We start from the raw sequence: 72089 nt of genomic DNA, 5'->3' as shown, positions 1-72089 counted from the left end.
CTCAAAGCATTGATGCTTAACCTGAAACAGATGAACTCAACATAAGCTCAGAAGACCACTAGGACTAGCCTAGGGTCAAAGATGAAAGAAAAAGGTCAAGGCAGCAAGCAATGTTCAATCAAAGTCAAATTCAATCATGTAGGAAAATAAACACAATTGGATTCAAACTTATATCATGCATCAAGGTCATTTCATATGCAAAAGGATGCAAAGCATGGCAAGAGAAGCATACAAAAGTCAACAGCAAAGACTTCATTCAAAAGTCAACTCAAGCATTTTCAAAAATCATGAAATAAATCACACTCAATCCTAACATCTAACATGGTATACATGTCAAATTTCATGGCATTTGGATGAGAGGAAGGCAGTCAACAAAAATCATGAAGTCAAACCAAATTCAAGTAAGCATGGTGAAAGTCAACAAGCATGGGTCAACTTCAAAACATCATATCAAATTGGAAACAGAAGATAAATGAATGAGATTAACACCAATGCAAAGCTTGAGATGTCTAGTTATCACATATGAAATTTCATGGTCATGTGATAAGATTTGAGAATTTCACAAAAGATTTGGCAAGGCATAGCACAAAAAGTCAACAAATGACCAAATATGGAAGAAAATTCTCAATCAAATGGAAAACAGCAAGATTAATTCCAAGAAAATTCATACATCAATTAGACATACAAGGGATCATTCATGCAAAATTTCAAGTGATTTGGATAAGAGGAAGCATGTGAACAAAAATTGGGAAAATGTATGATCATGGTATAGCACCAAATGTAACACATAACTTCAGAAAATCATAACTATCAATCCACAAATGATAAATGCACAAACTCTATATGGAAATGAAGATCAAGGTGTCTAGTTTTACCACAAAAAATTTCAAAGGCATAGGATGCAATATGACAATTTCACAAAGAGAATGGCACAAGGTATTATTTTGGCATACATGTCAAGAAAATATTTATCAGTTAAAATCCAGCCAATGAAAAATTAATTAAAATTCACAATTAAATATTAGACTCATTTGTGAACATGTGGAAAAAATTTCATAATTTTTGGTGAAAAAATGAATGAGAAATAATTGTTGGAGTTTGGATGAAATTGGGTGAAATATGAAACAAACTAGCAAGGCAAGTGGTCAACACGAGGGTCAATCGTGGCATTGTGGTAATATTTGCCTTCATTTAACGAAACGACATCGTTTCAGGGGCGCCCAGGAAATGTCCTGATTGGCTCACCCCAATGAAACAGTAACCAAAGCAATAACAACCAAACACCTTCATAGTTTCTGGGGATGTCATGCAATAAACCCTAAGGTTTCTAACAGCCAGGCAATAGCATTCTCAAGCAAAAATCAAAGCAAACAAAACTCCAAAATAGCACGCAGTCAACATGGCGACGATGCAACCATACTCAACGCACGTCCAACAGCAACAACCATACACATTTAAACAAAAATCTGGCAAGCTCTATGGTTTATAACAGCAGGGCAAACTTCAAACTCATGCTCATGAACAACAACCAACAAACAGCATCAAACATGGCCAGGAAACAAATGTCATCATTAAGCAATATTAACTAACAGCAAACCAACAAAATCATGAGAAAGAAAATTCTGTACAGGGCATAAGTTTGGACAGCAGTATAATTCATTCATCATCATGTTCATTCGACCAAACTATAGCAAAACAAACAACCGCATATAGCAGCATAGCATTTGGCAAATGCAGTCAACAGCAACATGTAACAATACATATGTCAAGCATCCACAACCAACACGACCAAATATCAATCCTGCGGATTTTCTAGTCAGCTTAAGACAGCAAAATGGTTTTAGCAGCATTGGCATATTCATCATCATGTTTCATCATCAATTAGAACCAACAGCAACATGTATGTGTTTATCATCATAAAAACAATCTTCAAGCCAAATCAGACAAGAACATGGCATTGGTACTGCATCATGTAACATCCAACAGCACAAACCATACACAACAGCCACAAACCATACACAACAGCAGCACAACAAATTCTAACAGCATTTATGATTCACACGCAGCAGCAGGGGTATTAACATTCAATGGTTGATTCTAATCAACACCAAACAAGTTCAGACAAAAATTCAAAAAGCAGCAAGGCAATGAAACATTAACCATCGAGGCAACATCAAACCAACACAAACCAAATACATTTCATGGGGATATAAAGTTTCAAAAATGCAGCATGGTTAAGCCTCATGTCATCATCATTATAACACCAAAATTCGAGCAAGCAAACAGCAATGGTAATGATCATTTATCATTTTAGCAAACCTAGCTAAAGCACATAGGTAGCATGGCATATGTACTTATGTAACATCAATCATCAACCAAACAAACATTAACCAACAGCATGGTATGGGTGAGGTTTATGCAGTAAGTAGGTTGACAGCATACAACAATCAAATGGATTTTAGGCAGTGTTTATAAAGTCCAAAACAGCATAATGTGTTTATCAAAATCATCCTCAATTGAAGTTCCAACCAACAAGCAAACAAACAACAGCAGGGCAATGCATAGCAGTGGTATGTCAAATTCAATAGCAGACCAAACACAATGTAATATGATAGCCATGAAATCAATCACATAATCACAAACAATAACATCAGCCAAACTAGTGCATACATAAAGTCATGATTTATGGAAAGGACCAAGGTTTCAACTACAGCAGCATTGGCATTTGATCAAAAGCCACAAATGAATAGCAGCATATAACCATAACAATTATGCAACACTACAAACACTAAATCACATGAATTTCTGGACAGGTGAAGGTAGCAAAACAGCAAGGCATCTTCAAAACAATCATTCAAACACCAACAGATAAATAGCAAGGCTTTCATGGTGATGTTCACACAGCAACCAAACAATAGCATTCAACACAAATCACATTGGTTTTTCTGAACATGTTCATAAGGTTTCAAAAACTGCAGCAAGGTTTCATAACAGCAATGAGCATAGCATAACAGCATTCATCATGATCATGTTATCCAACAAAACAAACGACAGCCAATATTCATGCAGCGTTAAGGTGGTAACAAGGCTAATTATGACATGACCAACAAGGCAAACACAAGCAGGAGAAGTTATGGGCATGGTTTGGTTGTAGCAGCATCAATTTCATGTTCAAAAAAAAAACAGCAACATTCATGTTTTAAAACTGCAGCAAGGTTTAGCAAGCAAGGTTCAAGCATAACAGCAGCAAGCATTAGCATAGCAAGTTCATGCAATCAACATTGAGGTCATGGTAATTGCAGTTCCAACAACACATAACTGATATGGCATTGTTAATGTCCATAATGCAACCAAACAACAGCATACAATATGTTCATGCATACTTAGCTAGTAACAAACCAACACACATTCAAGCACAATTTGGACAAATTCATCATAACAGCAACAGGGGACATTCAACAATTAGCATCATGAACTAGACCAAGCATACAACTGCATAGCATAATGATGGACAAAATAGTTGGTTTAAACAACAGCAAAGCATCATAACAGCAGTAGCAACATTCATCATAACAGCAGGGTTTTCAATCCACCTTCATGGTTCAAAATTGACATGAACAAATGAAAATCAAACCAACAAATCCCATACAGCATGGCAGGTATTTACATCATGCAACATCAGATGGTCATAACCAAACACAACAAACATAATCAAAGGAAGATCCTGGGCATGGTAATAGTTTAAGCAACAGGAACATATATCCATCACTATGAGCTCGAAAAATTTCATATGTCCAGAAATTAAAATCAACCATGCTAATAGCATCAATGAAGCTAACCTAATCATAATCCAAGCATAGTTTGTGGTAAAACAACATCAGTCAAGCAAATCGATGGAAAGTATTTTTGGATGCAGAAATGTAAACTTAGATTTCTCCTTCATGTCACAACCATTTTGAGTGATTCAACTTGCATTCAATCCAGCATTCAAAGATCTTTCATATGCATAGCAGGGCATGGAGAAAGAAGGTACTCGAAAACTTACTTGTTTTGAAGCAAGTTGTGAAACAGTGATGTTTTTGATGATAGGAGTGCAAACAGCTGACCCTTGTGCTTGGCAATGAAGGATACTTGGTGTAGACAAGCTCAAGAACACTTGAAAAATCTCACAGCTCGATTTACCATTTGTTGAGCTTTGAGAAAACAAGACATGAAGATGGCTGTGCAGAGGATGTTTGATGGTGGAAATGAACTCAGTATATTGTCCAAGTGATGAATCAACCAAAGGTTCCTTGGAGGTTTTGAGTTTGTGAGCAGAAATGTGGTTTTGGCCAAAGAGCAAAAATGAGAGAGTGAGATTTTCTGGTTGTGGCTGCTGCAAAACTAGGGTAGAAATGTGACAGAAGAAGGCTTATATGGGTCTGTTTATGCTCCACTAATCACATGCTAAGCTTGCTTAGCCTTAAAGAACTTATTTGCATTTTTGCTAAATTGGTACAAATGAAAATGGAGGTGTGTAAATTGGTCGAGTGGGCTGGGCATAAGCTGCAAAAGGACATTCAAATTGCTGTTTTGTGTGCTGCAGACCTGCTGTACTTGCCTTGCTTCTCTTCCCATCATTTTGTCTACTTGCCAATTTTTGCATTTTGGTCTAGAATGGTGGTATAATGGTGATATGATCATGAATTCAAACTTGGAACATGTCTCAAATATGGTTTTAAACATTTCCCAATTGGCCAAGTCAAGAAAAAATCAAAGAAGCAAAAAGTCAAACTTGGGTCAAACTTTGAATTTTAAAGGAATTGGTCCAAAAATACCATTTTGAATGGTAGGGTTTTAGATCATGAAATTTATATTTTTGGAAAGAGGATGAAAAATGTGATGTGTAGGAAAAAACCCCACCAAATTTGGCCTTATGGTTTGAGAGTTATGGCTTGTTGAAGTTCAAAATTTGATGAAAATGATTTGATCATATCTTGACAACCACATGGGATTTGAGAGTTCTTGGACTTTTTGAAAATGGGAAGACAAGATCTTCAACTTTCATGTTGGGCAAAAATTCATTTGGAGCTTGTATCATGATGTAAGTTTAAGATCAAGAAGTTTCCATTTTTGGCAGTTGAAATTACAGGTCCACTTTCTATTTCTGGAAAATTTCTGATTTGACTTGATTTTCTTCCATGATGAGGTTGAACATGATAGATGAGGCTTATATAAGCATGAATGAACTTCTTCAAATCAATTCTATCCATCAAATCACTGATTAAATCAACTGTTGACCAAGTTTGACTGTCTATTGACTTTTTCTAGGGTTTTGGATGACTGAACTTCTTCTGATGAATTCCAAACCCTAATTCCTTGAGACTTTGATTTCAAATGATGTCTCAAGATGTATGAACTTTTGATTATTGATCATGGTGCCCAAATTCTGCAAGAATGGCCACCATCCATTGCTTTGACTGATCAATGACTGAGTTTGACCTAATTGCTGATGATTGCTTCAACTGCAAGCAACAAGGTTAGACTGACAATATTTTTGTACTTTTTGAATGATAAACATATGAAAGCAAAGATATACAAATGCAAAGTATGCTTGGTGATCAAAAAACAAACCCCACAAGGCAACCAACCCACTAGGAGGACAGCTAGGGCATGAAATGATCCTTGAGGTCATGATATGAATGATATGGGCCATGAGGGATCTTAGGGCCCAAAATTGGGGTCTTACAGATGCCCCTATTTAAGGTCATTCTAGCCGGAGAAGTGAAGTTTAGAAATCTTCGTCTCGACGCGGTAGAATGGGCTTAAATAACAGTAATGAGACAAATTTTGGTCCCTAAGAGACCTCATGATGCAAATGTATGCGTGCAAAAGACACAAATTCTGTGGGGAATATGATTCACACAGAAGAAAAGACGATCCATCGGAGCAGTACACTCACCAGGAACAGAGACTCTAATAAGACTCTATGGGGATAATAAAAGAAAAAGAAATGTGCAAACAATACACGACTCCAAACTGGGGAAAGACAAAACTGACACAACGTTGATCAAGACACGACTCTGATTAAGGAAAACAGAAAAACAGACAGGAGAACTCACTGGGGAGTGAAGGACTCACACTGGGAAAAGAATTCCAAAGGAAAATAAATCCATTGGAGAGACACAAGCTGACTCCTGAGGAGAAGCAACACAAAGTTCCACTGAGGGAAGTAACAAAGAAAATGAGATGTTACCAAGCATACGGGTAACAAACTCAGGAAAATCTGACTCCACAGGGGGACCGAGGTCATAATAGGGAGCAGAAAGGAGGGAACACCAAAGATACCGGTTACTGGGTATATAATAGGTGACCGACCAAAGCGTGAATTGGATTTCACTTCCAAAACACTCATCATCCTGAAGAGAGCTAGAAAAGCAAACTTGTTTAGGATGGACATTCAATTCCACAAGGAAAATGAATCTTACTCTGAGGGAAAAACAATCAGAAGATTGACTCAAAAGTGCACGAGATATAATATCCATTACCGTCAGAACGTGGATAGAATACTCAGATGAGACATATTATTCATTACCGGCAGACCGTGAATAATATACTCGAAAGGGAAAATTATCCTGAACCGGTTACTGGGTTGTTTATAGGATAAGATCCGAAATCGTGAATTGGTTTTCACTTCCAAAACACTCATCATCCGAAAGGAGGGCTTAAAAAAGCAAAACAACTTAAAGGATGGGCATTCGAATCCACAACGGGAAAACGAATCTTACTCAAATGGGGACACAAACCCAAAGAGTGCATGAGATATAATATCCATTACCGGCAGACCGTGGATAAGAATACTCGCATGAGATATATTATCTATTACCGTCAGAACGTAGATAGAATACTCACATGGTAAGAAACACCAGGGATACCGGTTACTGGGTATATAATAGGTGATCTACCGAAAACGTGAATTGGTTTTCACTTCCAAAACACTCATCATCCAAAACACAAACTGGTTAAAGGATGGCTATTCGATTCCACAAAGAATACGAATCTTGCTCAGTTGGGGAAAATCAACAAAGGATTCCAACTAAAGAGCGCATGAGAAATATTATTCATTACCGGCAGACCGTGAATAATACACTCGAAAGGAAAAGACACCAGAGATACCGGTTACTGGGTATATAATAGGTGACTAACCAAAAAGAGAGACAATCGATACCAAGCATACGGGTAAACGAAAGACAACTCAAAGGGATAAATTGCAAGCATCCGGCAATTATCCAACAACAAAGAAATATTCGACTCCACAAAGGGAAATAACGAATCTTACTCGACTGGGGAAACACAGAAGGCTTCGACTGAAGAGTGCATGAGATATATTATTCATTACCGGCAGACCGTGAATAATATACTCGCATGGAAGATTAACCACAACCGGTTACTGGGTTAATAAAGGATAAATCAACCGCACAGAAAAGCATCGGGATACCAAAATAGGTATATAATGATAACCAATCAAAGAAGCAACAGACATTACCAACAAAAGGGTAAATGAAAGGCGAACTGCTGAGGATAAATTGCAAGCATCCGGCAATTATCGACAGAAGACTAGCTGGCGATGCACTGGTAAACAACCAATGATCCGGGGAACAAATCACTAGCATACGGTGAAAAGACCCACTGGGGATAAAATTGCTAGCATACGGCAATTATCCATAAAAAACTTGCTGAGGATATAAGTGCTGATCTGAGCAACTTATACAAGCAAAAGGAAAATCATCATCAAATATTAGATGAAGATAACCACAAAAATTAGGGTTTACATCTACCGAATACTGGGTAGAAGACCAACAACTCCGCGTGGGGATAGAACAAATCATAAATCCGCGCGGGAAACCAAAATAGGGTTATAACAAACCACAAACTGCTGAAGAGCAGGAAAATAGGATTTTATAACTACCGGTATTAGGTAGAAAACCAAAAACTCTGGCTGGAGAATGAAAGGTGTATAACCACAAATTCTGTTAAGAAAGCCAGGAAAGATAGGACTTACAACTACCGGTTACTGGGTAGAGGCCCAAAAAACATTCCACTGGGGAACAATCCACTGGGAAACACAAGATATCTGACAAATAGCCAATTCGGGAACGATCCGAAAAGACAGACTGAATAAAGACACGTCCTAATGAGGATATAACTCAAATAGGAAAATCCATCCCAATATATGTGTTGGGAGGAAACGGAAGAAACCGTCATCCACGAGGGTATATCTCAGTGGGGAACTGCAGAAGGAAAGACAAACATTTTCTGCTTATGGGGTTGACTCTATATGGAGAGATTTTAAACACCCGACATCTGCTTGGGGAGATCTGTAAAGAGATCTATATCACCATAGCAGGAGACACGACAAACAAAAGATATATGGCAAGAAATGCAACATGAATATCTGAATGTTTATGAATATGCATGAATATGCGTGATTTATGTTTGATGAATGCTGACAAAACAGACAATTTTAACACAAACAGGTTCAGGAACCAAACGTCCGGTATTATACTTCCAGGGGAAAAACCAGCTGAAGAGCCAATCTGCGGAGATCTATATGCTGTAAAGCAAAGATCTGCAAGTACTGCTGAAGAAGCAGAGGATCAGATATCAGGAAACAAACCGAAACAGGGTACAGAAAGTCACAACGGGCATAACAGCCACCAAGACGAATCCGTAGGGGAACAAGAGAGGTCCCAAAGCATCTGCAAGGGATCCCAGTGTCGAACTGAGAAACAAAAGGTGCATACGAGCACGAACTACTGTAGAAGCAAATCCACACAACTCCACTGGGGAACAACCCACTGAGGGAGAATGATATCATCCAAATAGAATCTTACTGCATAAGCAACTCTATTGGGGAAAACTGTCGGCTACTCTCTTGGGAACAAACCACTGAGGGAGGACAGATCAAACAAGTAGATTCTGCGATGAACCACTCCACTTGGGGAGAACATACAAAGCAAATTGATCACGACAAGTAGATTCTGCAATACAAGCCACTCTACTGGGGATCACAAACAGTCAGGAAATCAAATCCGTTCACTGGAGGCTGAAGCCATCATCCGACCATACTGGGGATTGAAGGCGTATTCAACAGGCGAAACTGCCACAACAAACATCCTGCAGACTGAGCTGAGGAAAAGATGGTTGCAATACACTGGGATGTCAACCCAAATCAAAACTGCTAGGAAATAAATCCTGCTCTGCTGAAGAGAATAACTCTGATGGAGAGATAGCAACAATTCCACAGACGACTTCGCCGGGGAAAAGGTAAAGTACCGGGTATCAAACCACTGACTTACCAAGTCTTCAAAAGAAAACAACCGCTGAGGAAACAGACAGTTCCTCTAGCACACTGCATGGGGAAGAGAGGTAACAACTCCACTTGCAACTCTGGTGGGGATATCAATAACAGCTATACTCGCGACTCCGAGGGGAGTATCAATCAATCAATATACTCATGACTGCGCTGAGGAGACAGACAAATAAAGTCTGGGGATATGACCCACTGGATAAAGTGACGGGGCACCAAGATGACAAACCATCAACCGCCGAAACTTCTACAAGAAAACACCCATGCTGGAAAAACTGCTGCTGGAGAGAATGAAGTCTTCAACAACACTCACTTGCAACTGTACTGGGGAACAACCCCAACAACAACTTTGCTTGAGGAACAACCTCAACAAAGATCTGGAGAAAGAAGATACAACCAAACCAGGAATATGAACCAATGTCTTACCTGTTGGGAATCATGCCACCCTCGGGAGAGCACTGAGATATTCTTGAGTATCTTTTCAATCTTATGAATGTTCACTTTGTTTAAAACAAAAATTTTGAAAAATTGATTTGTTTAAAACAATGACATTTTATCAATTTAAAACATGCAAAACATTTGTTGAATTGAAACAAATAAGAGTGCAAATAATTGGATAAAAAGCTCAAATTGATTTGATAGAATGGTAGTCTGCAAATGGCAAGACTCCATAGATCTGTACAAATTTGAAATCAGTGATATATATTGGAAGAGGGCTACATTGAACATAATGATCCTTTCTCTACCAATTTGAATCTCGATGTATCCGAAGCTTCAGTTGACGACGAATCGAGAATCTTCTGACGAAATGACGACTGATGAACAGAAAGTCTTGTCAGGATGCAGTTACTTGCCAAATCCCTAATTTTTGCCTAGATTGCCCCAGAGTGAGGTACTCAATCTAGCGGGATGCAAATATATTCTTTTTTCAAGTCTCTAATTTTTGCCTGGATTACCCTTGCGGGTTCTCCACCGAGACGCTCATTTTTGCCTAAGCCGCCCTTTCGGGTTTTCAACTTAGCGAGCTATTCTGTTTTTTTCATTTTTTTTTCATTTGCATATACTTTTTTTTTTAGGCAAAGTATCTCTTAACTGCATCTGAATTCACAGGACGAGTGAAATCCTCCCCATCCATTGTTGTAAGCATCAAAGCTCCGCCTGAAAAGGCTCTCTTAACAACATATGGACCCTCGTAGTTTGGAGTCCACTTGCCCCTGGAATCGGGCGCGAAAGACAAAACTTTCTTGAGCACAAGGTCACCTTCTCGGAACACACGAGGCTTGACCTTCTTGTCGAATGCTTTCTTCATTCTCTGCTGATATAACTGACCATGGCACATGGCAGTTAATCGCTTCTCTTCAATCAAATTCAACTGGTCATAACGACTCTGAATCCATTCAGCATCAGTCAACTTGGCTTCCATCAAGACTCGCATTGATGGGATCTCCACCTCTACTGGGAGAACGGCTTCCATGCCATAAACAAGAGAGAAAGGGGTTGCCCCTGTTGAAGTGCGTACAGACGTACGATATCCATGCAAAGCAAATGGCAGCATCTCATGCCAATCTTTGTAGGTGACAGTCATCTTCTGGATAATCCTCTTGATATTCTTGTTAGCAGCTTCAACAGCCCCATTCATCTTAGGTCTGTAAGGAGAGGAATTATGGTGTGCAATCTTGAATTCAGCGCACAACTCATCCATCATCTTGTTATTCAGATTGGATCCATTATCAGTAATGATCCTCTCTGGCACACCATAACGGCAAATCAACTGGTTCTTGATAAACTTCACAACCACCTGTCTGGTTACATTCGCGTACGAAGCGGCTTCAACCCATTTGGTGAAGTAATCAATTGCTACGAGAATAAACGATGTCCGTTGGACGCTTTCGGCTCAATCATGCCGATCATGTCGATTCCCCACATAGAGAAAGGCCATGGTGATGAAATCACATTCAGGAGTGTCGGAGGAATATGAATCTTATCCGCATAAATTTGACACTTGTGACATTTCTTCACATACTTGCAACAGTCAGACTCCATTGTCAGCCAATAGTAGCCTGCTCTCAACATTTTCTTAGCCATGGCATGTCCATTGGAATGAGTACCAAATGAACCCTCATGGACCTCAGTCATCAACAGGTTTGCTTCGTGTCTATCCACGCATCTGAGCAAAACCATATCAAAATTTCTCTTGTACAGCACTTCACCACTGAGGTAGAAACTGCCTGACAACCTTCTCAAAGTTTTCCTATCTTTCACAGATGCCCCAGGCGGGTAGACCTGGTTCTGGAGGAAATTCTTGATATCAAAATACCAAGGCTTGTCATCTTTCACTTCTTCGATTGCAAATATGTGAGCGGGTCTGTCCAAGCGCATCACAGTAATGTTGGGGACATCATTCCACCATCTGACAACTATCATGGAAGCAAGCGTAGCAAGGGCATCTGCCATCCGATTATCCTCTCGAGGAATATGATAAAATTCAACTTCTGTGAAGAAAGTTGAAATTCTCCTTGCATAATCTCTGTATGGGATGAGACCTGGTTGATTTGTCTCCCATTCACCTTTGATCTGATTGACAACCAAAGCTGAATCACCATAGACATCAAGATATTTGATTCTCAAGTCAATGCATTCTTCAAGTCCCATAATACAGGCTTCATACTCCGCCATATTATTCGTGCATTTGAAAGTTAGCCTTGCTGTAAATGGAATGTGCGAACCCTGGGGATTAACAATTACTGCCCCAATTCCATTTCCATATTGATTAACAGCGCCATCAAACACCATCGTCCATCTGGAACCAGGTTCTGGACCTTCATCAAGTGTAGGCTCATCGCAATCTTTCATCTTCAAATACAGAATTTCCTCGTCAGGGAAGTCATACTGAACAGACTGATGATCTTCAATCGGCTGGTGCGCTAAGTGGTCAGCCAAGATACTACCTTTGATAGCTTTCTGAGCTCGATACTCAATATCATACTCAGACAACAGCATCTGCCAACGGGCAATCCTCCCAGTTAAAGCAGGCTTCTCGAAGATATACTTAATTGGATCCATTCTGGATATCAACCAAGTTGTATGATTTATCATGTACTGGCGCAAACGCTTAGCTGCCCAAGCTAAAGCACAGCACGTCTTCTCAAGCATAGAGTACCGAGACTCACAATCAGTAAACTTCTTACTGAGGTAGTATATAGCAAACTCCTTCTTCCCTGATTCATCTTGTTGACCGAGTACACAACCCATCGAGTCTTCAAGAACTGTTAAGTACATAATCAGAGGTCTTCCTTCCACTGGCGGAGACAAAATCGGAGGTTCAGACAGATAATCTTTGATACTGTCGAAAGCTTTCTGGCAATCCTCGGTCCAATCATGAGACTGATCTTTCCGGAGGAGCTTGAATATCGGCGCACATGTGGCAGTCATGTGGGATATAAATCTGGAAATGTAGTTCAAGCGGCCAAGAAAACCTCGGACTTGCTTCTCAGTTTTGGGTGCGGGCATCTCTTGTATTGCTTTGACCTTTGCAGGATCAACCTCAATACCTCTTTCACTTACCACAAAACCCAACAACTTGCCGGAACGGACTCCAAAAGTACATTTGTTCGGATTCAGACGAAGCTGGAACTTCCTCAAACGCTGAAAAAGCTTCAACAAATGCTCAATATGCTCAACTTCCGTTCGGGACTTAGCAATCATATCATCAACATAGACTTCTATCTCCTTGTGCATCATATCATGAAACAAGGTAGTCATAGCTCGTTGATACGTGGCTCCGGCGTTCTTCAAACCGAAGGGCATCACTCGATAACAGAATGTTCCCCAAGGTGTGATGAATGTTGTCTTCTCCATATCCTCTGGTGCCATCTTGATTTGATTATATCCGGAAAATCCGTCCATAAAGGAAAAGACTTTGAATTTAGCTGTATTGTCTACCAACATGTCAATGTGTGGTAGAGGAAAATCATCTTTTGGGCTAGCTTTATTCAAATCTCTGTAATCAACGCACATACGGACTTTTCCGTCCTTCTTAGGAACAGGCACAATATTGGCCACCCATTGAGGATATGTCGAAGTCACCAGAAACCCCGCATCAATTTGCTTCTGAACTTCCTCTTTGATCTTCACTGCCATATCTGGATGAGTTCTTCTGAGCTTCTGCTTCACAGGCACGCACTCAGGCTTCAAAGGCAGGAAATGTTGCACAATATCTGTATCTAAACCCGGCATGTCTTCATAGGACCAAGCAAAGATATCTGAATATTCTCGTAGCAAGCTGATCAAATCTTCTTAACAGACCCTTCAAGAAGTGCCCCAATCTTCACCAGGCGCTCACAATCTTCAGATCCCAAGTTGACTGTTTCCAAGTCTTCGAGATGCGGCTGAATGATCTTCTCTTCGTGCTCAAGGAGACGGGTGATCTCATCAGGAATCTCTTCAACGTCATCTTCTTCTGCCTCAAATACAGGGAATTCAAAATTGGGAGATGGCGTTGGATCATTATGTTCAATGGGTTTTAGGATCAACCTGCATAATGATTTTGGTTAAGAAAAATTCAGCATTTTAAACAAGCAAATCATTATGCAGATGAAAAATGTTGCTTTTACAGCTTTTATTTTTGTTTTTATGGTTTTTTGTGATCACTGATTTCATAAAGAAAAGCAAAAAGTGAAAACAAAGGAAAAACAAATGTTTTGACAATGCAAAATTGAATGAAAATATCATTGTATATATGCTTTGCCAACAATGTCATCACTTCTCCTTTTGGCATGGGAGAAGGGTTTTAAACAAAATGAACAATTACTCTGATCTATGGATAACTGTAGGAACATCCACAGCGACCCAATTGTGGCAGACACCACCAGGAATAACAAAATTGTTCAAGTCTTCTGCATCTTCTTCTTCAATGATAGCAGCAGCTTCCTCTTCTGCAGGTTGATCAGCATGGATGAATCCTCCACTGGTGAACAGACCTTGCTCATTGCATGCCCCAGAACCATAGCCAATGCCAGCCCGGGATCGGTTATCTTCAAGTTCAAGCACTTTCCCTAATCCAGCGACTGCACCACATTCAATGGCCAGCTTAGCATCACGGTAGGAAGTGAATGAAGGAGACTTCTTCTCGATTGGTTTATCAATAGATAAAGCTTGGAACTGAGTTCCAACTTCATCCTCTGCATCAATGTACGAGAAAGAAGACAAATTACTGACCAGGAGAGCCTTTTCTCCCCCTACTACAACCAATTTCTTGTTTTTCACAAACTTCAACTTTTGGTGTAGGGTGGATGTCACGGCGCCAGCCTCGTGAATCCATGGTCTGCCCAAGAGACAGCTGTATGATGGGTGAATATCCATTACTTGAAAAGTGATCTGGAAATCACTTGGTCCAATCTTGATTGGGAGATCAACTTCCCCAATCACGGTCTTACGCGACCCATCAAAAGCTTTAACAACAACCCCACTCTGCCTCATAGGAGGACCTTGATATGACAATCGTGAGAGTGTGGATTTTGGCAATACATTAAGGACGATCCAGTGTCCACCAACACATTGGACATTGCATCAGATTTGCAATTCATGGATATGTAAAGCCATGTTGTGGTCTCTTCCCTCCTCAGGGAGATCAGCGTCACAAAAGCTCAAGTGTTGCAAGCGGTAATGTTTGCAACAATGCTATCAAATTGTTCCAAGGTGACGTCGTGATCGACATATGCCAGGTCCAAGACTTTCTGCAGAGACTCCCTATGGGGTTCTGAATTCAGCAATAGAGAAAGGATGGAAATCTTGGAGGGCGTGTGTAGAAGCTGGTCTACAATATTGTACTCACTCTTTCTGATGAGCCTCAGCATCTCATCAGATTCTTCATCAACAATGCCACTTGGGCCAACAACTGAAGAAATGGGAGTCTTTGGTACAGACGAGGAAGGTTTGGCAACATCAAGTGCCGGATTCTGAACATTCACAGCAGTCCCCACAGGACGCTCAACAGATTCAGAAGCAACAGCCTTAGCAGGCGCAGAAAAGACACGACCACTGCGGGTCAATCCACTAACATCAGCAACAGTGGTTACAGAAGTAGACGGCAAAGGAACTTCAACCCCATCCTGGACAGCAACAGGATTGTATCTGAAAGGTACAGCTTTATCAGATGAATACGGCACAGGGCCAGCTGGTTTGATGATCAAAGAAGGTGAAGCCTTAGGCTTGTTGCTATTGTAACGAATAACAACGGGCTCTGGAAGCTTGAACACCGGGGAGATGACACTCACTTCGGGCTCAACAACATCAACATTGCGATTCTGGAGAATCTCAATGGTACCCTCATTCAACAACTTCTGAAGTTCACAGCGTACTTGGTCACAACCCAAGCGGTTGACAGAACAGACGCGGCACTGGTCATGGTTATGCTTCAAATAGCTGTGCTGACACAGCATTTTATGTAAATCAACCAATGACTGCCGGATATGACTGACATATTTCACCTTGTACTTCCCAAGGTCTTCCTGGATCATATTCACAGACTTCCCATGCGAAGGCAATGGGTTCCTGGTAACATTAGGGTTTGAGTCTTCAAAACTCAGAATTCCGCTTCTCATGAGGTCTTGAACCTTATTCTTCAGCGGGAAACAGTTCTCAACGTTGTGGCCCGGAGCACCGGAATGGTAGGCACAATGCTGGTCTGGTTTGTACCACCATTGCGGGTTGGCAGGAATTGCAGGAGGATCCCTGGGTGAAACCAACTTTCTCTCCAACAAGGAGGGATAAAGCTCTGTATATGTCATCGGAATAGGGTCGAAGCTGACCTTCTTCCTATCATAGTTCACATTTGCTTGGTTGGTTGTACTTCCACGAGGCTGGTAAGCCTGTTGCTGTGGACGCTGCTGTTGCTGTTGATATTGCAGTTGTGGATATTGCTGCTGATGCTGATACTGCTGAGCATTATCCTTGAATACAGGTGCCACACTAGCCACCTGATGCTGATGTTTGGAATGATGTGCAGGCTTCCTCTGAACAGAGGGTCTTCGATGTTTTGGCTGAGACTGCACAGCATGCGCTTCACCTTCTTTCCTCTTAAACGCTCCATACCGTTTAGAGGAAGAACCATCATCTTTAGCTAATCGTCCTTCACGGACACCTTCTTCAAGACGCATCCCCATATTCACCATCTCGGTGAAATCAGAGGGAGCGCTGGCCACCATTCTCTCATAGTAAAATGACCCAAGAGTCTTCAGAAAGATCTTGGTCATCTCCTTCTCTTCTAATGGTGGAGTGATTTGAGCTGCCAGCTCACGCCATCTCTGGGCGTACTCCTTGAACGTCTCTTTGTCCTTTTGTGACATAGACCTGAGTTGATCTCTGTCAGGCGCCATGTCAACGTTGTATTTATATTGCTTGACGAAAGCTTCGCCAAGGTCATTGAAAGAACGGATGTTGACGCTGTCCAGGCTCATGTACCAACGGAGAGCAGCACCAGACAAACTGTCTTGGAAATAGTGGATCAAGAGTTGATCGTTGTTGGTCTGCGTGGACATCTTTCTGGCATACATGACTAAGTGTGCCAAAGGACAAGTGTTCCCTTTATACTTCTCAAAGTCTGGGACCTTGAATTTAACAGGTATCTTAACGCCGGGAACTAGACAAAGTTCGGCTGCTGACTTGCCGAAGAGATCTTTGCCTCTAAGAGTTCTCAATTCCTTCCTCAGCTCAAGGAATTGGTCGTTCATCGCATCCATTTTCTCGTGTACATCTGAGCCCTCAGACGCTTCAGAGTGATAAATGGTGTCGTCTACCCTAGGCATGGTATGCACGACAGGAGGTACAGGAATAGGGACCGGGCTAGATGCCGGCATTTGTGCAAATGTTGGAGCTGGCAGATCAGGCATGAAGCCAGGAGGCATCCCCCAAGGAAAACCGGGAGGCATGGCATTAGGCTGATGGGCACTGACAGGCACCGATGTAGTAGCTATCTCAGAAATAACGGTCCGCTGAACCGGAGTTGCTGGCTGTTGGGGAGCGGGCTGATTCTGGGCAGCAAGAAGTTGCTCCATCAGAGCGCCAAGTCTGGCGACTTCATCTCTCAAACTCTGGTTCTCTTGTTCCAATTGCTCCATAATTCTGGCGGAGTTGACTCGCGTATAATACCGGTGAGTCAGCTTGTCTTCAAAATAAATGAAGAGCAGATGTTAGAACCGGAAGACCAGAAAAATGGGTACCTGTTTATGCAAGAATGATGCATGAAATGCTTGTGCAAATGCTTTGATTTTCAAGGAACCCTTAGGGTACATTTGCAATATTTTGAATATTAAACATTTTGATTGCTCATGGAAAATATTTCATTCAAATATTAAGACAAAGAAGTACAGCATTCTTTTAAATATTACAAAGAGAAAAGGTAAATAACATCCTATGGATCCCTATTAGCTCGGGATGCTGGAAGACGAGAAGTGTACAACTTCTTGATCTCTCTCTCATAGGCAGCCTCCATATCAGCTTTCTCCTTTGCAAGTTGATCATACTTCCTTTTCCAGAATTTGGATGACTGAGGAAGCAGAGAAGTCCAAGTGTCGTTCGGATCGTCGATCACTCGGTGCTCGAGAAATTCAATCATATCATCCTTCTCCTTGAGCTGCTGCAGCAATTCCTCTCTCTCGCGGATCCAGGCACGCGAAAGGTCTTCTTCTCTCAACTCCTCTACACGTTGGGTAGGGAGGGTTGAAGGCCCAGCCACATCCAACAGTGTAGGTCTCGGATGATCATATGGCATCAGGTAGGTAGCAGCCCTCTGTCTGACCCAAGAGGTGTATGGCTCCAAAGCAATGCAGTTCTTTGGACCCAATTCATTCCTACTCTTTATGCGAATATTGCGCCAAGCGCGGACAAATCTGGCTTTCAGGCCTTGGGGATCTTTACCCTCCTGAAAGAACACACCTTCTAACAGAATGTTATGGGGTTTATCCTTTAGGGGGAACCCAAGCTGACGACGTGCAAGCGTAGGATTGTAGGTAATCCCACCACATGTACCAAGAAGAGGCACATTGGGGAATTCTCCACAAGAATTAATGATCTGAACGGTATCATACACGCGATCATACCAGGTGATATCATCATTGGTGAGAGACATGAGTCTCTGAGACCACCGTAGACATCCCTTGTTCTCCTTGAAAGCAACTGTCTGCGGCAAGTGCGAAATAAACCACTTGTACAGCAGGGGTAAACAGCAGACAATGACTCCTCCATTCTTCATATTCCTCAGATGCAAGGAGACATACGCATCACCCAACAAGGTCGGAACCGGATTAAGGACTGAAAAAATCCTAATGGCATTCATGTCGACGAACTTGTCGAAGTTGGGAAACAACACCAATCCATAGATAAGCAATACGAATAGAGCCTCAAAGGCATCCTCACTCATGGCCTTCCCATAGAAAATGGCTTGAGCAATAAGGAACTCGGAGGGAAAACCCTGAATTCCGCCTTTGATAGTCAGATTAGCTCTAATCAGATCTTCATCTATATGCAACAGACTGGAAATCTCTCGAGCAGATGGAATACTCTCTAAGCCACTGAACGGCACTTGATCCAGAATAGGAATCCCAATAAGGTGAGAGTATTCTTCCAAAGTCGGCAACAACTGGAAGTCCGGAAATAAGAAGCAATGATAGAGCGGATCATAGAGCTGAGCAAGAGTGCTCATCAATCCCTCATCCACTTGAGTAGTCAGCAACGGCAGAAGCTTCCCATAGCGAGCCTTGAAACCCAAGGGATCTAATACATATGATGTCAGATTCCTTAACTCTTTTACATCAGGCTGCTTGAAGCTGTACTTCTTTGTATGCCTTTTCGGTCTTTCCATGTCTGAAAATTTTGCAAATAACCCTTTAAGTTCCTTGAAAATTTTCTCTTTTTGATGACATGAATGCGGATGAATGCGTGAATGCATGAATGCAACAAACACACTCAAGGATCAAGCAAAGCACACCAAACAAAGGTCGTGGGAAAGCTCTATGTATCCCTAATATCAATCATCCATTTTGGTGGATTTAGGTTTTCACCCTATCGACACCCAAGTTCCATTGATATTAACGGTACATGAACCGGTTCAAACATTCCTAATATCAACCAGCCGCTTTGGTGGATCTTAGGTTTTACACCTGATCCGGGATCCATTGATATTAACAATGTTTGAACGACTCAACCACGAATCAAGGGTTTGTTGCGAGTCACGAGCATGGAGTCTCGGTTAAGAACCACCCAAAGGGAGTGTACTAGGGTTTAAACCTGCCAGACATGTTCTATCAGAGGTTCCCATAATCATCGTTCCATCTTTCGAATATTTTCGGAGGAACGAATACTCGTATTCCAAGAATATTCTCAAGAGAAACTCTTATGAGTGTAGTATCGCGTGACAATCGTATCAGAACTGACATCTGAACGACCTCCGCACTACGGTCCTAAAAATAGGCCAAGATGGGTTTGGTAAACTAAGGTCCTTGGCTTCTGCGGAACATGATTGAAAGAATAATGCCTAACCACAAATAACTTGTGTGACATTATTAGTTCAACATGACCTCCACCAAGTGAATGGACTCGCAAGTCAACTGGCTAAGGACTACTCCACACCAGTCGACAAGACTATGCCATTCTCCTATCCTAGAGAGCACTCGAGTTCGGGTATAGAACTCATCTCACAGATCACCAAAGCACACAAGCAAATGTATATCAAGCAATTCACACATTACAATCAATACAGTTATCCCAAATTGTACAAAAATATGTCAGGTAAAGAATAACAATATAGCACAACAAGGGTGAAAAGTAGGCAATACAACCAGAGATTCTGGGTTCGATCCCCAGCAGAGTCGCCACTTTTCTGTAGCGGTGTATTCGTCGCTGTATGATCTATCGATTAAATCATAAGCTAAGAGATACATTGAAATATTTCGAGTCGCCACCGCACTTTTATTTATCCAAAGGACTGGCTAAAAAGCGAACAAAAGCCTAAGAAGTTTTACACGTAGAAAACTAATAAAAAGATCAGAGATTCTGGGTAAGGGGTAAATTACGCAATGGGAAGGTGTTAGGCACCCACTACGTCCTAGGTACTCCTAGGGAGCCTTTTTCACACTTGTTATGCAAAATTATTATTTATTATGACAAAAATATTGTGCAAACATGATTGGGATGGTGAGAAAAGAATATATATTTTATTGGGTTATTGGGTTCGAACGGATGAACCCGTTGCCTACGTACCTTCCATCAAAGGTAAGGATCAGAACGCCGTAGTTCGGCTAAAAGATTTCCAAAAGTGGGTGGATTCAATTTAAACACAAGCCCTAAGGTCTTACGTTATCCACAGGAGAAAACTCAACCTTATACAAACAACAACGTCCACCATGTGAGAAAAGCTTCAACTGGCCAGGGAGGGGTTAACCCTATAATAGGCGAGGAAGACTTACAATTCAATCACTAAAGACAGAAGGTGAGATTAACATCAACCACTAAGATAAATCAAACCTATAGCTCATGTATGAAAAGATTAATGGACAAAGCCAAAACAAGTGAATGAGTGGAATTACTGATTATGATTATGAAAATGAAGTCAAAGTATAATTAAGATCAATTCAAATAAGTATTATGAAACGGATTTTGGAAAAAGGTCAAGGACTTGAGTCCAGGTTTTTAGTTAGAAAACATGAAGATGTTTGCACAACACTTATGTCAAGTTTTAAAAGATAAAGTGTGAAAAGGTTCTAAGACGTAATGAATGATGAATGGACGAGGATGGATTGTAAAACTTCTTAGAAGGTTCACTTCTTGAAATCATATAGCAGATGATTCAAGTGTGTCCTTTGGAATGGCAATGAATAAACAAGCAAAACAAGCAAAAGCGGATATCGGATGCCAATCAATGGTCTTATACCAATCTCCTAAAACAAAATGGGATATCAGAAGCCACTCTATGGACTTACACTAATCTCCACAGGCGAAGAAATAAAAGCGGATACCGGATACCAATATATGGATTTACACCAGTCTCCTAAAACAGAACAGGATATCAGATGCCACTCAATGGTCTTACACCAATCTCCTCAAAAGAAAATAAAGATGAAACAGGGAAATCAACTGCCAATCTATCTGGACTTAGGTTAACTCCACAAATATGCTCATAGGAATACCAATGCCACGTCACAGGGACTTACAATGGATCCTCACATACAAGAACAAAAGCAACAACATGATCACAGGAATGCAAATGCCAACTTACAGGGACTTATAATTGCAACCTCTCACACAAACAGATAAACAAACTATGATCACAGGAAAGCAGATGCCAACTTACAGGGACTTATAACTGCAACCTCACATACAACATCAAACAGATCAAATTATGATCACAGGATAACAGATGCCAACTTACAGGGACTTATAACTGTATCCTCCCATACACAGAGATAAACAGAAGATATGAGTGACCAATGAGGTCTTACACTCTATCCTTCCATATCATAGGAGCAAATGCCAAAAGCAATGGACTTACAATTGTCCTCAATGGGTAAACAACAATGATAGCATCACAAAAAGCAAATGAGATGATCATGCATTAATGGCAATTGATGATGATGATAAATGCATAGCATATAGGCAAGCAAGTGCATATGAAGCAATCAATCAATCAATGAATAACAAACAGCACACTCTATAGCCAAACAATGGGGGCTCACACAAGAGGGTTTGACTTTGAAAGTCCACTGTAATGGGTAAAGGTCGCTCTTAACCTGGCCATTGAGGGACTCAGGTGAAGCAGATGAAAAGGAGATGAGGGGCGTGCCTCATTGCTTCAATCTCAGATAAGAGAGAGCATCAAAGAAAGTGTGGGAGTTCAGAAAGTAGGAACTCTCTCCACATTATTGACTCGATTAGATCTTGGGTATTTATCTCATTGCTTCAACCAGGTACTGGGAGCAAAGAGAGGACACACTGAATAGTGGGGGATAAATTACTTATCCCTACCTTCCACCAATTGCCTTACTTGAAGGACTTTTCCTGCTTGGGACAATTTTAAACAAACACAGACATTGCCTCTTAAGGAGGACTTCAGACAGTTTGCCCGGTCAAATAACAGACCGGGTCTCCAGACTACATGAAGAAGAAGTAATTATACCTCAAAGCAAATGCTAAAAAGCAAAGCAAGCAAGCAAGTTCAAAGAACTTAAGCAACTAAAGTACCTGCAAAAGTCAAACCAATTAGTAAACAGTTCAACAATTAAAACAAAGAGAAATGAACCAAAAGTCAACCACAGAGGGACCAATTGTGCAAGGCACAAAGACTCAAGCATATGAGTCACCTACAAAACAAATGTTAGCACAATATAAACAATTCAAATCAGGCACATTAGAATGATCCTCAAAGCATTGATGCTTAACCTGAAACAGATGAACTCAACATAAGCTCAGAAGACCACTAGGACTAGCCTAGGGTCAAAGATGAAAGAAAAAGGTCAAGGCAGCAAGCAATGTTCAATCAAAGTCAAATTCAATCATGTAGGAAAATAAACACAATTGGATTCAAACTTATATCATGCATCAAGGTCATTTCATATGCAAAAGGATGCAAAGCATGGCAAGAGAAGCATACAAAAGTCAACAGCAAAGACTTCATTCAAAAGTCAACTCAAGCATTTTCAAAAATCATGAAATAAATCACACTCAATCCTAACATCTAACATGGTATACATGTCAAATTTCATGGCATTTGGATGAGAGGAAGGCAGTCAACAAAAATCATGAAGTCAAACCAAATTCAAGTAAGCATGGTGAAAGTCAACAAGCATGGGTCAACTTCAAAAAATCATATCAAATTGGAAACAGAAGAGAAATGAATGAGATTAACACCAATGCAAAGCTTGAGATGTCTAGTTATCACATATGAAATTTCATGGTCATGTGATAAGATTTGAGAATTTCACAAAAGATTTGGCAAGGCATAGCACAAAAAGTCAACAAATGACCAAATATGGAAGAAAATTCTCAATCAAATGGAAAACAGCAAGATTAATTCCAAGAAAATTCATACATCAATTAGACATACAAGGGATCATTCATGCAAAATTTCAAGTGATTTGGATAAGAGGAAGCATGTGAACAAAAATTGGGAAAATGTATGATCATGGTATAGCACCAAATGTAACACATAACTTCAGAAAATCATAACTATCAATCCACAAATGATAAATGCACAAACTCTATATGGAAATGAAGATCAAGGTGTCTAGTTTTACCACAAAAAATTTCAAAGGCATAGGATGCAATATGACAATTTCACAAAGAGAATGGCACAAGGTATTATTTTGGCATACATGTCAAGAAAATATTTATCAGTTAAAATCCAGCCAATGAAAAATTAATTAAAATTCACAATTAAATATTAGACTCATTTGTGAACATGTGGAAAAAATTTCATAATTTTTGGTGAAAAAATGAATGAGAAAATAATTGTTGGAGTTTGGATGAAATTGGGTGAAATATGAAACAAACTAGCAAGGCAAGTGGTCAACACGAGGGTCAACCGTGGCATTGTGGTAATATTTGCCTTCATTTAACGAAACGACATCGTTTCAGGGGCGCCCAGGAAATGTCCTGATTGGCTCACCCCAATGAAACAGTAACCAAAGCAATAACAACCAAACACCTTCATAGTTTCTGGGGATGTCATGCAATAAACCCTAAGGTTTCTAACAGCCAGGCAATAGCATTCTCAAGCAAAAATCAAAGCAAACAAAACTCCAAAATAGCACGCAGTCAACATGGCGACGATGCAACCATACTCAACGCACGTCCAACAGCAACAACCATACACATTTAAACAAAAATCTGGCAAGCTCTATGGTTTATAACAGCAGGGCAAACTTCAAACTCATGCTCATGAACAACAACCAACAAACAGCATCAAACATGGCCAGGAAACAAATGTCATCATTAAGCAATATTAACTAACAGCAAACCAACAAAATCATGAGAAAGAAAATTCTGTACAGGGCATAAGTTTGGACAGCAGTATAATTCATTCATCATCATGTTCATTCGACCAAACTATAGCAAAACAAACAACCGCATATAGCAGCATAGCATTTGGCAAATGCAGTCAACAGCAACATGTAACAATACATATGTCAAGCATCCACAACCAACACGACCAAATATCAATCCTGCGGATTTTCTAGTCAGCTTAAGACAGCAAAATGGTTTTAGCAGCATTGGCATATTCATCATCATGTTTCATCATCAATTAGAACCAACAGCAACATGTATGTGTTTATCATCATAAAAACAATCTTCAAGCCAAATCAGACAAGAACATGGCATTGGTACTGCATCATGTAACATCCAACAGCACAAACCATACACAACAGCCACAAACCATACACAACAGCAGCACAACAAATTCTAACAGCATTTATGATTCACACGCAGCAGCAGGGGTATTAACATTCAATGGTTGATTCTAATCAACACCAAACAAGTTCAGACAAAAATTCAAAAAGCAGCAAGGCAATGAAACATTAACCATCGAGGCAACATCAAACCAACACAAACCAAATACATTTCATGGGGATATAAAGTTTCAAAAATGCAGCATGGTTAAGCCTCATGTCATCATCATTATAACACCAAAATTCGAGCAAGCAAACAGCAATGGTAATGATCATTTATCATTTTAGCAAACCTAGCTAAAGCACATAGGTAGCATGGCATATGTACTTATGTAACATCAATCATCAACCAAACAAACATTAACCAACAGCATGGTATGGGTGAGGTTTATGCAGTAAGTAGGTTGACAGCATACAACAATCAAATGGATTTTAGGCAGTGTTTATAAAGTCCAAAACAGCATAATGTGTTTATCAAAATCATCCTCAATTGAAGTTCCAACCAACAAGCAAACAAACAACAGCAGGGCAATGCATAGCAGTGGTATGTCAAATTCAATAGCAGACCAAACACAATGTAATATGATAGCCATGAAATCAATCACATAATCACAAACAATAACATCAGCCAAACTAGTGCATACATAAAGTCATGATTTATGGAAAGGACCAAGGTTTCAACTACAGCAGCATTGGCATTTGATCAAAAGCCACAAATGAATAGCAGCATATAACCATAACAATTATGCAACACTACAAACACTAAATCACATGAATTTCTGGACAGGTGAAGGTAGCAAAACAGCAAGGCATCTTCAAAACAATCATTCAAACACCAACAGATAAATAGCAAGGCTTTCATGGTGATGTTCACACAGCAACCAAACAATAGCATTCAACACAAATCACATTGGTTTTTCTGAACATGTTCATAAGGTTTCAAAAACTGCAGCAAGGTTTCATAACAGCAATGAGCATAGCATAACAGCATTCATCATGATCATGTTATCCAACAAAACAAACGACAGCCAATATTCATGCAGCGTTAAGGTGGTAACAAGGCTAATTATGACATGACCAACAAGGCAAACACAAGCAGGAGAAGTTATGGGCATGGTTTGGTTGTAGCAGCATCAATTTCATGTTCAAAAAAAAAACAGCAACATTCATGTTTTAAAACTGCAGCAAGGTTTAGCAAGCAAGGTTCAAGCATAACAGCAGCAAGCATTAGCATAGCAAGTTCATGCAATCAACATTGAGGTCATGGTAATTGCAGTTCCAACAACACATAACTGATATGGCATTGTTAATGTCCATAATGCAACCAAACAACAGCATACAATATGTTCATGCATACTTAGCTAGTAACAAACCAACACACATTCAAGCACAATTTGGACAAATTCATCATAACAGCAACAGGGGACATTCAACAATTAGCATCATGAACTAGACCAAGCATACAACTGCATAGCATAATGATGGACAAAATAGTTGGTTTAAACAACAGCAAAGCATCATAACAGCAGTAGCAACATTCATCATAACAGCAGGGTTTTCAATCCACCTTCATGGTTCAAAATTGACATGAACAAATGAAAATCAAACCAACAAATCCCATACAGCATGGCAGGTATTTACATCATGCAACATCAGATGGTCATAACCAAACACAACAAACATAATCAAAGGAAGATCCTGGGCATGGTAATAGTTTAAGCAACAGGAACATATATCCATCACTATGAGCTCGAAAAATTTCATATGTCCAGAAATTAAAATCAACCATGCTAATAGCATCAATGAAGCTAACCTAATCATAATCCAAGCATAGTTTGTGGTAAAACAACATCAGTCAAGCAAATCGATGGAAAGTATTTTTGGATGCAGAAATGTAAACTTAGATTTCTCCTTCATGTCACAACCATTTTGAGTGATTCAACTTGCATTCAATCCAGCATTCAAAGATCTTTCATATGCATAGCAGGGCATGGAGAAAGAAGGTACTCGAAAACTTACTTGTTTTTGAAGCAAGTTGTGAAACAGTGATGTTTTTGATGATAGGAGTGCAAACAGCTGACCCTTGTGCTTGGCAATGAAGGATACTTGGTGTAGACAAGCTCAAGAACACTTGAAAAATCTCACAGCTCGATTTACCATTTGTTGAGCTTTGAGAAAACAAGACATGAAGATGGCTGTGCAGAGGATGTTTGATGGTGGAAATGAACTCAGTATATTGTCCAAGTGATGAATCAACCAAAGGTTCCTTGGAGGTTTTGAGTTTTGTGAGCAGAAATGTGGTTTTGGCCAAAGAGCAAAAATGAGAGAGTGAGATTTTCTGGTTGTGGCTGCTGCAAAACTAGGGTAGAAATGTGACAGAAGAAGGCTTATATGGGTCTGTTTATGCTCCACTAATCACATGCTAAGCTTGCTTAGCCTTAAAGAACTTATTTGCATTTTTGCTAAATTGGTACAAATGAAAATGGAGGTGTGTAAATTGGTCGAGTGGGCTGGGCATAAGCTGCAAAAGGACATTCAAATTGCTGTTTTGTGTGCTGCAGACCTGCTGTACTTGCCTTGCTTCTCTTCCCATCATTTTGTCTACTTGCCAATTTTTGCATTTTGGTCTAGAATGGTGGTATAATGGTGATATGATCATGAATTCAAACTTGGAACATGTCTCAAATATGGTTTTAAACATTTCCCAATTGGCCAAGTCAAGAAAAAATCAAAGAAGCAAAAAGTCAAACTTGGGTCAAACTTTGAATTTTAAAGGAATTGGTCCAAAAATACCATTTTGAATGGTAGGGTTTTAGATCATGAAATTTATATTTTTGGAAAGAGGATGAAAAATGTGATGTGTAGGAAAAAACCCCACCAAATTTGGCCTTATGGTTTGAGAGTTATGGCTTGTTGAAGTTCAAAATTTGATGAAAATGATTTGATCATATCTTGACAACCACATGGGATTTGAGAGTTCTTGGACTTTTTGAAAATGGGAAGACAAGATCTTCAACTTTCATGTTGGGCAAAAATTCATTTGGAGCTTGTATCATGATGTAAGTTTAAGATCAAGAAGTTTCCATTTTTGGCAGTTGAAATTACAGGTCCACTTTCTATTTCTGGAAAATTTCTGATTTGACTTGATTTTCTTCCATGATGAGGTTGAACATGATAGATGAGGCTTATATAAGCATGAATGAACTTCTTCAAATCAATTCTATCCATCAAATCACTGATTAAATCAACTGTTGACCAAGTTTGACTGTCTATTGACTTTTTCTAGGGTTTTGGATGACTGAACTTCTTCTGATGAATTCCAAACCCTAATTCCTTGAGACTTTGATTTCAAATGATGTCTCAAGATGTATGAACTTTTGATTATTGATCATGGTGCCCAAATTCTGCAAGAATGGCCACCATCCATTGCTTTGACTGATCAATGACTGAGTTTGACCTAATTGCTGATGATTGCTTCAACTGCAAGCAACAAGGTTAGACTGACAATATTTTTGTACTTTTTGAATGATAAACATATGAAAGCAAAGATATACAAATGCAAAGTATGCTTGGTGATCAAAAAACAAACCCCACAAGGCAACCAACCCACTAGGAGGACAGCTAGGGCATGAAATGATCCTTGAGGTCATGATATGAATGATATGGGCCATGAGGGATCTTAGGGCCCAAAATTGGGGTCTTACACTATCATCAGCACTTCCAGCCCAGTCTGCATCACAGTATCCAGTCAACATAGATCCAGATCCATGAGTATATAGCATCCCATAGTCACTGGTGCCATTGACATATTTCAGTATTCTCTTTACTTGGTTTATGTGACTGACTTTTGGTTCAGCTTGATATCTAGCACACACACCAACAACAAATGCAATGTCAGGTCTGCTTGCTGTGAGATATAGCAGACTGCCTATCATGCTTCTGTATAGACTTTGATCTACACTGACACCATTTTCATCTTTAGAGATTTTTACATGTGTAGGCGCATGAGTTCTTTTATGGCTTGCATTCTCCATGCCGAACTTCTTCACAATGTTCTTGGCATACTTGCTTTGAGATAAAAAGATAGAGTCTTCCATCTGTTTGACTTGTAGCCCAAGAAAGTAAGTCAGTTCTCCAACAAGGCTCATCTCAAACTCAAATTGCATTTGTCTAACAAAATGTTCAACCATCTGCTCTGACATTCCACCAAATACTATGTCATCTACATATATTTGTGCCACCATGAGCTTCCCTCCTTCATTCTTCACAAACAGAGTTTTGTCAATTCCTCTTTTCCTGTATCCATTGTCAGTGAGGAACACTGTGAGCCTCTCATACCAAGCTCTGGGAGCTTGTTTTAACCCATAGAGGGCTTTCTTCAATCTGTAGACATGTTTTGGAAGGTTTGGATATGTGAAGCCTTTAGGCTGTTCAACATATACTTCTTCATTTAGGTAGCCATTTAGAAAGGCACTTTTTACATCCATCTGAAACAGTTTGAATTTCAGAATACATGCCACTCTAAGCAGTAATCTAATGGACTCAAGGCGAGCTACAGGAGCGAAAGTTTCATCAAAGTCAACTCCTTCAACTTGAGTATATCCTTGAGCTACCAATCTAGCTTTATTTTTAGTAACAACCCCTTGTTCATCAGATTTATTCTTGTATACCCACTTTGTACCTATGACATTTAGTCCTTCAGGTCTAGGAACCAATTCCCATACTTCATTCCTTTTGAATTGACCTAACTCTTCTTGCATGGCATTGATCCAGAACTCATTAGTCAAGGCTTCCTTGATATTTCTAGGTTCAATCTTTGACACAAAGCAGCCATGTGAGATAACTTCTCTTGATCTAGTAGTGACTCCTCTATCTGGGTCTCCTATGATAAGGTCTTTGGGATGATCCTTCTGAATTTTGATAGAGGGTCCCTTGTTGATTTTGTCATCTTCAGGTTCAGCTTGAGGTGGTTCTTCTTCCTTATTCTTGTCTGAGGAGTCAGCTGGAGAATCATTCAGAGATGTTTTGACATCGTCTGTGACATCAGTCTGTTGATCATCAACCACTACATTAATGGATTCCATCGACACATTAGTTCTGGAATTGAAGACCCGGTAGGCTCTGCTGTTTGTTGAATAGCCCAAAAATATTCCTTCATCACTTTTGGGATCCATCTTCCTTCTTTGCTCACGATCAGCTAAGATATAGCATTTGCTACCAAATACATGGAAGTATTTTACTGTAGGTTTTCTTCCTTTCCAGACTTCATAGAGAGTTGTGGGAGTCCCTTTCTTTAATGTCACTCTGTTGTGAACATAGCAGGCTGTGTTCATGGCTTCAGCCCAAAAATGATAGGGTAACTTCTTGGCATGAATCATAGCTCTGGCTGATTCTTGCAGAGTCCTATTTTTCCTTTCCACCACACCATTTTGCTGGGGAGGGATGGGGGATGAGAACTCATGATGAATTCCTTCTGAAGAACAAAATTCAGCAAATTTGCTGTTCTCAAACTCCTTTCCATGATCACTTCTAATTTTGATAACAGGACTTTCTTTTTCCCTTTGAAGCTTCAGGCACAGCTCCTTAAAGACTTCAAACACATCAGATTTTTCTCTTATAAAATTGATCCAGGTGTATCTAGAGAAATCATCCACCACCACATATGCATATTTCTTACTACCAAGGCTTTCTACCTGCATGGGTCCCATTAAGTCCATATGAAGTAGTTCCAGGACTTTGGTAGTTGTGTCATGTCTGAGCTTCTGGTGTGACATCCTTGTCTGTTTTCCAATCTGATATTCCCCACAAATTTTTCCCTCATCAATCTTTAAGTTGGGAATCCCTCTAACTGCTTCTACTGATATGATTCTCTTCATACCTTTCAGGTGCAGATGGCCCAATCTTTAATGCCATATCTTCACTTCTTCTTCTTTGGTTAAGGTACACATTGAAGAGTATCCAGTTTCTTGAGAGCTTCACATGTAACAGTTGTCTTTGGACCTAACTCCCTTCATGATTACTTTATTTTCTTTGTTAGTAATCAGACATTCAGTTTTTGTGAAGTTTACATTCAGACCTTGATCACATAGTTGACTGATGCTTATGAGATTAGCAGTTAATCCCTTAATAAGTAGAACATCATCAAGGTCAGGAACTCCAGGGCAATCCAGCCTACCCATTCCCTTGATTTCCCCTTTTGCACCATCACCAAAAGTAACATAACTCATGGCATGAGGATGAAGTTCAGTCAACAGATTTTTGTTCCCAGTCATATGTCTGGAGCAACCACTGTCAAAATACCAATCTTCTTTGGCTGAGACTCTGAGGGAAGTGTGGGCTATTAGACTTGTGACCTTTGTCTTAAGAGCCCATTGCTTTCTGCTGACAGTCTTGTGATGTTTGAACCTAGATTGGTGTTGAGACTAAACAGGACCAGGATAGCCATATAGCTTATAACAGAAGGGCTTCAGGTGGCCAAAATTTCCACAATATTGGCATTTCCATCTTTGATGGTTCCCTTTCTACTGTTGTGACATCTGATGTGACATCTCAGATTTGCTTCTACCATGGCTGCTCTTAGGTTTGGATTTTGATTTGCAACTGCACTCACCCTTGAATCCAATGCAAGATTTGTTTCTAGTTATTTGCCCAGTCTGGAGAATCTTGTCTAGGGTGGCAGATCCATTGTTAAGCATTTTTACATACTTAGTCATCTCATCTAGTTTGGAATTCAATAATACAGCCTCAGTTTCCAATTTTGAGATGGTTTCCATATACTATTTCTTCTCATTTTTCAGCTGAGCTATCACTTCCTCATGTCTTTTAACTTGTCTGCACAGTCCTGCCCTTCTGTGGCACCACTCTTTGTAGGTAGTGTCCAGCTCCTCAAAGGATCTTTCATCATCAATTGACTCTTCCTCAGACCCCCATCTTCCTGTCAAAGCATTTACATGACTTGTAGCTTCTTCAGTTTAACTTCCATCAGACCAAGAGGCTACAAGACTCCTCTTTTGTTTCCTGAGGTAGGTCCCACATTCAGTTTTAATATGACCATACCCATTACACTCATAGCACTGAACTTCTTTGGGCTTTTCTTCAGACTTTATGGTCTTACCAAAGCTATTGGATTTATTGATGTCGGATGTGATGTTTTTGACATTGCCCTTAGCTCTGACATCTACCTTTTTCATTAGTCTGTTGAACTGTCTTCCCAGCATTGCTATCTCATTTTCCAGGTCTTCATCAATGTCGTGACCATCTACCTCATCTTCCTCTTCGGTGTTTGACACAAATGCTATGCTCTTGGCCTTTTTTTCAGCTTCATCACATATTCCCATCTCAAATGTTTGGAGGGACCCAATCAGCTCATCCACTCTCATATTTGAGATGTCTTGAGATTCTTCTATGCCTGTGACTTTCATAGCAAATCTTTTGGGGAGTGATCTTAATATCTTTCTTACCAGTTTTTCATCTGACATCTTCTCGCCCAAGGCTCCAGAGGCATTGGCAATTTCAAGAATGCTCATGTAAAATTCATGAATATTTTCATCTTCTTTCATTCTTAAGTTTTCAAACTTGGAGGTGAGCAGCTGAAGTCTAGACATATTTACCCTAGATGTGCCTTCATGAGTGGTCTTGAGAATGTCCCAAGCCTCTTTGGCTATTTCACAGTTATTTATCAGCCTGAAAATATTCTTGTCCACTCCATTGAAGATGGCATTCAGAGCTTTAGAGTTTCCAAGAGCAAGATCATCCTCCTCCTTGGACCATTGTTCTTCAGGCTTTTTCTCAATGGTGACTTCTCCTTCTTTAGTAATGACAGGATGCACCCAACCTGTTAGCACAACTTTCCAAGCCTTGTTGTCAAGGGATTTCAGAAACGCTACCATTCTAGGTTTCCAATAGTCATAGTTAGAACCATCCAAAATTGGTGGCCTATGAACAGATCCTCCATCCCTCTCCATTGTACCAGAAAGTATTCTCCCTAGATCTCACCCAGAGCTAGAGCAGGATGCCTGCTCTGATACCAATTGAAATTCTGGTATCAGATATAAGATGTCGAAGGTAATGTCACGACACTAATATCTGTTAATACACAATGGATAATTAAACAGAATTGAAAAGCAAATCACACAAGCAATTGTTAACCCAGTTTGGTGCAACTCACCTACGTCTGGGGGCTACCAAGCCAGGAAGGAAATTCACTATAATAGAATTAGTTCAAAGAGTATCCGTACACTTTACCAAGTTACAGTCTTTCTCACCTAATCTCTACCCGTGCAATTTCTACCTAAGCACTCTTAGATATGAGAACCCACTCACTTCCCTTATAATCACACACCCGTGATTTTAAACAACAATCCCTTGTGAAAAGAAAATACTTTTCAATTACAATATTCTTGATTTTACTCCACAGTTTCAATCAAGAAGACACACTCTTGATCTTGCTTCAAAGCTTTGATCAAGAAGACAAATCAGTCTAATTCAATCATCAATGGATGACTTGAATGACCTACAGACACAAACCCTAGCTCTCTCTCTAAATTTCGCTCAGTATTGGTTGTGTATTCAATCAGGTTTTCTAAGTCCCTTTTTATAGAAACATTGGACAGCTTGAAAACCCTAAATATATTTTCCAATCAAATCTTTTCATATCAGCTGTAAAGATCTCCTAAAATAAACAAATCTGGTTGATATCCCTGATAGAATGCGCCAGCTAGCCATATCTTCAATCAACCAATGATTGCCACCAATTGTGCAATCACAAAACACCAGACATTCATACTGAATGTTCTGTGTACAAGATGTCATGACATCGGGTCTGACATCTGGAAAAATCCTGCATAATCCAGTTTCCTTTTATAGCAGGTACAACCATATCAGTTACCATGACAATGAGTATGTCAACTGAAACAATCCTGCAGCATATGTCTTCCAATTTAGCTCCAGCAGGTACATCCAATATCAGAAGCCTTAGCATTGTAAGTGACATTCTGAAATAATCATGCTTGCATATGTTCTTCAACTCCAGCAGGTACATAGGATATCTCATGTTAAGACATCACACATGACATCTTGTGAACACTCTTTGTTTTACCAAAATTGCTGCCAACACTTAGAATCAACACCCATTCATAAGTACCTAATTCTTTGGGGCATCGAAATGTCGCTTTTGGCACATCTTCATCAGCGATAAAAAATATGATTATATCTAGAATACTCATCGAGCATTCTAAGATACTCATGTCTTATGGTAGAATCTACTAGCATTTCCTCCACCGACATTGGATACTCATCTTTCGGGGTTGCAGCATTCAAATCTCTGAAGTCAATGCAAACCCTCAAAGTACTGCTCTTTTTAATAACTGATACTATTTTAGCAATCCATTCGACATACCTGGTGGTGCGGATGAAATTGCATCTAAGAAGTCTTTCGACCTCCTCTTTGATCTTCGACAGAACTGCAAGTGCAAATCGCCTTGGGATTTACTTGATAGGATTTTTCCCAGGCTTTATTGGCAAATTCAGTTTGACCAAATCTTCTCTCAAACCAGGCATCTCATCGTAATCCCATGCAAAGTAGTCTTTGTACTCCTTCAGCAATTGGATCACTTTGATCTTGAGTTTTGGGTTGATGTTGGCACTTACATACGTGGGCCTTTTGATCCCCCCTGTCCCCAAGTCGATTTCTTCCAAGGGATCATGCGCTAGCATCTTCGTGTTACTTTCTAACGGATCCTTTTCGAAGCCCAAAGGCTCGTCATCATAGATGGCTTAGAGCCTCTAGCCTTGCACTTCGTATGTACCCTTATCAGGTGGTTTTGGATCGAAGTCGTTGCCAGTACCATCATAGTACATTTTTATCCCTATGGCTTTGATAGCCATGTATTTAACTTCGGCCTCCGAAGCTGCTTTCAATTTATTTTCGGCTATATAAGCCTAAATCCTTTTTAATGTATGTAAATCAGACATCTTCACCGAATTCACTTCCCTAACTCGTAGGTTGGATACCTTCGGCACCTCCATAGCCAAAGTCATCTTCTCTAACTACCTCTCTATCCCACTAGAACCCGTAAGTTAGGTGCAAATAGAGTGAGCAAAATGTGTTGTCCGTAGGTGAAAGGTCGAAACCTGTTGGACTGCAATGCGCTATGTGGGTCAGGTTCCTGTCAAAACTTCTCATGTCCACATGGTTAACCTTAGCCATAGAAAAGCTTTGCTTTGCCTTTATATTCTCCATAATCCCATCGCTTCGCTAAATGGTTACCCTCTAGTGCATCGAAGAGCGGACTGTGCATATGCCATGAATCCATTCCCTACCCAACAACAAATTATAGTTGGCTTTTGATGTTATTGCCATGAACATTGTCGGCCTTGTTATTGTGTCGACAATGCGGTCAACTTGTAACACCCCTAATATAGTTCTAAGTTCCCCCCCCCCCCCCATAGTTCGAGAGAACCATGTGTAATACCCCAAAATTTACCCTTCATTTTTCCTGGAAGCATGGGATTATGTTTTACACTTCATTAGCATCATATTAGGTCATACTAATTGCATACTGCATTAGTGACATGGAGATCAGGTTTTGATCGATCACTCCTTAACAGAATGAGCCCACACAAAGCAAGATTGAGAATTGGACCTCCTTTTCTAAGTATACAAGTCTCAAGGGTCTCAGGGGGGTCCAAGTATCTTATTATGGTCCTTAGTTCATTAGTGAAGGATTCAAAGCTATCAAAGTGTTCATCTGGATTTAATCAGAAATTAGTTTCATGGCTACCTACAACAAGAAATGTTTGGTTGGAAGTAGATGAGCTCATCCATGTCATGATTAGAGAGGCATCTTGGCCTAGGAAGATTCACAATTGTCTCAGAAAGATCCATTGGCAATCAGTGCAATCAGTTCCTGATCATTTTGCCCTAAAACTAGGGTATGGTATAAAATTAGTTTATTTCTGATTCTTTGGGTGAAACTCTTTTCCATGGCCCTCCATATGTCCACAAGGGTCTACATACAAAAAACAGCTCTTTATTTGAGCTAGAAGTGCTTCAATTGATCAATGGAATCGGGAATCAGACCGTTTGGGAAAAGTCAATTGTCGGGCCAGAAAAGTCAACTCTTGACATTTTGAGAGTGGAATCTCAAAATCCATGCCTAGGGGAGCCTACATGTGAAGTTTGATCAAGGTTGGATCATGGATTCATCATTTAATCAGGAATTGGAAAAGTTACTTAATTTGGAAATGGTTGACTTTCCATTTAGGGCAAGTTTTCATGATCGTTGCGCTCACTTTAAGCCCATTTTGCATCAAGATAAAAGCTCCATTTGAAAGTTTCTCCAACATGAAAGTTGTTCCTCTTGTTCCAAGCTTTCTATAGATATAAAGTTTTCTCCATTTGGATTAGAATTAAGAAAGTTATGCTTAGTCAAAGTGAGACATTTTTTTAGGACACTTAGAAAATTTCTAAGTCCAAAATCTTCAAAATTTGTCAAGACTTCTTGGCCAATTTTCTTGCACTTCAAGGCATTATTTGAAAATACTTTCTTCACAATAATTGTACCTTGCCATGTCCTATTTCACATCCTTTTGGAATCATCTCATTTGGATCCATGGTTTGAGAGATACATTCATTTAAAGTGGGCACCATGACTTGATTTTCTAGGCAGATTTTGGGTCTGGCTGGCCCAATCAGATTTTCTAAGCATGTTGCACAAACCAGTCACGTTTTTTAACTCTTTTGCCCATGCATTGGACATCCATTCACTTAAGTTTGGCCCAAAATAACAGCATTCTACACCTCACTTCACACTTTTATTCTTATGGATAAATCACTTATTAAAAAGCCCATGAGAACACTTAATCCACCCTATTTAAGAAGCTGAAACCCTAACCCTAAAGGGGCATTGGAATTTCGTGGCAAGGAGACAAAGCTTCATCACATATCAGATTCCATTCCACTTCTATTTTTCATTAGGTAATTATCTCTTCCATGGCCATGTTTTGATATATCTACGCTTGCTTACCATGTTCATCACCATTAATCCTTCCATTTTCATATTTCTTTTTCTTATTTAAAATAGTTTCTTCGTCCATAAAATTACCCAAAAATATTTTTCACTTTTCTTAACGTTTTACTTAATTTTATATAATTTTTATTTTCGTATTTTTTAATATTAATATTTTATTTTAACTATTTATTCTAAATGGTCCATTTTAACACACTTTTTTATTGATTTTATTTTTATGTTTTAAAATTATTATTAGAATTTGATTTTTGGGATGAAGGTTGACCACTATCTCATGGTCAACCTGACCTTTTCTTGGAATTTTATTTCACATTTTCAATTTATTTTGGATTTATTTTTGACCTAGTTTGGTTGTTTGACTTTTAATTTGACTTCTGTTTTATTTTAATTAATTCACGTGCCAATTTTCATTATTTTTAAAATATTTTTGGGGGGTGATGATGTCCTGACCCCACCTTATTTATTTTAATTTTTCATAATTTAATTGATTAATTTACTATTTATTCTTGATTTATTTTTAACCTAGTCTTATTAATTGACTTTTGGTTTGACCTATGTTTTGTTAATTAATTCACATGCCAAATTTCATTATTTTAAAAATGTTTTTAAGGGATGATTATGTCCTGACCCCACCTTATTTAGTTTAATTTTTCATAATTTTCTTGATTAATTTACTATTTATTCTTGATTTATTTCTAACCTAGTCTTATTAATTGACTTTTGGTTTGACCTACGTTTTGTTTTAATTAATTCACGTGCCAATTTTCATTATTTTTAAAATCTTTTTGGGGGATGATGATGTCCTGACCCCACATATTTAGTTTAATTTTTCATAATTTTCTTGATTAATTTTCTATTTATTTGTTATTTTTTAAGTTGACTTGAATTTTCAGTTGACTTCTTTATGATCGATGTTTGACTTAGGGATTGCTTATGGCAATTGAAGAGATCTTTTGATCCTCCCTTGTTCATATCATATGCCATGTATTAGAGGCCTTTTACCTTGATTTTATTTGGTCCTTACCTCATTTCCTTATTAAATTATTCAGTGGACCCTTCGTGTGTATATTTTCATCTATTTGATTCATCTGTTATCTTTTATACTTGTTTCTCTCATTCATGCTTTCTATTGATTGATTATTTAACATGTTCATACTCTCATGCATTGTTTAAATGCTCCATTATTTGATTCTTTGGTTTGATTATATATTGTTTATTTATCCGATCTGATTGATAACTGTTGCCTACTTGTATGATGTATGAGGCATATATTCTTATTGTTTGTTTGCCATGAACAATCCCCATTCATAACAAATGTACCCCTCTCCCATAAAGTGTATAATAATTATTTCTTTATTTCTTTAGTCACCTGTTAATACAAGAATTAAAACGAACATCCGATAACCATTTCAAAATAAGATCAAAAGCTCGATCCAACGTCGAGTAATCATTTCCAAAACTTAATAGAACCAGCACGGATTCATCCATCCTCTTGTAAGTCGATTGCCTCAGGCCCACTTTTAGACCTTCCGTGCCTCTCCGATCTTGTGGCATGTCAGTTCGTTCTATTGCAAAGAGGTAACTGCCCAAGACTCAACTCAGCGAGTTGCGACACCTACTGCTAGGACGTTGAACACACTGCCCACCCTCCTTCGACACAGTTGGTGTCCTCTTTTGTAAGTTCATGTTTAGATGGCAATCCTTAACCCCTAGTTAGTCGAACTACGTTTTGCTCTGATTCTCATTCCAGATGAGATACGTAGGCATAAGACGCGACGTCTTACCGAGCACACTTCTCTTTAACCCATAGGTAACCGAGCTACGAAGACTCTGATTCTCATACTCAGATGAGATACGTAGGCAGTGGATGTGACATCCTTGCGAGTCATTTTCTTTTAACCTTCCTTTTAGTAAATAGTACTTTAGATATACCTACACCATTTAGACTAGAACAACACTTATGAAAAGGGTTCCCTAGGAGTACCTAGGATGTTTTGGGTGCTTAAAACCTTCCCATTGCATAACCAACCCCCTTACCCAGATCTCTGACATTTTTACTAGTTTTTGATTCGATAAAACTTTTAGGTTTTTGTTCGCTTTTTAACCATTCCTTTGGATAAATAGAAGTGCGGTGGCGACTCGACTTGTATGGTTTACCTTGGATTTAGTCAATACCTCTAATGGTAACGAATACCCCATTACACCATGTTGTGAGGCTTCGTGTCAGTGTCATTTTTACCAAACCTTTTTAGCATAAATGCTGCATCAAGTTCACTGCCGCTCCACCGTCAACGAGGATCTTATTTACCCCCACATTTTCTACTTTGCCTTTGATAAACTGCGGTTTTAAATTGCTCTTCATTGACTCATATGGCCTTTCTAAGAAAGCGTTTTGCTCATCCACACAGTCGTTGTTCATGATGTAATAACACACAGGTTTGTGTTTCGCCATCTCTATTTCAGCCATTTCTTCTGGCTCCTCGACCTCCACGACTTGGTCATATTCTCTAGGAAGGAAAGACACCACATTAAACGTAATGTCCAGGAAGGCGTCCAAGTCGGAGTCGAAGTCGTCTGTCACCATGTCTTCGTCATGATCAGACTTCGCCGCATGCACCTTCTTTTGAGGCGAGAATAACCTCCTTTCGACCAACTTCTTTTCTTGCTTGGGCATCATGTTGCTACTGGATTCAAGCTTCGCATGTTCTGCAACTTCTCTGTCGGCTTTCCTTTGTCGTTGTTGCCTTCTCCATTGGGATCGAGACATTGGTTTTTTCCCTTTATAATTCTCGGAACGATATGCCAATTGTTTTGACGCCTCCAAGTTTTTTCAATATGCCACTGAGGACCCTCTTTTGACATCGAAAGTTTGCCATTTTTGGTGGCCTTTCCCTCTCCCCCCAATTGGTTTCGTCCAAGCGTCTATTAGGGCTTCCGTGGTATGCCTATAAGTCGAAGGCATGTTCGCTTGAAGGGGTAAGCCCTTCTGGTTTCCCCTTACGGGATCCCCATTGCTGTCGAATATTTGGATATTTCTTGAATCCCTCAAATTTCTCCCTTTTTTCTAGTCGAATCCCCTTAAGGTTCTTCACAGCTTTCTTGTCGAAAATCAAACTGCAACTTGGGCACAACATAACTTAGGACCTTTTCCTCTGACATCTATGGAGGAATTCGACCAAGTCTTCCTCCTGTTTAGGGTAGGTCGTCTTGTTGTACTCCTCCTGTCGGAGGCTTCCTTTGTCTACCTCCATTTCGGAGGTTTTCGAAGTTAAATCAACCATGTTGATTCCCATGTCGACATCTTCAATAATGTCTAATTCTTGCAGCTTAACTCTAAATCCCTCAGTGGCCTTAATTATGCCTACGTGTATGAAACCCTCAATGCTCTCATTTATTGTGAAACTGACAATAGTTCCCTTAGTGAGATCCTTAGTGACTTCTCTGGAGAAACCCTCAGCAGTTTCTGTCGAGACCACTTGATGGAGATCCTCATTGACCCCCTTTACAGCTTCCTGTTTAAAGTCGTCATCCACTTCGACCATACTGACCTTCCCAGATTCTTCAAAAATTTCTACCATGTTAATCATGGAAGGTTCAGTATAATAGGCATCAGCTATCTGAATAGGGTCGGCGTCGATTCTCATGGGAATCTTCGATTTGTCTCCAAATTGGAGCCATCAGTCTCTTATAGCGCTTTGCACAAGGTCCCTGAAAAGAAAACTTTGTGAGGTTTTTTGGCCCAAAAAATTATGATATTTACAAAAACCCCTCTTTTTTCTTTGTTCTAAAGGGGGAATTTTAGCGCCAAGAAGGACTATCATCTGGCTACATTTAACAAGTAAATAGAAGATTTCGTCACATTTAGTGACGTCGCAGGTATAAGTCTTCTTCGGGAACCTAGGGTTTTTGTCTGGTTCGACTGGGTTTTTCCCGCTTGAAGGAGTTAGAACTTTGCAGAAATAAGGTGGTCCTTACTTTAGTTTAGCAAGGTCGACCTCAACTTCGTCGAAATCTACCTACTCCCTGAACATTTCAGGTTCGTCAGTTTCTAATTCGACATAGGCTACTCTATCCTTCCTAAACTTTCTCTGGATTTCTCAGCCTTCAAATGTTCTACATGTCGAACTCTATCAGCCAACTGGGCCATGTCTCTCAAGTATTGGGTATCCAACTTTTTCCTAATAGAATAATCAAGGCCTCCAGCCGCCATTTCGACCAACTCATGCTCAGGCACTTGCGTAAAACATCTTGCCTTAAGTAGACGAAACCTGTTTTGGTAATCATCTATTAACTTAGTAAACTTTCATTTAATACTGGCTAATTCTTTCAGACTTATCTTCGATTGTCCCATGTAAAATTTCTCATGGAACATTCTTTCCAAACGAGTCCAAGTGTTTGTGGAACTCGATGGTAATATAGTAAACCACGTGAAGGCGTTCTTCGTAAGAGAGCTTGGGAAATATTTTATCCAAAGAATCTCATTGTTTGCAATTTCTCCCGCCTTTATGAAGTATCTTGCCACGTGTTCCATAGTGGATTCACTCGTATCCCCAGAAAACTTGGTGAATTTGGGGACATTCCACCTAGTGGGTAATTCCATTTGCATAACATATTCAGACAATGGGTACGTATAGTTTGGCCTATGGAGGCCAACAACTACGCCATTTCGCGCCATGATTCTTTCGACCATAGCTGTCAGGTTATTATCCATCGTCATATCATCATGTCGAATTTGCTGTATAAGTTCATTAACATCTTGGTGCCTATTTGCAAACACTATCAGTGGCTCCCTTGGGATTTATTGTTTAGCCCTAGGGGATTCGACCCTAGGTGGTTCTACTCTTATCCCTTGATTCACCATGTTCGCTTGGGGGGTGTTTCGTGGGACCTGGTTAATGGTAAGGTCATTTTCGATGGTTATCCCTTGATTCTCTCTTGTCCATCCCCTCTGAGGATGTCGAGGAGGTTGTGGGACACCAAAGAAATCTACAATGCGCGCCATTTACGCTGCCATTTGTTGGTTCGTTTGGGTCATATATTGAATTAATGGGTTAAATATCGCACCCATTATTTGGGCCAACATCTAGACCATATCATGGTTACTTTCTTCCATTTGCTGCCTCAACACCGCTGCAGAATTATTCACTATATTTGACACTTGGGTATGAAGACCCACCCCTAAAGGCTGGTTTTAACCCAGATTGTTTACACCCGACCCAGATCCCTGCAATGGCGAAGATACATTCGTTAGAGGGTCCGCATAAGTTGACATCGAATTATTTAAATTTGTCATCATCGCAGTTGGCATGCCATAGGGTTGTTCGCGACCATTCATTGGCATTGAAAACCCCCTCACATAAGGCCTAAAAAATTGTTTTCCCTTTGGAGGGGGAGTCCCTGGTGGCCGATGTATCCCTAAAGGATTCGCTGGTGGGGCTTGTGGCCCAATATACGAAAAAATACGCCCACTATGGGCCCTCAAACGCACGGGCGTCGAATTTGTCGTGGTTGGTACCAATTCGGCAGCAGATGTCGCCACCGTACTTTCCCCTGGTGCTTACGTAAGGGGTGGTTCTCCATTATTATCTAGAGGATTTTGACTATCTGATGGGTTTGCCATTCTCCTCGTGTACCCTCTCCTTGATCTATCCTCGTTGGTTGTGGCAACTTTACCACTTCTCAATAACATGCAACGAAATTATACAAAGAGATATTGAAGAATGAAGAAACAGAAAATTTTCCTTTTAGAAAATACTAGCACGAGTCCCACTGGGCGTGCCAATTTGTTTACCGTGAAAATTGGTAAATAACCGTTGGCCTTCCAAATTACAGAAACTTTGGTTACTCACAGGATCAACCAGATTGTTCCTAGGACATGTGTTATTGTTCTAAAAGTCTTATATGAGAATATGGACACTTCGATAGTATCATTAAATAAAAATACTTGATGAAAGCGTTCTTAAGATGATAAATGGTAAAAATGCAAGTGAAGTATAAAACAATGCTTAATAAAAAATTGATAGTAAAATACAATTGTTAAACAAGAAGATATAAATGAGCTTTAATTGATATGAGTATAATGGTGTTATCACACGTACATTCTCAATTGTACTCTTTTCTCTATACACTGGATACTTTGAGTAAATATGATTGATTGTACAGTAATTTGAACACACTAATCCTAACATTAGAACACCTATTTATACTAAATTGAAATAATTGTCTCCAACAAATCTTATCCCATGCGTTGACAGGTGACACTCGGCATGTCTTCGACCCATGAGTACGTTCCACGTACCCTTTCTTATCAAAAGTGGATAAGAATAAAATACGGTTACTCCTTTGTTATTCAAAATTCAAATATATTTCGAACAACCCTTTCGTCGAAGTAACCTTCTGAACTTGAGATTATCCTAAATTTCACATTCATCTTCCTACACAGAAGGCATATTTCGACACACCCTGAGTTTGGTATTCTTGTTGAAATCTAAGATAACTCCAAAGATTATTTTCTTTCCTTATTTTATCACATCTAACCTGATGTCGAAATTCTCACCTAACAAATTGCCCCCCAAACAATGCCTCTTTTTGATCTATAGAAGAAAAAGGTATTTTTTTTGTTTCTTGACAAACTTAATTCGACATCACACAACGTTTCCTCTGCTATGACGACACCGTAATGATGACTACTTTAGCAAAACCTCGCTTTAGAACCCACGTGAGGATCCTTAGGCAATCATCACGTTTTATAGCCCTTGGGAAATCGTGTCTAGCCATCAACTGCTACCACTCATCATGGCCACTTACATTAACATGTGCACACTTTCTCCTTCCCCATTGATGCCTAAATAAAAAAACTCTTCCAATTCTTAGCTTATAAATAGACATTTTCAACATTTTTCTGTTTTCTCTCCCAACTCTTCGTATTTTGTTTCCTCTCAAAGAAAACATTTCTTCCACTCTTCATCTTCCTCAAGCAAAAACCTGCTTCAGTTTCTCCTTCCAACAATGGCATCATCTAAGAAAATCACTAAAGATTCCAACAAAAACACAAAGGATTCCAGGAAATCTCGAAGCCTTCCACTTGCTGACAAGATCTTGGGCCCAAACACTGTGGGTAACCAACAGTGCGTTCCAAAACCATAAACTGAAGAACAAAGAATGACTTTTCAATCTCAGGTATTAATTCCTATTTCTATTTCTGGGGAAACGCATGCAATGCTAGGACCTATGATTAGTATAGAAATTTTCAAAAAAAAAATTACAATCACAAAAAATTTGAAATTTCTGATACATCATTGAAAATTTCAAAATTTTAAACACGGTATCAGAAATTTCGAAATTCCAAAAGTGTAAAAAAGAATCTAATTAAATATGAATCATTTTAATTGAAACTTTCTATATAAAATATAATATTTAAAAAATTTGATAATATTTTTAAATTCACAACAATTTCAAAAATTCCAGTATACCGGAAATTATAAGTATATTATCGAAAATTTAATGTGTATCGGAAATTCTGAAATACCTATCAAAAATTTGTTTCAGATTTTTTCAATAGTAGTTTTAAAATTATGAAACTAAAGAGATGCCAATTTTAATTGGGGTGGCAGGAAGAATTCTAACCATAAATTATGTCAACCCTTGTACTCAATTTGTGACATAAACTTTGAGAGTTTAAAAATGAGAGAGTTTGAGACTCCCAAAGAGTGAGCAAAAGGTCGAAGAAAGCGGCCATCATAATCTCTGGCAATACCACCGCAAGCAGACGAACCCGGATTGCCTAAAGACGGACCATCACAATTGATCTTAATCCAGTTACGTGGAGGCGTTTTCCAAATAACTTCCAAAAGTTTATAAGCATTAGGAGGTTAAATTCTAACATTGAAATATTTGAGCATTTCAAAATCATGAATATTGATAAAGGAAAAAGCTCTGGCTCTAGAACAGGCCGGTAAAATAAAAGAAATAGAAGAAGAAGTATTGATGAATTTCTCTTTAAATCTGATATTATTTCGAGCAATCCAAATAACATTGAACGGAAGGATAAAAGCAACATTAAAGATTAACTTACGTTGATCAGACCATGCTCTATTGCAAATGTTTTAGACATCCTCCCGATCATGAATCTGATTGTTAATCTTTAAAGCTTTGCATAACCAATTCCAAATATGTTCAACCTAGATATAGTCAAAGAAAAGATGTGAAGTAGTTTCTTTAGCCAAATTGCAAAGACTGCAATTAGAAGGAAAAGAAAAGTTTCTTCTCCTTAATTGGTCATCATTCAGAAGCTTGTTGAGAAACAGCCTCCAAACCAAAAACGGTTTTGAGGGTGGAATGGATTTCAACCATATCCAACACCGCCAATCATTACAAACACCCATATTCTTTTAAAATCATAAGCAAATTTTAGGGTGAGCTCGCACCGAAGGAGAATGCTTCAAAATCCTTTTATCCAGACGAAGATCAAAAGGAATGTGGAAATTATGGATTCTAACTTGGAGAGAATATGGGATATCATTATTGCTTCTCGATAAATCTAATTTATGATTAATGATAAAGAAGTTGGGTCGTCAACAACGGCTCGGTTCCCCATGGCCAAGATGAAATGGGCGTCACACCAATTATCATAACAAAATCTAATAGATTCTCCATTGTTGAGGATCTAAGAAGAGTTCTCATAATCAATGGAGTGTCATTCTTGACACTATACCAAATCGAGGAGAAAATGTGATGCTTAATGATTTTGTTTTTCTACAAAACCCAGAGTTGAAGAATAATTGCCCAAGGTTCCTCAAAATTGAAAAGGTCTCAGCTAATCTTTAGATTAGTGGCCTCATTTAGAGAAACCAACACCACCTTCAGAGACTGGTCTACAAATGTTTCTCCAGGCTACTATGACAAATTTACCCTTAGAAGAATCACCACTCCAAATAAAGTTTCGAGCAGCTCTCTCCAAATCTCCAACAAGAGCAACCGGCCACACATATAACGACATGGAATGAATGAGTATACTTTAAATAATAGATTTGACAAGGTCGACATTATCGGCAAAAGAAAACAATGAACCTTCCAAGACGCAAGCTTGTTGATGACTTTGTCTGTTATCAGTTGAAGAAATTTAGCTTTAGGTTTTCCTTTAAAAATGGGCACCCCGAGATAATTAAAAGAAGGGGTGCCTATGATGAAACAGAATAGAGATGAGAGAATATTAAGTATAGAATTAGACATAGCCTCTCCATAGATAGAAGATTTCACACAATTAACAACTTATCCAGGAGCCAAAGAATACTCTTTAAAGACAGAAATGAGAGATCTTATATTAAAGATCTTACCTTTGTAGAAAATGAAAGCATCGTCAACATAGGAAATATGGGAAGGAACCTTGATTTGCTTAGGACCAATGATCGAATTGAGATAACCGAAATTCACCAACTTCAGAATATTCCTGCTGAGCACATTTTCCGCTAGGCAGAATAATAAAGGAGATAGTTGGTCTCCTTGTGAACCCCTCGAGTACATTAGAAGTCACCATGAAAAGAATTGTTGATAGAAATAGATAGCCAGGCAGAACGTAGAATACCATTTATCCACTGATAAAAAGTAGAGTTAAAACCAAACTGGTGGAGCACTTTCAGAAGAAACAGCCAACTAAAGTGTTGAAAGCTTTAATGATATCCACCTTCAGAGCAAAGTTACTGCACCAGACTTTAGAACCAAGTAAATTAGAACCTCCAAAGCCAGCTCAATACAATCTTTAATATTCCTTCCCTGGATGAAACCTCGTTGTTCATGAGATACAAGATGAGGCATTAAAGTAGCAAGTGTATCCGCAATAATTTTGGAAATTATTTTGAACTTGAAATCATATATCGCAATAGCACAAAATTGATCTAGAGACTCCGCATTACACTTTTCGGAATAAGCACTAAAGTATTCGAGTTGAGACTAGGGAGAATCTAACACGAGGATAAGAATTGAATCACCACCTATGAAACATCTTGCTTGATGATATCCCAATAGAAATGAAAAAAGGACGCCCCAAAATCATATGGCCCAAGCGCACTGTCGTTGTTAAGGGAAAACACATCAATAGTAATTTCCTCCAGGGAGGGAAGCATTGTGAGAAGAGTATTCATTCTGCCATCCACCAATCTAGGAATATAGTCTTCAACCATGGATAAATCCTGCAAAACAGAAATGCTAGAAGCAAAAATGTTCTGAAAGAAGTTCATAGTGTGGTTAGCAATTTGGGTTGGCTCAGTATAAATCTCCTATCCATATTTAAGCATAGTGATAATCTTAAATGAATTCCTGATTTTAGAAATACAATTGAAGAAAGCCGTATTCTGAACCCCCTCAAGCTGCCACTTAATTCTATATTTTTCTCTCCAAAAACATTCTTCCATGTCAAGGGCAATAGATAGTCTATCTTGAGCCTCCAATTCCAGCCTCTTAATAGTATCGTCCTTGTCTAAAATCTGAGTTTGAGCTTGAATTCGGTCCAAATTTTCATTAGGCAATTTGAAATTGTAAGTAATATTGTCGAAGGATGAATGATTCCAATTTCTTAAAATTCTTTTAGGCATTTCAAGCTTCTTGCAGAGCAAAAACATAGGACAACCCATAACCTTCTGATTCCAACAGGACACAATCAAATAATTACAATCTTTATACAAAGTTTAGGTCTTTAAAAATATAAATTGGGACACCACTTTGTGAGGATTGATTTGGAACTCTAGAAGAATGGGGAAGTGATTCGAGCGCAACTTAGTGAGAGTATAAACATAGGTTACAATACACAAATCCCACCAAGATTGATTAGAAATACATCTATCAAGTCTTCTTTCAATGAAAAAAGAATAAGATTGCTTGTTTGACCAAGTTTAAAAAGCACATTTTATAGGAATATGAATGAGTTCATCAAAATCCGCCCAAATCTGGAAAATCTAGCATTGTACTTTTAGTATGGGAGTTTCTTCCTCTGTGTTCATGGGCTCCTATGATAGCATTGAAGTCTCTGATAAAAGTCCAAGGAAGATGATGATTGATTTGGAGGGGCTGAAGGTACTCCTAAAGGTTTTTTCTCCTGTAAAGATTGGTTGAGGCATAAACTGTAGCCGAGGCCAAGAGCTTATTTTCTACCAAGAACGTAAAAGCCACAAATTAATCTAAAGAATCAAGAATGATTTAATTGATATCTAAACAACAGAAACTCCAAATAGAAGACTGTAGAATTTTGTTTGAGGCAAAGAATTTGTAACCAAGCCTAAGAAACCAGTTGCAAGGGAGCTTTTCATAGGTGAATTTTGGTTCGGCAATGAAAATAATATTAGGTTTGTGAATGCTCAGTAATCTTTTTAGAGATAATCTTGAAGGAGCATTAGTTATAACCTTAATGTTTCAAAAGAGGTTATTTATAAGGTAAGGTTTTTGAGGCCTGTTTAGAACCTAGTACCATATTTCTTGTTGGAATTCGGAGGTCACTGCTTCTTCTTGAGATTAGAAAATGTCGTGGTGAAGGCATAATTTCCATTTTTGTGAATTATATTTTGATTGTCTTCATTTGTCCTGTCTGCTAAGGATGCCCACAAGTTCTTTAAAAATATTATGTTTAATACTACTGCATCAACTCCTTCATCTTTTAACTAAACAACATCATTAGCTTTTGAGTGGTTTCCACGAAGACTGGAATTTGGGAATTGGTTTCCTCTAGATGTTGGGATATGAAGTTGAAGGGATTATGGAGAGGTTGAGGAGATTCCACATGAGGGACATGTTGAACCGTTTCAGGGCAAACCTCTTCGGAGGGAACTTGATGCTCATTAACGACCACGTCTTCTTTTATGGAAGTAGAGTTTTCCTTCTGAACAAACACTGATTTTTGTTGAGTCTTGTTTAGCATTTTACCGCTCTTCACATTATGTCTCACTTTCCTGCAATGAGAACAGAACTCCGGAAAATTTTCATATTCGATATCGGAGAATAAGGTCAAACCCTATCTTTCAACTAGCACATTATGATTGAGAGGTTGCGACATATCCATATCAACTAGTGTCGCATCCTGCGAAAAATCCACCGGCGAGCCTAAAAATAAAAACATACAGAGCCGCCACTAAACGTTATTTATCCCAAGATAGGGAAAGGAAACGCTCAGAGAAACCTGGAAAGACATGGTCTCGCGACCGGAGAGAAAAGGTTCGGGAGTCGGTTACGCGAGGGGAAGGTATTAGCACCCCTCACGTCCTAGGTACTCCTAGGGATCCACGTCCTAAAATAAAGAAAAGGTTGCTAAACATCACACACACACACGGGGAACGCAGGTGGGATTAAGAGGAACGGGCTCGATAAGGTATCGCACCTTATGCCTACATATCTTGTCTGGAACAAGAATCAGAGCCACTGTAGTTCGGCTTACGCACGCCAAACAACACAACACATACAAACAAGCAAGGGTGGCAAACATGGAGCCCGACAACCACTTGATGGAATTATGTCGGCATCCGAACCAAAACACGCACAAAACGGCAAACTTGGAGCCCGACAGCCAATTACTGGGCTTACGTCGGCATCCGAACCAAAACACCAAACAGCACAGTCAGATAACAAGTAAACGCACGCAAAAAAGAAAAAGGTTGCCCGGAGTGGTCTCGCACGACCACCTGCCTACATACCTCGTCTGGCACGAGGATCAGGGCGATGTAGTTCCCCTGAAAGGGACTGAATTGCTAACCAGAAACCGGGGAAAGATACACAACTAGGGAGCTGAGACTCGAGCCTAATGTTGTCATGCATCGTTAACCCTAAGTTCGGTTTTCTATCCTACTTGCATAAGCAAACTATCCTAACCAGGAAAGAAGCTAGCACACAAGCATACAATCATATATCATCAAATGAGAACAGGTATCTCAAACAAGCATGTCAATCAGATATCCACATAACACGCGCTATAGCCAAACAAGGGGGCTCAATCAATCAGGTTTGACTGCCTAAGCAAGTCGTCTGTACAGGCTGGTTTTGCTCTTAACCTTGCCATTACGAGGCTAAGGTGAAGCAGATGATGGGATGAAGTGAGGATCAGACCTCACAGCTCTTATCCCTAACCAGGGAGAGCTGACAAATGAGCATGGGTCCAGAATGGGGGAACCCTCCTATACTCAGAGACTCTGACTCAATGTGCACTGCACAGGATCTTGGGCTTTTGATCTCAATGCTACAACCATGTAATGGGAGCAAGGAGAAGACTCAACTGAATAGTGGGGGACAGGCTGCTTGTCCCTACCTTCCACCAATTGCCTTACTTGAAGGGCTTTTCCTGCTTGGGCTTAAAAATAAACATACACAATCATTGCCTCTTAAGGAGGACTTCAGACAATTTGCCCGGCCCGGTAACAGCCGGGTCTCCAGACTACATGAAGTTAAGAGGACTTACCTCAATGCAAGTTGCTTAAGCAACGCAAAGCAAAAGTTCACAAGGAACTGAGCAACTAAAGTACCTGGAAACAATCAAACTCAGTCAGTACTCAAGCAGACAAACTGTAAACAATAAACAGTTAACCAGTCAAACTATACAAGCTATTGCACAACACAAGGCAAGCTCAAGGCTTAAGCCCAAGCTTCAACACCTACAAAACAATGCTATGTTAGTGTACAAACATCAACAACATTAATTAAAATTGATTTGAATCCTTCTCCATGTGCATTGCTTTTTAATCCTGAAAAATCAAGCAAATATTAGCAACTAGACCACTAGGCCAAGCCTAGGGTCCAAAAGCAAGAAAAAATCTAAAACAGCAAGGTATGCATCAACCAACATCAAATTATCATCAAACAAGAGCAAACATCATTGGTCTCATGTTTATATCATCCATCATGCTCAATTCATGCACAAAACAATCCATATTGGTTCAAATGAAGCATCAAACATACAAACAGAAGTATTGCATTCAAATCCATACCAAAACACATCAAAAAAATCTCAAATTAAATACACCTAAACAGGGGTCAATCAAGGTCTACCATGTCAAATTTGAGCTCAATTGGGCAAATGGAACCATGTCAACGAAAATCAACAAAAACAGACCCAATTTCATGCTCCAATTCACACCATCAATGCATACATCTACTTCAAAAATTAATATCTCATTGAAAACAAAAAAGAAATGGATGAGACCAAAACAGGGAGGTCACACAATGTGTCTAGTTCATGCATATCAAATTTCATGGCCATACAATACAATATGAGGATTTCCCAATCAATCTACCAACATGTATCACATGAGCTTGCAATTCCAACAACCAGAAATGAAAAATCATGATCAATTAGAAAAGGCAGTGAAAAATTCTACAAATATTCATACAACATCCTAACATATCAACAATTCACCATGCCAAATTTCATTCAATTCTAACATGCATAGGTTATCCAATTAAATTCAACAAGTTGACATCAAGAGGTGTGACACAAATTGTCACACCTAAGTTCCAGAATTTGCTGCTCTCTAACCAGGTATCAAAAATTCATGAAATTTACATATAAATAATCCTCAATGAGTCAAGAACCACCACAAAAATTTTCAGCCATTTATTTTATGATATGAGTATTTCATGATCAAATTGCCAAAATGTATCAAAATGTGACATACATTAGAAAAGCCTATGCCAAATAAAATATTTGCCAAGCACAACTTTGACCAATAGGTCAAAAAAATCCTACACAAGTCAACAAAACCATAGAAAAAATTTCCAGATTTTTTGATTTTTTTTACTATTTTTAATGAATTTTTAATGGTGTTATGTATTTATTTGGATTTTATGTGAATTAAATTAATTAATTTGGTCTTCATTAATGGCATAATGGTAAATAGTTGAACAGTGGCGCGGTAAACAGCAAAATTGAAAGTTCAAACACAGCAACGGATCAAACACGGGAAAATCCAGCCACACCGTCTTCTTCCCCGCGCGCTCAACCTTCTCACCGTTCCAACACCGGTTTTACTCATTTCTCAACCAAAACTCACAAACGAATAGTCATTGGAAAGGTATCGACGCATAGATCATGAATATATAACCTAAACAACCTAAATCGAACTATACGAACCGGATCGATCGTTTAAAGTTTCACATTCAAAACTAAAAATCACTATATCTCCTTCTACAATCAACCAAATCGAAAACTACAAATTGCAGCACGCTCAGCAATGAATGAACTACAAAAACCACATCTCAATTCAAGAAATAATGAGACTCGGATTCGCACCTTATTTCGATGATGGCAAGTAATCCGCGAGCTTCGAGCTTCAAATCATGAAAACAGATGTAGAACACGCTTCAGGAAGATGAATGCTAAGCTCAAGTTCAACCGCTTTCACTCCTAGTGCGAGAATTTTTGATTTGCCATAGGCGATGCAATGTTGGACAGTTGCAATTGGTGGATCAATTGATGATGAGAACCACAAACAGATGTAGAGGAAGATGATGCAAGATTAACACAAAAGGAAATTCGAAAATTGATCAACAATTGAAGGAGTTTGATGAATTTGAAGATTTTGGTGTTCTTGAGATTTTGAGAGAATGTGATGAGTTTTGATCCAACTTTGGTAAATGTGAAATTCAGTTATGATTAGACCATGATTATGAATATATACATCCACTTAATCCATCACTAATCCACTTAATTAACAATTTGGAGTGTTAAGTGAAATGTAATTTTTGCAAATGAGGGCAAATTGGTCAATACACAATGACAGCACATGCCAGCTCACAATTGGTTCCAACATGTCCAAAACACCATATGTGAAGTGTAGAAACAATTCCCATTGCAATTGGTCATGTATTTCTCAAACTCACCATGTATTTGCAAAATGTCCATTTTTGTCATTTCCATTTTTCAAGACAAAACTCAAACCATGTGCATTAACCATGAAATGAATATTCAAACACACTTAAAATGCCATTCCTGAGGTGTTGGAAAAAGTCCCATTCAAAAATTCCCAATATTTTGACTTTTGGACAATTTTGCCCCTGGTCCAATTCAGCTGTCCAGTTGAAAAGTGACTTTTTGCCTGGGCCATTTTTGGGAAAATCCAATGATGCACTCTCAAAGTACATGTCAAAGGGAGTTTGTGCATATAAAGAACTTGCAATTTGGACAAAGTATGTGGTAGTTATGACCTCCTGATTACGAGTCTTTTCTGAAATTCACTGAGCCATATCTCGCAAACCACACATTGGATTTTCAAGTTCTTGGACTTTTTGGAAAGGTGAGAACAAGATCTACATCTGTCATGTTGAACAATTTTTCATTTGAAGCTTCCTTGGACATCTGTTTTTGAGGTCAAAAACTTTCCATTTTTGGAAACTTCAGCTACAAGTCACTTTCCATTTTTGGTAGTTTTTGTCCTGACTTGATTTTCTTCATTCTTAAGCTTTGAGATGTCATTCAACACTTGTTCCAACATGAATGAAGTGTCTTCAACTCATTTCCACCTCCCAATCCATCAGATCATGTACAGTTGACCACAGTTGACTTTTCATCTGACAGATGAATCTGGCCATGCACAGACCAATTTGAACCCCAATCTTCAACTGAAATGGCTCAAGGGTGAAACCCTAGCCTCAATAAGCACAATATAATCACAAAATGAACCTCATCTCCATCTCAAACCCCATCTCCTGATCTAGCCCTGATTGGCCCAATGCAACTGATTAGGGTTGACCAGTGGTCAAAACCCTAATCTCAAGGAATCTTCTTCAATCTTCTGATGATACCCAACCATGATGATGATGATGTATCAATTCAATCAATATGAAGACCAATATCCTTGAGAATCCTGAAACCCTAATTCACGGCCCAATCCTCAGATGGCCATGATCAGTCAATAAACCCTAGGCTTGCACTTTGACTTCCTCATCTTCTGATCAAGACTTGGGAGGATAGCTTGCACAATGTAACCACATGATATGCAATATGAGATGCCTAATGACCTAAAATGACATGCAAATATGTTAATGCTAGTCCCAAGAGAGGAGGGCAAATTTTGAGGTGTTACAGCTGCCCCTATTCAATCCACTGTGAACCTGTCGATACGAAATAGCCTCGGCTTTCGGATGATCAGGATGAAGAGTGATTGAATACCAAGAACAGACGAACAATTTGCACTCTGATGGGATATAATTAACAACGCCCGTCAGCATCGGCGAAGAAACAAACTCTGAACAACGTCGACCTGGATACCAAAATAAATGGTAACACAGGGATAACCATGGCCTGATCACCACACATCCACTCGGGATTATTATTCTCTTCTCTTTAAGCTTTTCTTGAACCCCGAAAATTTTCTCTGCGCAAACGATCCTCAGATCTCTGCATTTGAACCCCGGAAAATGCCTCAGCACTCCTTTTTGCCAACATAATGAACCCCGATCTCCAATTTGAACCCCAGTCGCCTGACGATAACTCTCGATCGCCAGAATGAACCCCGTTCTCCAGAAAATGTCGCAACATCTCCCTTTCTCCGTTTGAACCCCGGAACATGCCTCAGCATTTCCTTTCTCCATTTGAACCCCAGAACATGCCTCAGCATTTCTTTTCTCCATTTGAACCCCGGAATCGCGCTGATCGCGTAACGTCTTCTGATATCATTTCCATCTCTGTCCGACGGAAACATTTCCTCCAATATCGCACTACTGGGGAACACTGCTGATCTGACGTCATGGTACCACACTCCTCAGAGTAACACTTTCAACCAGACACTGACTGATGACTGGGAGAAAACTCGACGTTTACTGGACATCGAACAATGATGTTGACAGGACATCGAACAATGATGTTGACAGGACATCAAACAATGATGTTGACAGGACATCAAACAAGGATGTTGACAGGACATCAAATAATGATGTTGACAGGACATCAAACAATGATGTTGACAGGACATCAAACAATGATGTTGACAGGACATCAAACAAGGATGTTGACAGGACATCAAACAAGGATGTTGACAGGACATCAAACAATGATGTTGACAGACATCAAACAATGATGCGGACAGACATCAAACAATGATGCGGACAGACATCAAACAATGATGCGGACAGACATCAAACAATGATGCGGACAGACATCAAACAATGATGCGGACAGACATCAAACAATGATGCGGACAGACATCAAACAATGATGCGGACAGACATCAAACAATGATGCGGACAGACATCAAACAATGATCGACCAAACACTTGCTGATGTCTGGGAAGAAACGGTGGTTCCAAACTCACAATGCTGAACTCCTCGGAGCATCGTCTTCGCTGTCAGACAAAACCAAACCTCAAGCGGTAATCACGGCTTGAATCGCGCTGATCGCGTAACGTCTTCTGACTGTATCCCCATCTCTGTCCGACGGGAACATTTCCTCCAATATCGCACTACTGGGGAACATTGCTGATCTGACGTTGTGATGCTAATCTCCTCAGAGTAACATCTTCACCTTTGGTGAACCCCAAATCTTCAAGCGGTAACCACAGTTTGGGTTGCGTTGAATACATCCCTTTTCCATCTCCGTCCGACGGAAGGAGTCTTCTCCAGTGTCGTACCACTGGGACAATACCTGTGATCCAATCATGAGGCTATACTACTCGGAGTAACACTTTCATTTTCTGGCAAAATACCTCTCAAACAGTAACCACGGCTTGAGACTAGCTGACGTTTGCAATGATGCATGCTTGATTTCTTCTGCGTAATGCTCCATAATTATGGAAATGCTACGCGATTATTTATTTTTCTATGCAATATGCAATGCTTATTCTACATGATGAATGCATAAAAATATCCCCCTCAAGGGAATTTTCTGGGGAAAACGAGACTCTCTGCTGAGGAACTCGCCACTGCTCCGATTTCCACCCTGCCGGGGATAGCACTGCTGCTAGGAAATAGACAACCCTTGCTGGGGATACAGATCCTTTGCACCCAACCCTCTCGAGGACATGCTGGGGAATACCTCCTTTGCACCCCACCCTCTCGAGGACATGCTGGGGATACAGATCCTTCACTGCACTCTGTGGGAATACCACAGTCTTTGACTTGCTGGGGATATAGATCCCAACTCTGCTTTGGGAAACCCTCCCAGATACTTGCCGACTTCACTGGGGAAATGAGCAATCTTCAACCTGCTGGGGGAATACCATCCAGACCCTGCTAGGGGAACGACAACTACTCCGCTGGGGAGGACCCAATCAATCCACATGTAGGATACCCTCGGCTGGGGATGCAGATATTCGTCTGCTACGGAAACTCGTTCAATCCACTGGTAGAATGAACACTGCTGGAGATATGTTTCTTTGAAAAAGACCCGCTCCACTCGGGGAACTGCTGGAGATATATGTCTTTGAACCCGCTCCACTCGGGGAGTAACAACCTTCAGACCTGACTGCTGAGGAGACACCGTCTTAACCTGTCGGGGATAACCATCCTGACTCGGCTGGAGAAGTCCACAGACCTCGTATCTGCTGGGGAGCTAGTCCTATGATTCTGCTTGGGGACCTAGCTGGGAAATGAGAAAAATAGGTACAGAACACCCGTCGACTCGTCGAACCACGGTATCCACCTTCCGATCTCGTATCAGCTTTTCACTTTTGAGAATTCCCAGACCCGTCTGGACCTTTTCTGCTCCATCATCTTGTATTCCAAGTCGCTCCGCGCTCGACGAGAAACGTATTCCTGGGATTTATACATACTTTTCAATTTTCCGACTTTGAAGAGTCTTCTTGGTTAATTTCAAGGGTCGTCGGACGTCTCTCGTCGTCTCTTCGTCGCCCTTCTACCCATTCATCTGTCCCTGATCGAACTCTGCGGGGAATTACATACTTTCAAGTCTTTCGACTTTGAAGAGTCTTCTTGATTACCATCAAGGATCGTCGTACGTCGCAACGTCTTCGTCATCCCTTCATACATTCGTTCCTGAGCGAACTCTCTGGGGATTTATTACAATGCTTCCACATCACAACCTGCAAGTGAGTGAAAATATCTAACAGTTCCTGCAAAACAGATCGTCAGATAAAACCGTGCCCCAGGCGTGTCAAGATTTCCACACTTGGGTCACTCAACCTTCCAAATAAGATTTCAAGCTTTCAATCTTATACACATGCATTGGAAGGAAACCTGTATGTTTTAAAAATGCAAAATTCTTTATCAAAATAATCTGGATGTTTTTGCAATCAAAGCGGTAATGAAAAACAAAAACAAAATTATTTGACTGAATGTGCATTTCATTGATGGAAAGTGTGGCTCAAACTGAGCAATACAAAAGGAAGCAATTCCTGAAAAGAGGTAATTGCGCTCAAAAGGAAAAATCTATCCTAATGGCAATGTGAAACCCGTAATCTCATCGAGTTCCAACTCGGTTACACCCCATATGTCCTCAGACTCTCCATGCTTTCTGCCTTCTGAACAAGACGATTCTGATTGATCCCTACCGGGTATTATCCATGATGCTTTAACCAAAGCGCAAACGATCATGCTAGACGCAGTTGTTCGTTTCAATCCCTCTTTTGCCTGGACCGCCCTTTCAGGTTTTCAGTCCACCGGGATACCCTTTTTTGCCCAAGTCGCCTTTTCAGGTTTTCGACTTGCCGGGTGTACAATTTTTCATTTATATCCCTAATTTTTGCCCGAACCTTTCTTTCTGTTTTTTGGTTCGCCGGGATGCCCATTTTTGCCTGGACTATTTTGTTCTTTTCGTCCAGCGGGTCTTTTTTTTATACGAAGTTTTTTTTAACTGCGTCCGCATTCACAGGGGATGGAAAATCTTCACCATCCATGGTCGTTAACAACAAGGCTCCTCCAGAGAAAACCTTCTTGACCACGAATGGACCTTCATAATTCGGTGTCCATTTGCCCCTTCGATCGTTCTGAGGAGGAAGGATCCTTTTCAGCACCATATCACCCACGTGATATACCCGAGGTCGTACTTTCTGTCCAAGGCACATTTCATCCTCTGCTGATATAACTGTCCATGACAGATGGCTGCTAGCCTCTTTTCTTCAATCAAGCTTTCTAAGTGAGAAAGGCGTGTGCCCCAGCAGACGTACGTACCGCGGTACAGTACCCAGGATACCAGCTTCGTACTCGGTCACCATCATTGGTACATTCCATCGTGCCCCGGGAAGCACTAACTCATCCACCTTATCCTCCCCATCAGACATCAGAATCCGTTCGGATTCAGGGTCAGGCCCCTCCTCCGGGATCGGTTACTCTCAATCTTTCGATTAGAGCACCTCGAGATGTCCTCATCAGGGAAACAAACTTCATCGGTTGATAACCTCAACGGGTTGCAGAGAGATGTAATCAGACACTACACCCCTTTTGATTGCTTTCTGAGCGTATTACGAATCAGTAAACATTATTTTGCTCCTCTCGCAACCCGTCCGGTCAATGTTGGCTTCTCAAAACCCATACTTGATCGGATCCATCTCGGAAATCCACAAAGTGGTATGAACCAGCATAAACTGTCTCAGTCGGCGAGCAGCCTATGCCAAAGTACATCAAGTTTTCTCGAACAGTGAATGTATTGTTTCACAGTCGACAATCTTTTTGCTAAGGTAAATTGCATGCTCTTTTCGACAAGACGCGTCATGCTGACCCAATACACCTCGTAGACCCCTCGAAGGCTGTCAAGTACAGATTAACAGTCTCTTTCCATAGGAGGTATCAGAATCAGAGGTTCCTGCAATTTATTCTTTTATTTTTTCAATGCCCATTGGCGACCATTATTTCACCTGACCGTTTGATCTCTTTTTTTTCAACACCTTGAATATAGTTTCGCACGTGGCTGTTAGATGAGATGTGAACCATGACAGGTAGTTCCATCTTTCCTAAGAAACCACGAACCTCTCCTTTATGTTCTCGGTTCAGGCGTTTTTTCTTATTGTTCTTTTTTTTGTGTTTTTTTTTTTTTTTTTTTTTTTTCTAAGCAGGATGAACCTCGATTCCTCCCTTACAATGAACCCCATCAGCTTACCGGCCCGCACTCTGATAGTGCACTTATCTGAATTCAACCTCAGTTTGGATTGTCCCAACTGGTCAAACGACTTGGCCAGATCTACCAGATGCCCCTCTTCTGTTTGGGACTTTGCTATCATGTCATAGCATTCGATATCATGATGAATCATATCATGAAACAAAGTCACCATGGCTCTCTGATACAGGCACTGGCGTTTCGCTTCTCTAGAGGACGGTCTCCTTTCCATGGCAGCCTGTGCACAACGACATCGGTATCCGACCCTGGCATATCCTGACATGACCAAGTGAAGGTATCCACATGCTCTTTCAACAAGGCTACCATCCTGCTCTCGATTCGCCTCTGAAGCGGCCCCAATTTTCACTTCCTTCTTGACCTCGGCGGTGCTTGGAATAACAATCTCGCATCGCCCTCGAGCGGCTGAATCACTTTCTCCTCTTGTTTTGACAACCTGGCTAATTCCGGCAGATCACAATCTTCTTCGCCTTCTTCTTCGGCATGATTGCTCGGTTTGTCGAAGTCATATGAGGGGTAACCAAATTGTTATCAACGAGATCCGGAGAATTATTTTTGAATTTTGGGACGAGACAAATCAAAAAGGAAAAATGAAAATAAACATTGCCATTTTTATTTGTTTTTAAACTGCAAAAATAAATGAAAAACAGGGAATACCGCTTTTTGACTGAAAAACATCCATTTATTAATGATGCAGAAAATGCAAATTTAAACATGAGGTGGCCCTTACAATGAACCATTACGTGTCGGGCAACACGTATGGCTTTCATGCAAATAAACTGAAAACAAGAAATTATTACTCTTCAGGACGAGTGTCAGTGATGATCTTGTTTAAGCCTTCCAACTTCCTGGTACGCCCGGCTTTATCCAACCACTGAACTTGCAGTCACTATCAGCTTCTCCACCTACCGCATAGGCGTGATCTGAATTTTCAGCAATTGCACCCACCATCGCCTGTCCATGCGCCGGCATGGGATTGGCATCAGCATTCAATGACAATGTAAAATTGAGGGCCTTGGAATCCACCAGGTCTTGGACTACGTGCTTAAAAGCTTTGCAGTCCTCTACACTGTGCCCGGGAGCACCCGAATGGAATTCACATTTGACATTTTCATCAAAATTGGCTGGCCTCTGATCAGGTCCCATAGGTGCCAAAGTCCTCAACTGTACCAGCCCCATATCTTTCAGCTTTTTCAATAGGAAAGAATATGTCATAGGCGGCCTGTCAAAATGCCGATCACTCATCCTTCTCCTGACTGGATATCCTACCCTCGGAGACCTCCGCTGAAATGGCTGACGCTGCTGTTGCTGTTGTGCAGGCTGATTGTCAGCAGGAATAGTTACCGCAGCGGTGTGCTGGAAGTAACGATCCCTACTGGGTCCTCTCTGAGCGTAGACCGCACTGGTATTACCCTCATTCTTGTGTTGGTCATTACCAAAAGATTTCTTCGGTCCAGATGACGAAGCGTTTCCTTGCATGTTCCCCATCTTCAGCCAATCTTCAATCCTCCCCACCTTTTCGGCAATTACTTTCTGCCCCAAGGCGAACTCTTGCATGACATTGATCAGCTCTCCCATCCTCTCTTTCAGCTCGAGAATATCTGCACTGGGAAGTTCCATGAGTCTGGGCGTATTGCGCCTGGTGTAATATCTGTGAGGGCGTGTTGAGTGCAAAGGTACAGTTCTGCGAGCACGAGCAATGATTCCTGCAAAACAGCAAACAGGTTAATATGCATGAATGCAACGTCTATCCATATGAGGAAGATTCTGTCTTTCGATCCTGGTTTCATCGAGACAGATAATATTTCACCAATAACGTTTTGGCATCAGGATGTCTCTCAACCAGATTCTCAATCCATAAAACTCCCCATATGACTAGACGTGGGTTCGATGCAGATGAATGCAAAATGAGAATGATGCAGATGAATGCAATGCAATGGGCTGTGCCATCCTCCAAGTCATCTGATCATCTGTTGCACTGAATCTGGCCTCTGGACTGATCATTACCATCTGAGGAGAAATGTAACCAATCTGACCCACGGGTTCCGAAATAAACGGAAGACAGATACATCATCATCATCACTGGTCTCTGAGCAGACACACCATCACCGTCTGAATCGGCCCAGGGAATCCGAAATAAACGGATCCCCACTGATAAATATCTCGGCCCGGGGAATCCTGAAATAAACGGATCCCCACTGATAAATATCACGGACAGCACTCCGGCGTCACCGTAATAAACGACCATAAATCCGACTTATAAATATGACTCGGATCCACGGAACAAAAAGTCACCATCCGAGTCACCATCAATCACCAACAGTCACCATCTGTACCTGTTAAAATGATCATTCCCTCCCCACTCACGGGTGTCATCTAGGCCAGGGCAAGGTCGAGAGAAACGCAGCATAAATAACCTTTCGCAGAATACCATCATATACACACCCGAAGTATGTAACGATCATATCCTACCAGGGTCTGAACTGCTCGTGATGTCAATGTTCCGCTAAGTGGTGCCATACCACCCGCTTCCCATGCATCACTCTATTCCTAGGTTTCCTAGATTTCACTCATAGCCTGGGTATTGGGCCTTTTACCTCAACTGACTCCCACCCCAAAACAGAGGAACCACCTGTACAGAGGACGGCAACAATATGATAGTATGATGCATGCAGACATTAATGCAAATATATACACAGGTTAGAATAATAAATGCAATAAATAACACACACAAGCAACCTAAACCAATCCTAGAACGCTAGGAAGGACTCGCTTAGGGACGATGGACCAGCATAGGTCTACATCGTATCTCCCCAGCAGAGTCGCCAGCTGTCGCATCCTGCGAAAAATCCACCGGCGAGCCTAAAAATAAAAACATACAGAGCCGCCACTAAACGTTATTTATCCCAAGATAGGGAAAGGAAACGCTCAGAGAAACCTGGAAAGACATGGTCTCGCGACCGGAGAGAAAAGGTTCGGGAGTCGGTTACGCGAGGGGAAGGTATTAGCACCCCTCACGTCCTAGGTACTCCTAGGGATCCACGTCCTAGAATAAAGAAAAGGTTGCTAAACATCACACACACACACGGGGAACGCAGGTGGGATTAAGAGGAACGGGCTCGATAAGGTATCGCACCTTATGCCTACATATCTTGTCTGGAACAAGAATCAGAGCCACTGTAGTTCGGCTTACGCACGCCAAACAACACAACACATACAAACAAGCAAGGGTGGCAAACATGGAGCCCGACAACCACTTGATGGAATTATGTCGGCATCCGAACCAAAACACGCACAAAACGGCAAACTTGGAGCCCGACAGCCAATTACTGGGCTTACGTCGGCATCCGAACCAAAACACCAAACAGCACAGTCAGATAACAAGTAAACGCACGCAAAAAAGAAAAAGGTTGCCCGGAGTGGTCTCGCACGACCACCTGCCTACATACCTCGTCTGGCACGAGGATCAGGGCGATGTAGTTCCCCTGAAAGGGACTGAATTGCTAACCAGAAACCGGGGAAAGATACACAACTAGGGAGCTGAGACTCGAGCCTAATGTTGTCATGCATCGTTAACCCTAAGTTCGGTTTTCTATCCTACTTGCATAAGCAAACTATCCTAACCAGGAAAGAAGCTAGCACACAAGCATACAATCATATATCATCAAATGAGAACAGGTATCTCAAACAAGCATGTCAATCAGATATCCACATAACACGCGCTATAGCCAAACAAGGGGGCTCAATCAATCAGGTTTGACTGCCTAAGCAAGTCGTCTGTACAGGCTGGTTTTGCTCTTAACCTTGCCATTACGAGGCTAAGGTGAAGCAGATGATGGGATGAAGTGAGGATCAGACCTCACAGCTCTTATCCCTAACCAGGGAGAGCTGACAAATGAGCATGGGTCCAGAATGGGGGAACCCTCCTATACTCAGAGACTCTGACTCAATGTGCACTGCACAGGATCTTGGGCTTTTGATCTCAATGCTACAACCATGTAATGGGAGCAAGGAGAAGACTCAACTGAATAGTGGGGGACAGGCTGCTTGTCCCTACCTTCCACCAATTGCCTTACTTGAAGGGCTTTTCCTGCTTGGGCTTAAAAATAAACATACACAATCATTGCCTCTTAAGGAGGACTTCAGACAATTTGCCCGGCCCGGTAACAGCCGGGTCTCCAGACTACATGAAGTTAAGAGGACTTACCTCAATGCAAGTTGCTTAAGCAACGCAAAGCAAAAGTTCACAAGGAACTGAGCAACTAAAGTACCTGGAAACAATCAAACTCAGTCAGTACTCAAGCAGACAAACTGTAAACAATAAACAGTTAACCAGTCAAACTATACAAGCTATTGCACAACACAAGGCAAGCTCAAGGCTTAAGCCCAAGCTTCAACACCTACAAAACAATGCTATGTTAGTGTACAAACATCAACAACATTAATTAAAATTGATTTGAATCCTTCTCCATGTGCATTGCTTTTTAATCCTGAAAAATCAAGCAAATATTAGCAACTAGACCACTAGGCCAAGCCTAGGGTCCAAAAGCAAGAAAAAATCTAAAACAGCAAGGTATGCATCAACCAACATCAAATTATCATCAAACAAGAGCAAACATCATTGGTCTCATGTTTATATCATCCATCATGCTCAATTCATGCACAAAACAATCCATATTGGTTCAAATGAAGCATCAAACATACAAACAGAAGTATTGCATTCAAATCCATACCAAAACACATCAAAAAAATCTCAAATTAAATACACCTAAACAGGGGTCAATCAAGGTCTACCATGTCAAATTTGAGCTCAATTGGGCAAATGGAACCATGTCAACGAAAATCAACAAAAACAGACCCAATTTCATGCTCCAATTCACACCATCAATGCATACATCTACTTCAAAAATTAATATCTCATTGAAAACAAAAAAGAAATGGATGAGACCAAAACAGGGAGGTCACACAATGTGTCTAGTTCATGCATATCAAATTTCATGGCCATACAATACAATATGAGGATTTCCCAATCAATCTACCAACATGTATCACATGAGCTTGCAATTCCAACAACCAGAAATGAAAAATCATGATCAATTAGAAAAGGCAGTGAAAAATTCTACAAATATTCATACAACATCCTAACATATCAACAATTCACCATGCCAAATTTCATTCAATTCTAACATGCATAGGTTATCCAATTAAATTCAACAAGTTGACATCAAGAGGTGTGACACAAATTGTCACACCTAAGTTCCAGAATTTGCTGCTCTCTAACCAGGTATCAAAAATTCATGAAATTTACATATAAATAATCCTCAATGAGTCAAGAACCACCACAAAAATTTTCAGCCATTTATTTTATGATATGAGTATTTCATGATCAAATTGCCAAAATGTATCAAAATGTGACATACATTAGAAAAGCCTATGCCAAATAAAATATTTGCCAAGCACAACTTTGACCAATAGGTCAAAAAAATCCTACACAAGTCAACAAAACCATAGAAAAAATTTCCAGATTTTTTGATTTTTTTTACTATTTTTAATGAATTTTTAATGGTGTTATGTATTTATTTGGATTTTATGTGAATTAAATTAATTAATTTGGTCTTCATTAATGGCATAATGGTAAATAGTTGAACAGTGGCGCGGTAAACAGCAAAATTGAAAGAGCAAACACAGCCCGTACAGACGACTTGCTTAGGCAGTCAAACCTGATTGATTGAGCCCCCTTGTTTGGTTATAGTGGGTGCTATGTGGATATCTGATTGACATGTTTGTTTGAGATGCCTGTTCTCATTTAATATTGTTATATGATTGTATGCTTGTGTGCTAGCTTCTTTCCTGGTTAGGTTAGTTTGCTTATGCAAGTAGGATAGAAAACCGAACTTAGGGTAAGCGATGCATGACAACATTAGGCTCGAGTCTCAGCTCCCTAATTGTGTATCTTTCCCCGGTTTCTGGTTAGCAATTTAGTCCCTTTCAGGGGAACTACATCGCCCTGATCCTCGTTCCAGACGAGGTATGTAGGCAGGTGGTCGCGCGAGACCACTCCGGGCAACCTTTTTTTTCTTTTGTGTGTGTTTACTTGTTATCTGATTATGTGTTTGGTTCGGATGCCGACGTAAGCCCAGTGATTGGCTGTCGGGCTCCACGTTTGCCCCTTTGAGTGTGTTTTGGTTCGGATGCCGACATAATTCCATCAAGTGGTTGTCGGGCTCCATGTTTGCCACCCTTGTTTGTTTGTATGTTTTGTGTTGTTTGGCGTGCGTAAGCCGAACTACAGTGGCTCTGATTCTTGTTCCAGACAAGATATGTAGGCATAAGGTGCGATACCTTATCGAGCCCTTTCTTCTTAACCCCACCTGCGTTCCCTGTGTGTGTGTGTGATGTATGTTTATAGCAACCTTATCTTTCTAGGACGTGGATCCCGTCGAGTACGACGGACGTGAGGGGTGCTAATACCTTCCCCTCGCGTAACCGACTCCCGAACCTTTTCTCTCTGGTCGCGAGACCATGTCTTTCCAGGTTTCTCTGAGCGTTTCCTTTCCCTATCTTGGGATAAATAACGTTTAGTGGCGGCTCTGTGTGTTTTTACTTTTAGGCTCGCCGGTTGATTTTTCGCAGGATGCGACAGCTGGCGACTCTGCTGGGGAAAAGGTTCGGGAGTCGGTTACGCGAGGGGAAGGTATTAGCACCCCTCACGTCCTAGGTACTCCTAGGGATCCACGTCCTAGAATAAAGAAAAGGTTGCTAAACATCACACACACACACGGGGAACGCAGGTGGGATTAAGAGGAACGGGCTCGATAAGGTATCGCACCTTATGCCTACATATCTTGTCTGGAACAAGAATCAGAGCCACTGTAGTTCGGCTTACGCACGCCAAACAACACAACACATACAAACAAACAAGGGTGGCAAACATGGAGCCCGACAACCACTTGATGGAATTATGTCGGCATCCGAACCAAAACACGCACAAAACGGCAAACTTGGAGCCCGACAGCCAATTACTAGGACTCAAACAAATTGACCGAATGTGCGATCAACTCTCAACTTGGAAGAAGTTGCATCGATACAGATGGGAGTGCCGATGTTGATGGATATGGAAAACAAAATCCTTTGCCTCCAATATTCCAGCGAGAGACAGCAGAATCTCACCCACACCTAGTTGAGGTATTTTGTTGAGAAGGTTGATTAAAGTCTTTGGACCAAGCAGACAATTTTAAGGAGATTGGGTTTAGACTCAAAGTACCTGAAACCCTTACCACTCTCATGTCTTCAACAAAAGATAATGTGAATTCATACTAGCCCTTACCGAGAGAAAGAACTCCCCCGTTTTTTACATCAGCCTAAATCGCAGCGAGCTTCGATCGGAGAGCAAAAATAGTAATACTGTTAGTTGAAAAATTTCGGCCAAAGAAGGTAAGCCCACTCGACTCGGAAGCCCGTCAGAATATGAGGTCGACAAGAAGTTGGACAATCCATGGGTCGACATCAAGAGGTCCGATCGAAGTCGAAGGGTATCTCCATGGTGAGGGATGATTGTGGGTGGCCCAAAACGTGGGCAGTTATCTAAGTACATGGGAGACTTGGGCCGACACATGTCATCTCAAGATAGGTTTGTAACCTTCGATGGTTACTTTTTATAGTATTTAAGAAAGTGTTAGGGATCATTTGTAGGGGTGACATTTTTAGCATTTGCTACACTTCAAGTACCAAAGTGTTTACGAGAAAAGAGTCATCTCCTTACAAAAAATGTACCTTTGCCTCAATTTATATTCATCAGTCATTTAAATTTACCAAATTGTCTTTACTTAATTGCTTTTACTTTCACTAAATTTTCGCCTGTCATTGCTTTTTACTGGATTTCGAACTTACCAAGAGTTACATTTACCCCTTTTGAACATTTCAAAGACATTGTCCACTAAAACAGCATACACTCAACACTAAGTCCATGACTTTGTAGCCGATCCTGCAAGTAAACCTCTCATAGGAAGGCTAGAGATTATTGGCAAAGAAACAAATTGGCACACCTGGTGGGACCTCGACAGTGTTAGGTGTATGCGATTGCACAGTGGCAAAATGATGTCGATTCTAGCATGACGTCGACGGTTTTGACAGTGTTTGTAGGTCCAATTCTGACACCGTGTCAGCCACAAACACCAACACCAACAACAATGGGAACTTCTGGGAAATATATGCCCAGTTTTACGGTCCCCATGCACAAGACGTTGAGAATGTCGACTGAGTTTATGGCAAGTATACATAACCTCGGTTCGACTTATGGCGAAACATCACCATCGTCATTCCCACGTTACTAGGGGTTAGGACCTTTGGCAACCCCATTCGGTTGACCCTTAGGTTTTAGACTGACGTTCCAGTCGGTCCCAACTTTTATGTCAAGTTTTGTCGTCGTTATGAGACAGCAGATAGATGAGAGTAACCATGAAATGGTACATATGCTAACTCAGTAAATGGGTACCATCTTAAGGCCTTTGATGCAAGATTCGATGCAAAGTTACTAGCAATTGTCAACCCAAATGACAAGGATATGGGACTTTTTGGGGGCCCTAAGGGCTTCGGCCCGTCGGAATCCTACGCCTCCTCCTTGACCGGAAACGTCGGTCCGGCAAGAGGAAATGACTGACGATACTGTCGAACAAGAATCTCAGGAATTCAAACAGATCCCAAGGGTGGCACGAAGGCTCCCCGTGGTAATGGTTAACCGAAACCAGGATCCCGACCAGGTGGTCAGACAAATTCGATACGAGGCAGCCCTTGGAGAGCAAAACCTAGAGGCTATCGTCGAACGGATCATAGTACGAAACGGAATAAGCCCATGCGTGCAGCGACCGACTTACTCTTCACCCTTTCCAAATTTTGTCTTACAGACAAAACTGCCTAGGGGATGGAAAGTCCCAAAATTTACCAAGTTCGCTGGGGATACTGAGGAATTCATCATCTAACACGTGGCGACGTATCAGACTGAGGCCGACGACATAGTGAACAATGAAGATTTGAAGTTAAAACACTTCCCAAGTTCTCTTACAAAAAATGCATTTATGTGGTTCACAACGCTACCTCTACAGTTGATCCAAACATGGACACAATTGGAGAGATTGTTCCATGAACAATTTTACATGGGGCAGTCAAAGATTAGCCTCAAAGAACTAGTTAGTGTTAAACAAAAAGTTGTTGAGTCGGTTGATCAGTATCTAAACAGGTTTAGACTGTTGATAGCGCGATACTTTACTCAAGTCCCTAAGCATGAGTTAATCGAGATAGCTATCGGGGGTTTAGACTATTCTATAAGGAAAAAGTTGGATACTCCGTATCTTAGAGATATGGCCCAATTGGGTGACAGAGTTCGATGTGTCGAACGCCTGAAAGCTGAGAAGACTAAGACGGGTCGATATCATAAGAAAGAAAAAATATCCTATATCGCAGTCGAAGGGTGTTCTTCCGACGATGAAGATATAATCGACAAAAGCGATGTTAACGTGGCGGACCTTAAGCCCGGACTTCCATATGCGTGTAAGGTTTTAAAGCCTTCGAATGGAAAAAACTAGATCGAAGTCGAGGAAACAGATAAATACATAGCTAAGACTTATACGTTTGACGTGTCTAAGTGCGACGAAATATTTGACCTGTTAGTAAAAGATTGTCAAATTATCATCCCTCAGGGTTTAAAATATCCCCCCTAGAACAAAATAAGAAAAAGGGATCTATAAATTTCATAATTTCCTTGTTCACAAAACTCACCAATGTGTTCTTTTCCGGGATTTGGTGCAAAAGGCTTTGAAAGAAGGAAGGCTCTAGTTTGGCGAAAGGCCAAAAATGTAGGTGGACTATTATCCTCTGAAGGTGGAAGAAGCTTTGTACTCGGAGCCTCTCGAATGCATGATGGTCGAGACTATTGATGGTCTCATAGAGGCTTCCAAAGAAGAGTCCTTAGTTGAATCTTTTGAAGTGCTGATGGTCGAGACTACTGAGGGTTTCGAAAATAAGGCCGAAAGGAAATCCGAGTCGTCCTACCCCCAACCAGGAGAAATTTTATCAGACTTCCAAGAGAAGTGTAGAGTGAATGGGTCAAAGGATTTGCTATGCCCTAAGTGCAGTATGGTGTTCGACGAGAAAACCATCGAGAAATTGGAGGCTGACAACAAGGCTTTGAAGGAAGAGAAACTTGTCGTCCCACGATTTATGTTCGACAAGCATGGAGCACCTCGACGGAGCAAAGAATACAGAAGGTAGTTTCAACGTCCCCGACCAAAGACTTTCATTCTACCGACCGATATTCCACAAGAAAAGTAGATAGAGCCCGTCAACCAGAAGGGGGTAAGAAACCAAAATGGAGAGTGTTGGAGAAGTAAATAGCATCTCTAGAGAAGAAAATGGGCTACATGGTATCTCCTAACTACGAAGGAAAGAATCTGATGATCAGGACACAATGGAGGCGTTACCAGTGGAACAAAAAAGCTGGAAGGGACGTCACTACTCCACATTTGAAGCTCGTGGAAACCTCTAGACAGAAGAAACATATATCAACAGTATTGGGACCTAGACAAGGAAAAATGGTGGCCAACCAGACAATGGCCATGATCGTCGACTCAACGGGGAAGAAGGCGGTGGTAGCCTTTCAAAGTGTGGAATGTTCGTCAGAAGTCGAAAAACAGCCAAGAAACGGGGGCGAATCAAAGGAAGAAGAACCTGAGTACTCCCCTCAACCAGAGGAAGGAGAGCCTGAATATTCCCCCAATCCGCCGAGGAGTTTGATGAAGACATGTATGAAGAAACCAATGATGACATCTATGGTGATGATTTCGTTATAAACTGCGAAATTATATCGGTGTTGCCAGCTGAATATGACATGGTATCTGAAGTCTCTGAAATAGAAGAAGATTTTGTGCTAGATGAAACAGATGGAGGGAAACTTATGTGCTACTATGTCATGAATAATGGCGTAGTGGAAGAACAGAAGGCCATGTTTGAAAGACCCAACCAGGGATGATGTATCATCTAAAGCCTTTGTTCATCATGGCGAATGTTGATGGAATAGCGGTAAACAAGGTTTTTATCGATGGAGGTGCTACAGTCAATCTGATGCCTCATACTCTATTTAAGAAAATGGGAAAGGGTGACTAAGACCTTCGACAACACAACATGGTCCTACCAAACTATGAAGGGAAAACCAGCAAATGGGTGTTGTCCAGGTAGATCTCGTTGTGGGCATAATAACACGCTCAACATTGTTCATGGTAATAGACTCCAAAGCAAATTTCAACTTACTCATGGGTAGAGAGTGGATCCATGGGATAGGAGCGGTACCTTCGACGGTTCATCATAGACTTATAATCTGGCGCAAAGACGGCATCATGGAAAACATTGAGGTCGACCAAAGTTATTACCGAGTCGATAACATGGGCTTCAAGAGGTCTTTCGACCAACACTTGGAGAATATAGCGCCATGTGATGACGAATCAGGTTCTTATACTTCTGTCAAAACTGGTCGAGTTCTGAACTTAGATCCTGATCATGGTTTCATATGGGATAATGAGGAAGATACAGGATCAAAGACAGGAACTCCACCTACGGGGTGGCCTGCAGCCGATGAAGATGACTGCTGAGTCAGAAAGTTTGGCTCGAATTTTGGCCTATTTGGCTAAAAACAAGAGAAAGTCGATTCTAGAAAATGAGAGGCTTCAAAATTTGGCCTGTGAGGCCGAAGGTTTAGAAGATGGTCGACAAGACCAAACAACAGCTTCAGAAATACGGAGGCTTGATTACATTTACGACAATGAGCCTTTGGGGTTTGAAAAGAACCCATCATATGAATCTCAGAAGATGCAAGCACATGATCCCCTCGAAGAGATCGATCTGGGGGATGTGATCACGAAAAGACCAACTTACATAAGTACTAAGGCAGGGTCAGAAATGAGGGCGAAGTTGATTCAAGTATTGCCAGAATACAGAGACTATTTTTCCTGGGATTATAACGAAATGCCCGGTTTAAATCGAAGCATGGTGGAGCATCGACTGCCTATTCAACCTGGGAAGAGGCCAGTGAAGCATCACCCTCAATGATTTGCTCCGGACATCACCTTGAAAATTAAGCAGGAGATCGAAAGACTCCTCAAAAGTCGTTTTATTAGAACTGCGAGGTATGTCGAATGGTTAGCCAACATAGTGCCCATCATTAAGAAAAATGGAACTCTTAGAATCTGTATAGACTTTAGAGATATGAATAACGCCACACCAAAGGATAAATACTCGATGCCCGTGACAAAAATGTTGGTCGATTCGGCCACAGGTTTTGAATACCTGAGCATGCTTGATGGTTACTCTGGCTACAATCAAATTCTTATAGCTGAAGAGGATGTCCCAAAGACAACGTTTCGATGCCCTGGAGCTTTAGGGACATACGAATGGGTCGTGATGTCGTTTGGTTTAAAAAACGCAGGAGCGACCTATCAAAGGGTTATGAATTCCATATTTCATGACTTCATTGAAAATCTCATGCAGGTGTATATTGACGACATCGTGATAAGATCGTCGTCACAAGGAGATCACCTAGATCACCTTCGGCGCTCGTTTGACAGAATGAGGAAATATGGATTGAAAATGAATCCATTAAAATGTGCTTTCGGTGTGCACGCAGGAGACTTCCTGGGGTTTATGGTACACAAACGAGGCATCGAGATCAATCAAAACAAGACAAAAACAATCTTAGACCTCGAAAGCTCGTCAACAAAGAAGCAGCTCCAGTCTTTGTTGGGAAAGATAAACTTCTTAAGACGTTTCATATCGAATCTAAGTGGTAAGACAAAGGTTTTTCCGCCACTACTCAAAATTAAGAAGGAAAGTCATTTTCACTAGGGACCAGAGCAACAAGAGGCTTTCGACGCCATTAAGGGTTACCTTATAAAGCCTCATATTTTATTACCTCCTAGTAGGAGGAAAAATATGAGTTTATATATTGCTGCATCGGATACGACTATATGGAGTATGTTGGCACAAGAGGATATTAATGGTGTTGAGAGACCCATATATTCTCAAAATTCGGCATTAAAAATTGCCATGGGTTTGTACTTCGATTCTCACCGTTTGCAATTTTATATTTTATTCAGTAAACTTTGATGGCAAAATTAAGATTACTATAATAATTTTATTAATCACCAATATTTATTTTTTATTATTAATAAAAAAATATTTATCATTTATTTGATTAATT

The sequence above is a fragment of the Lathyrus oleraceus genome, chromosome 4 (assembly GCF_024323335.1).
Source record: "Lathyrus oleraceus cultivar Zhongwan6 chromosome 4, CAAS_Psat_ZW6_1.0, whole genome shotgun sequence".
Classification (NCBI taxonomy): Eukaryota; Viridiplantae; Streptophyta; class Magnoliopsida; order Fabales; family Fabaceae; genus Lathyrus; species Lathyrus oleraceus.
Note: the sequence above shows the minus strand (reverse complement) of the source record.